Genomic DNA, 72,089 nt, shown 5'->3' on the forward strand with positions numbered 1-72,089 from the left:
TCGACCCATTTCTGAACCTGACTGCGCCTGTTCTGCCTGCCGCCAGCCTACGATCACTTTTACAAACTCGACATCGCCTCTGATCTCCATCCCTGGTCTAACGACGTGCCATTCCCGCCTGCCTTCTTCCGACACGGAAGTGTCACCCCCGCCTTGCTCGGTTCCGCTCTTCGCCAGTCCTCGGATCAAGCAATCAAGCAAGCCTAAATCTAACTCTCTTTAAATAAAACCTGAGAAACGCATGCAATTGAGTCCTGTGTCCGTTCTGGTCTGTGACATAGCCAATAATCACTGACATGAATTTGCTTCATGCTATGAGAAACCTTCCTGGCCATAGTTAGCTAAATGTTCCATTTGTCTGAAGTAATTTCCCCTCTCTACATCAGCATTTGTACCTCCAGTGGTTTGAAAAGCCAGAGACTAAATGGAGATAGAGTCTCTCAGAAAAGTGTTCTCAAGATTGTGCAACCCAAGAAACATGAACAGTTCACAACTTCCACAGGTTGGTGTGCACATTTTCTTCTATTTTGTTTGTTATGTGGCCCATATGGAGCATTTTAAAGGTTCGGCTGTAATGCATATGGTAGCTTGTAACTAGATAGTTACTACTGCGTGACTTTTGGGTGTCATTAATCTGAATTATTAATAATAATTTACTGTTTTTCAGTAATTGGCTCAACACTAGAACACACCCATAATTAGATGCCCTTTCTGTTATATCTATGTCAGTGTTATGGTGATCAAAAATATCTTGTTAATACAGTTTTAATAACAAAACAAAATATGTATTTATCAAACGTTTTGATTGATAAGTTCTAGTCTCTCCAACGCTATTTTTTGCAACATGTTTACCAAAGCTGTAAATTGTTTTCATAATTGTGGAAAAGAAATAAAGACGCACATACGACCCTACTGAGGATAAGCGGTACGGCTAATGAGATGAGATAAAACAAATTTGATTTTCCTTGTGTGCCTTTTTCCAAAATATAGCCTGCAGTTTAAAAAAGGTATGTTATCAGTATCGGTAATAAAAATAGTTATTGTGCATCTGTAATTAAGACAAAAAAAATCGATTAATTCAATGTCAAATGAGATTCTTACTTAAATTTCAGCCTCCTAATGCTTGCCCAATGAAAAAGTAAGGAGCAATGAAAAACTCTCATTAGCTCTGTTGACGGTTTTTCCTTGAACTGACTTTGATCCCTCCCTAACACGGATATACGGGGGAACTGATGCTAAGACTGTGATGAAAGCCAACATTTAATAGCTTGCGTTAAGTTCGAGGCAGGAGGACATGCGGCATGTTTGTCCAAAGTCTGGCCCAGTGGCCAGTTACGGCCCCTGATCAAATTTTAACCGGCTCGCTGCCTGTCATAAAATTAATGATATGTGGCCCACTAGTAATGTTGGGGGTGGGGGTGAAATTGATGCTGCTGATTATAGATTACATTTGTACCCAAAAACAAAACAGACGAAAAATCTCACCATTTCACAAGATGATGGCAGTAGCACATGGCCATCTTGCCCTTGGCTTTCTGTGGCGATCGTAAATAAAAAAGAAAAGTCGGCTGTGAGGGCCACTGCTTCCAGGACCTCTCAAAATGATTGCAAACAGAACTTTTACTGGTTATATGTGCGTGATTACCATAGTCAACAATCACCCTCCTTGAAAGCTGCCACAGAAAAACGCGGCAGGCTTAAAAGCTACGTCAGATAGTAGTCTCTTTGGGTAGGGAGGAATTTCAGAACAGCGGTGTAATGTCTGACTATATTCTTGTTGACTGGCCCAACAATAACAATAGTATTAATAACAATAACATTAACAATAATAATAGTCATAATATTAGTGGGTTTTTATTTAAGCACAACACAAGTGAAAAACAGGATCAATCATTAATCAACAAAAGAAAACAAGAAACAATGTGTACACAAACAGCTGTACATTAAAATAATACAATACTTAAACATGTACCCAAAGAAAGTAGACTGAGGCCAAAGTTTTTAAATGCCTACCCTTGTTGGCTATGAGGGCCGCTGCTTCCAGGAGAAGTGGAAATTGGAGAATTTTTTTCACTGAAATCCGAAACAACCGTGTCTGCCTAATTTGTCAAGACTGGATGTTTTCAAAGAATAGAATATTAAGAGGCACTGCCAGATGAAACATGCTGACAAACAAAAGCTAACTTGAGACAAACACTGTGATAAGCTGAAGCTACTAGAAGCTGTTTTAACAGCAGCACTTTTTAGACAAGACTCTGACGCAAAAGAAAAAGGTCGAAACACTGATCGCCAAGCTCTGCAAACCTTTTTTGGAGGATGAGTTCATTAAGGACTGCTGAAAAAAAGCAGGCTGAAAAGTCGTCCCTCACACATTTTCAACTTACCAAATTTGGAAAGCTTTCTCAAAAAGTATAGACACCCCTGCCGTAGGGGGTGGGGGTGAAATTGATGTTGTTGTTGTATTTTCTCGCATGTGTAACGCCAGGGGGAAGCTGACAATGACAGTCATGGACGCTCATCGTAGCTTTAACTAAAGCTGGGTTTGATTTCCACATGTATTCACTTTTTGCCGACCTGATGACCTTATCATGACCCTGTGTCAGACTAGGGGCTGCTGGAATAAGTTAATACACCAAGACAAAAAGGCACCACAGTGTGGCGTGGTGCTGCACATTTTACTGTTACTGTCAGGGATTTGGAGCGTGAAGCCAAATGCAGGTAGGCTGGGGAGTGTTTGAAATGGGATCGTTTATTTATAAAGTGGGAAAATAACAAACTATCTTGCAGCAAACAAGTACGGCCGTTACAATTGCAATGGCAGCAAGACACAAATGACTGGACTTCGGAAACCCTTCATTTGTCTTGACTTGTAAAATCTTGAGAGCTAGCAGACTAACACAGTCGAGACATTCCATATCCATTTTGTCTCTGTGCTTCAAACCACTCGAAGAGCTCCTCCATTTCAGGGTAAAATCCAAGACGTTTTCTTTTTTTTCCCCAGGCATGGTGTAGTGGAAAATTCATTTTACAAATAAAAATACCAAAATTATCACTTTTTGTCCAGCAAATTCTGTGCTCCCCATTGATATTGATTCCCAACCAATGTGCATATATACGTATGTGCATATAAGCTGACCCCCTGATTTCAGTATGTTGTTTTATAGTTGTAAACACGGCTTAAATGCGACTAAATCAGCCCCCTTGTACTCTGATCTTGAGACTCAGGGTGGGCAAATCGATCCAAATATCAATATTATCGATACTGAACTAGTACTTGGATTGGATCAATACTATGTCTCAAAATCAATACTGTCTTCCTATTTTAACTCTATATAATAATGTTGATAGTGTTTCGTAGGATTATACATACATGATAATGTTCAAATTTAATATAATTGTGGTTACACTTCATTTTCACTATTGATTTTATTTTCAAAATATTGCGCAATAAAAGGTGCCGTATTTTCTGGACTATAGGATGAACTTTGAAAAATGCTCCTTTGTGAAAGATTTCTCATATATAAGGTGCATCAAACTATAAGGCCCATGAGAATAAATCAGAAGATAAAAAAATAAATAAATTATATAACATAATTACTAGGGATGAACTCCTGAAAAAATGGTTACTGTGTGTATAGGCATTTCACTGTAATTGTGCATTGCTGATCTGATTTACTGTATTTACAGCTCTGTAAAGGCAGACTGGATTACAAAGCCCACTTTCAAATCTCTGGCAAATTTGTTGTTTTTGGGGAAAAAACTGTAAAGTAGTTGTCTTGTTCACATTGTTACACAGTATTTGTATTTTTGTTAAATCGCTGCTTTTTCGATTTGACTCTCTTGACTTTTGTTCTGAAAGAGTTGTTGTCGCTGATGTATTAAATGGCTCGCCCATTGTGATGGGCCTGATCCTACCCTAAGCATAAATTTATTTGGATCTAAGTGATACCAAAAATCATAGTTTTGCTCAACCTTACTTGAGACAGTGCCACTGTAACTATTCAGTTGTAATTTGAAGGTAGATATAAACATACCAGACTTGCTCATCTATTGCATTCAGTGATGTGTTGCTGCCGGAAAGTCGCGTTGTATGTTACTTCATAAGCGACAGATATTTTGTCAAATTTCATTAGACAAGGTGTCTCCAACGTGATGCCCACCCCCGTGGGTGTCCCCTACGGACAGCTGAGGTGCCGGCGGACCTGTTCTGAAAATAGCTCACAATACAGGTTCTTTACCTTTTTCTGGTAAAATGATTTCTTTAGTGGTTGACTGAGTCTATTTAAACCTACTTCCAATAGGAAGGAGCACCACCTAGTGGCTTTTTATGTATGCACCTGTATCATGCCTCTCAAAAATGTCATTCGATATGCTAATGTCGTTTACCTAAACACACAAATCAAATCAATAATATCTGTGGCCTAAAACGCTTTTAAATTATCGTGCTCTGTACATGCGGCAATAAAGTTGTTAGAACTGCATACTTCAAGCTGATAAGAGTTAGGTTACAAGATTCCTTGCATGCAGATTTAATTTATGTCACCACCATTGGATGATCCTGCCATAAACCAATGGTATTGACTGATGTGATTCCGTAACAACAGTTGTTCCCCAGTGATTTGGAATATTGTATTAGCATTGTCACCCGACGCTGCCTGTCAGGGCCGAGGCCTGGTTTATCTCTGAAGAGCGGGATGGTGCTTTACCACGAAAAACAACGGCAACCAGAGGACGAAAATGCTGTACCTGAGTCAGATCAGCAGGCTTCTCCTGTCCCTGGTAACCATGGAAATCTGTTTCATGAGGGGAAGCAATCTGCCACCCATGAAAAACGCCACAGGAAGTGCTACCCTAACGGCCAAGGTGGTTAACGAATCCATGAACTGCCAAATAACTTGGTAACAACAAAGTAATAAAATTATAAGTTGTTATTTTAGAAATCCATAAAACTGGGTGGCCTTTTCGCAAATTAGTATAAAACATTAGCTCCAAGCTTGAAATAAGTTGGAGAGCCCTGCGTTAAACCTTTTGATACTGGGTTTGCTTTTAAAAATTAGCAGAGTAACGCACTATGTTAAAACGACAGTAAAGTTACAAAATGTTATCAATTAAGTAACAAAGAAAAGTAATTGCATTCCAGTGTTGGGAATAAAGTTGTTACGTAACGGCGTTCTTTTTTTTTCAGTAACAAGGTAATCTAACTAATATATTTTTCCGTCGTTACTATGCCCTTACCGCTACTGATGGTCAAAAGCGGTGCGTTACTTTGAATAAAGCGGTTTTGCGCTCTTTTCTGAGTTGTTTACATCCCATCGTTTCAGATCATGTCACCATTCAAAAATGCGACTACCATGTTTACTAATGAACTTAAAGACGAAACAAGATGAGGTCTGAGTCGCGGAAAAAGTGAGCCAGCAGTGCTGTTGACATTCCTGGATGTAGTGGCAACTGACTCATGTTGTTCATGAACAAAACGGCGCTATATGCTGGCTCTTGGAAGTGAACAAAGGGAGCCAGCCCCCAATCAATTCACAGCGAGTTCGCTCAATGATGCCTTTTCTCTCTTGATTGGTTAATATTTATTTTTCTGGGGGATTCTGTGTTGTTAACTTTAAATTGAGGGTAAAAAGGTGCAAATTGTTTTGTATTTTATCTTTTTTTTTCTAGATTCATAAATCTCTTAATTGTACTTCCTGTGTTTTTCAGTGTCTATATAAAATGTAAAGTTTGCTCTGTTTTCTTATTTTATCCCCCATGTTTCATTTTGTTATTGTATTTTTTATTTTGTTTCCTTATTTTTTTTATTTTTTGTGTCTGTGGATTATGTTACATAATAATTGGTAATTTGTCAGGAACCAGAACAGGATCAGGACCCAATCGCGTGACATTCTCACCCAAGCCTTTATTTGACGGGAAAAGGGGAGTCATGCACGTTGGCAGCCGGTCTGGCGTGGAAAGACAGGAAGCCAGAGACCTACGAGATCGATAATAAATCAGGATAATGAAAATAAACAGGAGAAACTAAATGGGAACAAAAACTGGAGAAACTAACAAACAGGACGAAAACAGACGGAAACAAAACGGGAACCCAAAATTAAACAGGACAACAATAAAGGGGAGCAATACCGGACTGGCGATATCACAGGAAAACAGGACCAAGTCAGAACCCACGTCTTGTGGGGCAGAAGTTCGTTTGACGGGCTGACAACCGAAGCAAGAGAGCGCTGAGCTTTATATGGACAGAAAGCCAATCTCTCAACGAGTCGCAGCTGGCGCCACACGGGTGGGGCCAATTGGGCACCATGGCAACTGCGACACACACGGGCATGGACGATTGGGCGCCATGGCAACCATGAAATAATTTAGGGATTGAAGAAACAAAAACAACCTAAAGAGCCATTTAGGACACTTTTTAGTGGACTGAGCCAAAAAAGCAGGTTCACTAAACGCAGTGTTTTGTATTTGCTCAAAAAAATTCAAATTCTTTGACATACGACTCATTTTTAAAGTAACGGAATTGGTTACTTTCCCTAGTAATCCGTTTTGTTTACTATAGAGAAACTCAGTCCCCACCCCCAGATATGTTCTGCCCACTAAAAAGAAAACTGGATGTAGTTGTGAGATCAGTCGGAAAAAAATGAAAAAAGGCAAACAAAACAAGAAAAAGGTAAGTAAAAGGGGGGATGGGATAGCATAATTATAAAGCAAGAACAATGGATAAAAGTTGGTGAAAAAAAGAAGAATAGAAATAAAACAAATGGAAATAAGGAGAGAGAGAAATAAAGCATGAAAAAAAGAGGTAAAAAGCTGGGGAAAACTGGGAAACAATGTTAAAAAGGGGAATAAAAGAGAAAAAGAAGAAGAGAAAATGGAAAGGACACTGAATTAAATAGCTAGGAGACACAAAACAGATTTAAAAATTAAAAGGAAAAATAAATAACAGGAAGGGAAAAAGCAGGAAAAAACGTTTGGGGTTCACTTTTGTTCAGTATATTACTACTAATACTGTAATATTCTGAATGAATAAAAGTTACATTTTGAAAACGTTAATTGTGAAACACATCCCTGTACAACCCTGGAAAAGGTGCTGTAAAAAAATGGGGGGTAATAATAGATGTGCGTGTGCTCTGAGCATCATGTTTGGAAACGGACGGCCCTGGTAACAACCCATACCCCATTTTTGACCCCACTTGTGCATCCATTGATAAAAAGTAGCATAGTAAGGCACTATGATAAAACGACAGTTGAGTTACATAATGTGAACAAAAACGTTACAGAGAAAAGGCATTGGGTTGCCAACACTGCCTGTGAGAATGATTGAGAAGAGAGAGGTGAGAGGCGAAAGGGGGAGGCGTCCTCACAGCCTGACCAGCAAAGAGTTAACGGGGCGGTGGGTTTGCCCATTCTCTACTTTGAGTGACGCGATCGTTGCTCTTCTTCCTCCAAGTTTGCTGTTTGCCAGAGCGGGCGGCCGAACTGCTTTGCCAGGCTGTTCCTTGTGTGTCAACGACATCCTCCAGCACCACTCAGGCTTTTTTGTCGAGGACGCTTCACAAAAGACATGCCGACTTTTTCCTCCTCGGCGGACTCCTCGACGTAGTGCCGAGGCGTGAAGCTCGGAGCAGAAGGTGGATCTTCGGCTTTGTCGCGCGTGTAAGAGGAAAAAAATAAGGAGGAGTTTGGCGGAACCCCTCGAAAATACAGTCCCAAATGCCACGGAGGAAACAAGAAGCGCCCAAGCGCGCACCAGGTATGTACAGTACCCTATTGGACTTTATATGCTGCTCTCAATGACTTTTTTTTTTTTTTCGTTCGTAAATGCTGCACGTAGCCGACTGCATCCTCCCCGCTGGCATAACTTCTCGAGCTAAAAAACAAAACTCGGGTCCGTTCATTCGTTTCTCTTTCACCGCACAAGATAAACAATTTGGAGTGCGGACAATGGGAGTTTGGTGGGCTGGAAAGAGCCATAATCGACAGTTGCCATGTTCGATTTGACGGTTGATTGATTGGCTGTCACGCGGCTTTGATGTGATCGGTCCGGATTTGCATCAGAAAATCACTTCCCACCATGTGCTGCGGGTTCCTTACGTCACATTTAAACCACTTTCAAAGGATTCGTTTACTTTTTTCACACAAGCCCATTCGCCTCCTGGGATTCACACTGATGCTCAAGTGACTCACAAAAAATGAGGAGGTATGCTTCATTTGTTAAACTTGCCATTACAAAATAATAAAGCTGCCAACTACATGTCAAACGGCAGGTGGCGCCTTAGCTAACTGTTATTTTACCCAACTTGGATCCCCTTCAAAAGTTACCTCATGTTTGATTGGCATTATATCTACATTTTTAAATCGGTTTAGAATTGTAAAGTGGTTGGCAACATTTTCTGTACTACAGACCATTGTTCTACCAAACCATCCTACCCTCCCGAGACGTCCTACCTTGGGCTGACCTGACAGCAGCAATTTTGTTTTTCTTTTTACAATCGGCTGTTTTTGTTTTTCTAGCACCCCCAAAATTCTAGCATTTTCTTTGCTGTTTTCCTCAATTAAGAACAGAATATGCTTAAAACCACAGGATATTATTATTGTTTAAGTAAAACTAAACAAAAAGGTAAACAACTCAACTGCCTTGAAATGGTTCAGTCCATTTGTTTCCTAACATCGCTTTCGCCCTCCTTCCCGCTCCTATTTCGATCGGCTAGTGTTCTGTGAAGGCTGAAGTGTAGTACCCTGAGAGTATGGTATACAGTGGTTATTTTGAACAATTATGGTACCACTCAATTCCATGACTTTGTTATTATCATCAGATATTAGTCCTAATTTTAGCTGCATTGAATCCAATGCAACAATGATATTAATCATTGTTTTCAGTGATGCTCCCACCATACAGTGACCCCTTGTTTATCTGCTAAAGGGTTTGTATTTGTAAGCTATGCGTATGGTCATCCTCCCAGGACCAGCACATCACAGATTATTTTCGAAAAAAAAAGCACCATGATCAGGTGAGTCTCTTACTCTCAGTAACTATAAAGAAATACAAACACCTCTCCTAAGTTATTTGTATATGGTTGTCAGCGCTACTCAGTGTTTTGAAGTGTAATGTGATGTTCACAAATTGGAAGTGACACTTATGAACAGTGTTGAATGATCCTAAATCTCTTTAAGTGAAATGAATACCAAAAATAAGTGCGACACTCTGGGTGCTCAGCACCCCAAAGCTCTGGACCTAAAATTACCCCTGCAATCAAGTGAAACCAGCAACACTGAAACTCAAAATTTTTGCAAACAGAACTTTTATTGGTTCAGTGTTCTCGTTTGCCCGCGTCCCTGCGTCATAGATGCATCATTTTTGCTGGGGACGCATAGTCTCAAATCGACGTGCGTCCCTGGGACGGAACCTTTTTGCCACAAAATTGTCATTATTACCCGATTACTTTTTTTTAACAAAGAATTATTGCACTCCAAACTTTTCGTCAGGCAGATCCGCCATTGTTGTTTTGGTCTCGCGGTTCGAGTTTTTGTCAGCACGCCGATCTCGGCCAACGAGATCTCGTTGTGTAGTGAAAGGAAGTCCTTCTTTTTGTAGAGAACCGGCTTTTTTGGCTCAATTCATTGAAAAGAGCCGGCTCTCAAACGGCTCACTTGCTTTGATGATTGATATCAAGAAATGTGTGGTATAAAGAAGTTAAGGAAAGAAGGAAGTATAAAAGGAGAAAACAAAAAAAAACAGGTTTGTGGTTATCCCTTTAATCTGTATAATACCAACAATAATTTGATGCAGAAAATGAATCAATAATTTGATGATTAAAACTGAATTAATGTATACATTTATATTATATATTTGTCGCCGATTTACGATTTAAACCTGGATAACACTAAATTTTGGGGACCCATAGATCTCTGTTGGGACCTATAGATTTTTGAGCATGTGAGTCTCCGGGATCCATCACTTTTCAGAGGTAAAATGAACACAGGTGGTTATGTGTGCGTGATTACTGTGGTCAACCAACACCTTGCTTGAAAGCTACGACAGAAAAACATGGCAAGTGTAAAAGCTACGTCAGAAAACAAAATTTAAAGCAGTGAAAGAGTAAAAAAAAGACGAAAAACATAAGTAATCACCACTTAAAGGTACACATTGCGATTTGTTGTGCTTGCGCATGTTTTCTAGGCATTACTAGGATGTCTCTTTGGGTAGGAAGGAATTTCAGAACACCGGTTTCACATCTGACTATATTTTTGTTGCCCGGCCCAACAATAATAGTATTACTATCGATAACATTAACAATAATAATAGTAATAATATTAGTGGGTTTTTATTTAAGTGCAACACCTAAAATACAGCATCAATCATTAATAAACAAAAGGAAACAATAAACAGTGGATACACAAAGAGCTGTACAATAAAATAATACAATCCATAAACATGTGCCCAAAGAGAGTAGACTGAGGCCAGCGAAACAGAGTTTGAAATTGAACTTGGGTCTCAATGCGTTGAATCTGTGCTGTGGGCACTCAGGGTTTCTCCCGCATTTCCAAATAGGCATTTGTGTTTAATTAAAGACTATAAATTGTCCTAGGGTATGTGCATGGCTGTCTTGCCCCTCACCCGAAAACTAGCTGCCATAAACTCCTGCCCTCCTGAGACCCTACTGAACACAAGCACAGCAAAGGTGGAAGGCTGTTGTAATCATTGTGTGAGTCCGAGTCCTCGCCCACCATAATGCAGGCCAGGAAAGTAGATAGGGTTAAGTGGTATATATGATTGATCTGGTGATGTTCGAAGGAATCGGTCTGTATGGTTGAAGCCAATTAGTGCACCCCCGATTTGGCCACAACGCAATCCTGTTCAATCAACAGTCAATTCCGCACAAGGGTGGCGTTGTGATAATAAATTCAATTTCCATTGCTAAAACAATTTTCACTTAACAGTCAGCACTGAACTTTTTCGAGCCATTTGATTTGGAGCTAAATCTTTAAAAATGTTGTCTAAAAACAGACCTTAAATTAGGTTCAGTTTAGCCTATCAACGTGGACTAGATTGAGTCCAAAAATAGTTGATAGTGTTTTTATGTAGTCCAGGGGTCTCCAACTCAAGACAGTTTAGGTGCCTGAGGAAATAGCTCACCAGTGATGGGTCATTCTGATTTTTTTGGGTAAAATTAGTTTATTTAGTGGTTGACTGTGTCTATCTGTACTTCAAAAAATTAACCTGGCAGTAACATACATAATAACAACAGAGTAATAAAGTAATAAGTTGTAATTTCATTAATGCATATCAAACTGGGTGTCCTTTGAGCTAATTAGTTACAAAAAGTCTTCAGCTCGAAAATGGTTGAAGAACCCTGATTTAGTCTAATGTGTTCTTGATTTAGCCTCCATGTCAACGTTTTTAATATACCATTTTTCCTGTTGCACTTTTAAACCACATAAAAATGTATTAGATATTTTTGCCAAGTTGAATCGAATTGTCCATATTGTCATTGATATCAACGTTGTGAAACATTATATACACTAAGATTAGACATGGCACTCCAGGTTAAACATGCAGTCTTAAAAAAACATCGTGATAAATAGGCAAACCATATTTACAATCTGGCCTATGTTATAATAATGAAGCAATTAAAAAGAATAATGCTGGGTTTGTTGTTCCGTGTCAGTCCTTAACCCTTAACGAAGAGTTTCTAGCATGTCCTTAGCATGTAAACAACCATCAAAATACCGTTACTTCCTCGAATTTGGTTTGTACCACACACACATGCAATAAAAACATCACACGTCCTTGTGCACATGCACGACGGCCAGGGTAGGTGGGAGGTAGTGGTGAAGGGGCTGTAAAAGGAGCCGTGTGCTATGTAATGGAGGGGAGGAATGGGTTTGCTCTGTCAGAGCAAGCCGCCACGACGGCTTTGTTTCATGTTTGATTTAATTGTCTCCACCCTGACAGGCCCATTCATCAATGGTTTTAATGGTCAATCAGAGACAGGCTGAGTGAGTGCTCCCATTCTCTTTAGCCATAAGCCGGGCCAGGCTTTTATTTCATCAAAATGCCCCGGCCTAATGTACACGCTCACTGGCTCGGAGTGGCCGCGGGGAGCACATAAAGAATGACTGAAAGCTTTCTGATTTCAGATCAGTGAGAAGGATGTTTTGTTCCTCCTCCTCCTCTCTGGCTCTCCTCCTGCCCGCTACACGCCTGTTTGTCTGTTGATGAAAGGGAATAAAAGGGCTGTAATACAGATCGTTTGGTGTTTGTAGAAAACAACTTTTTTTGCCTCCCCACTCAGACAAAACCACGCTTCTTTACGTTCATTCATCCGTCCATTTTCTTCCTGGATTTTTTTTTTTCGACACTCTACTCGCAGCCCTGTCAGTCAGCCCGTGCAGCTGCAAGTTATAAAGTTGTCAACTGTTCAGTGGCACACAAAGGGTGATGATGAATTGATTGCAGCGCCGAGCGTGGTGATAGAGAGAGCAAAGAAAAGGATGACAGATGATGGGCCTTGATTAGGGACTTAGGGGGAGAGTCGGCTCGCTGCAACCTTGAGACTTGCATGAAAAATCTACCTCCCCCCATACCCACAGCCAGCTTTGCTACCTCATTGTCTCTCGAACACGCACACACACAGATGCACGCTCCTCTCTCTCTCTCCATCTTCAGCGGGAGTCGAAAACTTGTTTTGCCCGGTTCATTAGCATCGGTCCAATTAGCAGAGAGGCTGATGGAGTCCTGACAGGCCTCGTGATCGGAGATGACAAGCTCGGGGTGCCCAGCCCGACGAGGTTTGCAACGACGTTGATGTAATCAACTTGATATTACACCGAGCTGCTCGCCTTTGGTTGTGCTGCAACTCGATTTTGCGCTGCAGGTGACAAATGGGCCACGTACCTGTGTCAGGTCTGAGTGGTTTTAACAACTGAAGGCAGGGGTCTTTGGAACCTAACCCAGAAAAATGACTTGTTTTTTGTTGCCAGGGCTAATAGCAAACTTTTTAAAAACATTTTGAAGAAAATCTAATGGTAAACATGAGCCCTCTAAGATTGATAAAAGAAGGGGAGGCTGAGACTTGGACTAGGTTAACAATGCAGAACATAATTTTAAAGTCCAACAAGTTTGGTGAAATCCGATTTTTTTGTAAGGTTGGTCACATTTCCAACTACATTCGACTTCATCTCCTGTGTGAATGCCACAAAAGTTTTCTGCATGCGCAAGACGGGACACGTGACGTCACACGTTATGTACTTATGTTTGCTCGTAGATGTCAACGACAGAGTATTGTCCCTCCAAATAATAATGAAATCCAAAACCTTGCTTACCCCCATTGAATGCTCTCTGTGTGGTGTGATTTGAATGTAAATATTGTTAACTATTCCTAGAGCAGAGGTTGGGAACCTTTTTGACCCCAAGAGCCATCAAAGAAAATATATTTTTCTTTTTCTTTTTTAATAGAACCACACCATATATTTTAAGAAAGAATTCGACAAAACCGCTTAACCCTCTTCCCAGTTAAAAGCTAATTCTTCAGCATATTTTATTCCACTGTGTCATGTTCAATTATTTGATCAAATCTATTAAATAATACTAATGCCAGAGAAATACCAATTTATTTACCTTCAGTGCTGACAGTGCTGGGCCAGGAGAAAGTGTGTGCGCCCTGTGTTTAGCTCCACCCATTCTTACTACTCACCCAATCAAATTGCTCTAAGTGCTTTCCTAGACATTTAGTGTAAAAAAGATTGTTTTGGGTTCAAGTTTTTTCTGCGGCTTTTAATCATGAACCGTCTTAACAATTCGCATAGATTGTTTAATGAACTTTCAAATAAATGATTATTTAGTGAATTACAGCCACAATGTGGTCTATTCGTCTGATACCTTATATGTAAACTGAAGTTAAAAGTGTGTCCTATATATGCTTGACTGAACCCACCATCAGTTTTGTCTCGGTGTTTGGGGTGTTTTTAGTTACTTTTCCCTTTTTTCTTTTTTTTGTTATTGTGTATGTCTTTGTCTTGCTCTATGTCACCCCTCACGAGGGATATGACCAGGGTTAATAGATATATAGTATTCAAATGAGAGCCATAAATAACATGCGCAAGGCAATCCGTGATTTATTTTTATGCACCATTATTACGCATAATCATTCATTTGACTTCTGGAAAGAAAAGTCAAAATTTTACAACTCTTTCACAATGTCTAAAAAAATTGGCCAAAGTACAATACACATTTGCAAAGGCTTTAGTGTTGTAAACCGTTCATCTCCAATTGACCACTTATGGTAATGCCTAAATCACCCTTAGAAAAATGTGTAAAATACAATTTTTAGTTTTTCAGATTGTGATCAAATTTGACAAGGTACCTGGTAAGTCTTCAAGCTATTGCCTCATCTATTTTCCAGCTATCATGCCCATGCTACACTCACTTGCAGACATTTAATTGCAAAATAATATTCAGGCGAGAATAAAAAACCTTCAATTTCTGTGTTTTCCAACTCCGATTACTCAATGTTAGCAGCACTTGCCGTGTTTATTTTAGTTTGGGACAAAACTTCAAAGTGGTACCTTTCAAAAGAGACCATTTTCTGCAAATGTTGAAGAACAACATTCAATTTACTTTGGGTATGTCTTTGATCGGGATTTCAGGGGAATTTTACAGAAACGTTTAAGGGTTAACAGCTCAGATACAGGTTGAGTCCTTAAAAAAATCAGATTTACCTGCAGTTTTGGTGTCACACTTAAGGCTCCAGAAGGTAAATTATTTTATGATTAACATTTAACGGAATTGTGCACTAGATCAAATATCAAAAATGCTATGTATATCAGCTAGATTTTGTATTTGTTATCTGGGGTGCATTTGTTGTTACTCCCAAGTGGACTCCCAATTTAGCAATCTTGAGTTATTGATTTGGGAAATGGTACATAATTAAATAATTCAATGTAATATATCTTGCAACAAACTTTTGACACTATTCCTGCCAAAAATGACTAAAAATGAGTTACTGGTTTGGTTGTAAAAAATACAACGCAAAAATTGGTTTAGAAAGAACGATGATGTCAAGTCTTAGGGGAGGTGAGCCGTTCGTGCCCAGCTTTCACTCATGGGGGAGAGTTTGTGCACGAGGTGTCAAACCGTTTACTACCAACAAGACATTCTCTAACGAGTTTGTCTCTTTGCTTCCACATTTTTGTTAGCTGCTAGCCGGGCTTTTGATACTGTTATCCTGCTAACATTGTCTTGCCCGGTGATTCTCAACCACTCTGCCGTGACACACTAGTGTGCCGTGAGAAATTATCCAATGTCACATTTTAAAATTTAAAATTTTATAACACATTTATGAACCTTTTTTTTTTGCAAATATTATGTCCTTGTCAAGTGTCTGTCCTGTAAAAACTGAGGGTATTATAATTTATATTGTAATCAAACATACTGTTCAGTGTCATTTTATAAAAATTTTGGTTGTGGTGTACCGCAAAATTTTTTCAATGTAAAGAACATGTCCTGGCTCAAAAAAGGTTGAAAAACACTGGTCTAGCCAACTATCAACAGGTAGGCAGTAATAATATACACTCAAAACAAAAAAATAACTAAATAGAAAACAGACGTGGACAAATGATAAAGGGGGATGTGGGGGAAAACAAATATCTAGAGATATTAAACTGTGAAACCAATATCAATTAAATCCATATTTTCAATCCATCTCACCTTACTCCTGACATAGGCCATTGTCCTCCTCTGTTGAGATTATAATTTGACTTTTATCTCATCTCATCTCATCTCATTAGCTGCACCGCTTATCCTAAGTAGGGTCGCGGGGGTGCTGGAGCCCATCCCAGCAATCATCGGGCAGTGGGCAGGGGACACCCTTATCTGGTTGCCAGCCAATCGCAGGGCACACAGGGACAGACAACTCGCTCGCTCATTCACACCTAGGGACAATTTGGACCGGCCAATCCACCTGAAATGCATGTCTTTGGAATGTGGGGGGAAACCGGAGTGCCCGGAGGAAACCCACGCAAGCACGGGGAGAACATGCAAACTCCGCACAGTAAGTCCGGTAGCTGGATTTGAACCCACACAGGAGGTTCCCAAGACCTTAGAACTGTGCCGCACACACGCTAACCACTGCGCCGCCGTGCTGCCCCTTGACTTTTATTTATTTATTTATTTTTGTAGTTCAAAAACGCTTCTGATTGCTTCACAGATTCAATTTCGCGTTTTGCGACAACATAAAATTGCAAAGATGAAAGAAGTGCCTGCCAATAAAAAATCTGGATCGGCATGTCAGACATTTTAAAACCTCAGCATTTGGCTGGGAAATGTGTTACCTTCTTATTATTTTAAAATCAATTTGACATTTTCATTTGGAATTTATCTGTTTAATTCATGACATAAATACATTCCTGCTTAAAGAGACTTTAGCCAGTCTGAAAATGTAGACATGTAGACTGGAATTTTTTTTTTTTTTAACGACAAACTGTACTTTTTACTCATCAGACTCTGTATCCGAAATGCATACACCAAATTTTCATTGGTGCATTTACTTATCCCTAATTGAACGAGACATGGTGCTATAGCTCCACTTTCAGGTCAGCCTAAAACAGCTGAGGCACAACACCATGCGTAACTCTTGTTTAATATTTTCAGTGATGCTCCCACCATACAGTGACCCCTTGTTTATCTGCGAAGTTACAATTATTACACAATTACTCTATTACACATAGAAATAAAAGAATAAGCACTTTCTACTGGCCCTAGGATTTGTTTAACAAACACAAGTACTGTATACTGTACCTGAAAACATGAATTGATTTTTTTTTTTTTACTAATAGCTACTCCCTCAGGGACTGTTTAGCCAATCAGGATGCAGAACACAATGCAAAATGAAAATCTTTAAAGCAGCGAGATCGTAAAAGGTGAACTGCGTCATAGCAAGGAATTACCGTGCATAACATTCAAAATTTTTTTGTGGAAAGCGTTTACCTCAAGTTTTCACTTAAATGACATTAGTATTTAAAAAGCAAAAAAAGTAATGGTCCATTTCTTAAGTTTAATCCTCTGGTCACAAATGTAATCGTGATGTAGCAAAATAAAAGTTTTGTTACAATCCAATAATTAGCAAGTATTTATTGTGAAAGTAAGCATGGAAAAAACGCTTGTGAGAAATAAACAACTCAAGGCTCAGGCAGACTAAATAGAATGGGAAATTATATGAAAGTTGCCGTAGTTGACTGCTGCGTATAATAAGCAATTCTTTGTGTTGTTTATTTCGTAAATAAAAAATGTTCCACAAATTCTTTGTTTTTACTCCACATAGTGTGTCTTGTTGTTAGCAAATAGGTGCCATATTGTGTTTGTATATATATATATATATATATATATATATATATATATATATATACAATTTAAAAAAAATCTTTTTTAGCACACTTTTTGTTGGATTACAAGCCATAACCTGAGATTGGTTTCCTCCATATTTTAAGGTTACACTATTCTTTTATCTTAAAATCCAAATGTTGTAATTTTATTTATATTATGTTTGTTTTGTCTTTTATTTGCATATTTGGTATTGGGGTAATCCAAAAGTAATTGAAACTGATATTGGGTATAAGCAACATTTGGATTACATCACTAATTACATTTTTCAAACGGGAACTAGTAACTATCGTATTACATCTTTAACATGATCCTTCTAACCCTGTTTCCAAACTTTTCTCTTAAATGGTAAGAGCCGGTGCCAGTCAATTTATGCCAGTTTGACAACTTTTAGAAGGCTTACAATAAATGTAGTTTTGTTCAAATCTTTCATTAGAAAGGTGTTTCCAGCTTCTACCATTGTTTAGTAAACTACTGTTGAACCTTGCAATTTCACAAAAATCCCCCTTTCCCAAAAACTTCTAAAAAAAAAAAAAAGCAGCTATATGTGAAATGATGCATTCAAACAGAAATTTTCCTTTTTTTTTTCATTTTTGATACCTTCAATATCTAAACAATGACTGTCGTAAACATAGGGGTTTTGCTTGCAAAAAAAAAAAAAAAAAAAAAAAAAAACATTATTGCAAGATCACTGAACATGAACGATGAACTTTGCAACAACCCTTTAGCGCCCGACATGTCAGGTGACGTGATCACAGAATTTCGGTCATCATGGCGATGCCGTCACTGCAGACATGCACGAGACGTCATCCCTCTCTGCCCAAAAACGGGGCTTTTCCATCTTATTAAGACTTTGTTTTTGTTTTTTTTTAAATTATGAAGTATTAACTGTCTGGTCTTATTCATTGTTTGCTCTTCTCACCAAACTGCTTCACTGCACCTAGTCACCATACAGGACACCTACACACTTCAATATAGCTGTATACAGGAAGATAGACAATGAAGTTGGGGCTCCATTGATGTGTGGACAAAGATCCCCAGAGGCGCGATACTTACTGAGGAGCTGCGTCAAAGCCTTTATAATAGTTTTTTTTTAAGATTAAATAAACAACAATGTATTTTTACGTTTTGGCACTTGAGGAAAATGTTTCTGAAAATACAGTAAGACCGCGGTTAATGGGGACCAAAACCACCCACGATAAGTGAAAATCCACGAAGTAGCGGCGCACCTTCAAAAAAATATATATATTTTTTTAATTTATTTATTTATTTATTTATTTAAATTAATATTTTTTTTTACACCCGGTTAATGGGGGACCAAAACCACCCGCAAAAACTGAAAATCTGCGAGGTAGCAACGCCCCTTCAGGAAAAAAAAATAAAAATCTCATCTCATTATCTGCACCGCTTGTCCTTATTATTCGCGAGCGAGCCCCTAACCCGCGGCGCGGGTACTTTCGGGCGCGATACGCACGACACCGCGACAAGCCGAGCGGGCAGGTGTTATGCTGAGGAATGCATCCCTGCCGAGAATTGCATCCCCTGTCGCGGGAGCGCGCACACGTCACTCCTGCTACAAGGCGGAATGGTTTAAGTTGTATTACATTCCCAACAAATGCAAGAGGAAGTGGTCTTGGATATATGTTTGCCAATACATACCCGAAAAGTGATATAAAAGTGAGATAAAACGAGATAAAAGTGATTATAGTAGCGGGAGTGACGTGTGCGCGCTCCCGCGACAGAGGATGCAATTCTCGGCATAACACCGGAGCCATCGAGGGCCGTGTAGCACCATGTAGAGCCATCGCGGCCCGAGCGGGAGACGTGACGTTGGTGACTTTTTCATCCACGTTAACAATCGCATTTTGTAGAATACGATCGCGCTTTATTGTTTAAATAAACGCGTTATATAGACTAGGATTGCCCAATTATTTTAATTAGCTCGCTTTAAGGTTTCAATAAGCGTATTATATAGAATACGATCGCTTTTGTCGGAAGCGCAGCAGAATGCGCGTTCATGCGAGGGGGGGGAGGATTCTGTACGGGAGTCAGATTTGGGCACAAACCCTGGAAACGAGAACGGCGCGCTGTGCTAGGGTCGTCGGCCGAGGGGGATTCCCGCAAAAAGTGAAGATCTGCAAAACATTTTTTTTTTTTGGAAAACATTTTTTACCATTACAGACCGCGAAGCTCTGAATCCGCGAACGTCGAACCGCGAAGTAGCGAGGTCCCACTGTATACACATTCTTTAAGAGGAGAAATTCGCTGAGAATTACTAGTTTGTCTTTTCTAGTGGCCACCATCAGTCAATGAATTTTCAATGAACTCGGTTGTGTTTTCGAGCCGTCGGTCAAAGAGGGCTTGTCCAGTTTGGAACATCCTCAATGGCAACGGTCTCCTGTTTCTGCAGGCTCAGATTTATAAGTGCCGAACTGGAAGCCATCAGTCACGAGCGCGCACATACTTGCAAATCTGTGGGCATCTACTTTCTGATTTGTTGGCCCGTGTGTGGCGGGACTGTGAGGTATTTGACACCACTCGCATCTTCTCTTTCCACATGCCGAGTCAGGAACGCAAACATAAAAGCTTGCAGCACACATTGAGCACACATCTTGCGTCCACGTTGTAAAAGTAAAATGAGGTCAAGTGTTTGTGTTACTCTCTAACCACCTGCCACCATATCTGTGAGATGGTAGACCCTGCAGAAAAAGCGAGGGTCAACAGAGAGGCTTGTAAACAACAAGTCCCCTCCTTTTTATGGTTTTACGGTTCGTACGGGCGCTTGAAATTCAAAATGCTTGATTGCTGAAACCTCCGCCCCCCAAAAAATATTTTAAAATAAAGGAATACAAAATAACAAAGAACGCATATAAAATATTGATTTTTATAAAAAAATAAAAATGTTCAAATCTGTATTTTTTCATGTATGATGCACACTCGTGTATAATGCAAACCTATAATTGCAAAAAAAACTTTTTTTTTTTAACTTTTTCTCAGCTTAACTTAAGCATTGTAATTGACAAGGATTGTTGATCATGTGCAGCAATAGTTAAAATCCTTCATTGACAATATAAATTATAAACCTTAAAACATAAAATGCACAATGTATTCATTTGATGTCCTCACAGTCCATTTAATAATCAGGTACACCAAAGATCTGTTTTCCTCATTGTTCTTTTTCTGTGTTTATTTTTTATCTTTCAGGTGACTTTCTACTTTGCATTTTTTAACATTTGCCTTTGGTACTGTGAAAAAAAAATCATAATGTGATGAGATGCCATATAATGTCTTTTTGTGTATGTCACTTGTGGTCTAATAATGGTTAGGATTCGGTGCTCTCATCGCCGCTACCCAATTAAATTCCTGTCGCGTCCAATGGTTTGCGATTTTAGTCAGCGTTACTTCCGACTTTGAAATATGTTACTGCACCCAAACTTTAAGTTATTTGGGGTTAAAAAATGCATGTTATACACTAATAAATACAGTGAGCAATTAAAAACATAAACTGATAACTATCAGGATGTAGAGAATAACAACAACAATAAAAATGGTAATAATAATAAGTTTATAAATATGAAATTAGGCTGGAACTGGTCCAGCTTCTGCGCAACCAGGACCCTCGTGAGGAGAAATGATTGGTTGGACACAGAATGAATGAATTACCTTATCAATAAATAAAGTACTTTGGCCAGATTCCGTCAAAGTTGAGTCATGTCTGGGATCTTTGCGTCTGATAAGCACAGACCTAATGAGGCTGTGAGCACCAGTGGAAGTGGGAAAGCTGAAAGAGTGTTTCCCACTGGTATTGACAGACGCCTTTTTGTTTTTGTCATGGACCTTGAATCCATAAATCCGTCCTGGGTAATGATAACATTGCCACCGTGCCAGGAAGTGAATGCAAAAGATAAAAAGGGCAAAGTGGGTGAGGACCAGGATGAGCTTGGGGTGAAGGACTTGATGAGAGAGAGAAGAAAAGCTGGGTTGTAAAGTGGTCCTTGTCTGTTTTTTTTAAATCACACTTGACAGATGTCATGCCATTGGGTTGGGCTGCATGATGAAAAAGAAGGCCTGGGTCATAAACAACGTTGGCCACATTACTGAAAAAAGCCATTTGTTACCATTTTTTTTACTTATTTAAAAAGCAACTATTAACTAGCCATGGGTTGTTTAATCGGTGCTGAGCTAAGGTACCGATGGCATTAAAATACCTTTATTTTTAACTCATGCCGCAAAATGCGTTTTCAGAAGCATTGTCACTGCCATATCGTCAAAATACATTGTTTTATTTTATTAAAGAATAATGATTCTAAAGCATTGAGCGCAGCTCATCAGTAAGTGTAAAGCCTAATGATTTCAATATAAAAATCACCATTAGACGGCAGCAGTGGCTTTAACCAGATGTGTCGACACATCCAGGAAGGCCTCACTCCCTTGGTTTACTTCATGTGTCCAGCAAATGAGAGTTAGCAGGTGTCCCGTATGGCGAGTAGGTGGAGTGAACCCGTCTGGTGCGAAAAGCGACGATATAAGTCCTGACAGTTAAATGATTCATACTTTTATCTTTAAAAAATATGATTACGGAGTACCTTTGTCATGTCAGAGATGGATGCCGTTTTGTGCATCGCCAAGGTGATTGAAAACATGTGATCAAGTCACCGGAAACATCGTGCTGAAAAGTTCTTGCAAAGTCAAAGTTTGGTGGTTTTGTATTAACTGTTGATTTGCAGGAAAAGTGTCCTTGTGTTTTTAGAAAGCATTGTTTAGATATTGGACGTATCACAAATGAAAAAAAAAATCTGCATCCTATTCGCAAAATAAATTTTTTCTCAGACGTTTTCTTGGAAACAAGTATTTTCAAGAAATTCAGCAATGTAAAACTGTTGTTTACCAAACAACGGTAACAGCTAGAAACATGCTTTGTTTCGAATGAAAGAAGACTGTTCAAGCTTTCTTTTGATGCAACTATATAGTTACGGAACCAAATTTTCGGTAGGCTTTCAAGAATGAGACTAAATGGCAAAAAATGTCCATTTGAGAAAAACGTTTGGCATTGAATGAGTTAAAAAGAGTAACGCAACATGTTGTAACATTGTATGAGTTATAATTTTATCAATAACACGTTGGAGTACTAGCTACTGAGAAAATTGTGTTAGAAGAACGAGTTACTCCCATCACTGGTCATAGATAGAAAAAAACGTTGGCCGCTTTCATCATGGACATCTCTCTGGGAGCAGGCTTTGTAAGAATAGTCTAAAAAAAAAAAAAAAAAAAGAAGCTCTGCTGTGACAAAAGCGGCTGCACCACAACTACAATCGGGATGCGCCGTAGCGCAGTTTTTTTTACCGTCTCAGAGGTAGAGAACCTAGCGGGACATAAGCTCCTTTCGGGGAAACCGACCCGCGCTGTTCTTCGGGGGGCTTGAAACCCAATCCAGGAGGAGAATAGCGCGGTCGTGCCAGAGAGACGATTTCCTTTTCAACAGAGTCATTTATCACTGACCCACCCTTCGCTTTTGACATGGTGACGTGTGTCATTTATCAAACTGGCTTTAGCAGACACACATGGGAGGGCAGCGGGTGCGTGCATTGGGGTCGGCTGAGTGGAATGAAAAACAGAGAGACAAAAGAAATCAGCGAAACGACGTGGAAGGAGAGGATACTTATTCACGCTTGCGTTTGAGGGATTTTGTTGGGAAGCTTCCCTGAAAGCTTGAAAAAGTCGGAAAAAGGAGAGGGAATGTTGCGTTAGCTAGTTGATGTTGAGATAAGTGAATCACGTCTTTACGCTAGGGCTGCAACTTATGACCGTTTTAATAGTCGACAGGTCACTGACTATTGAAACTATTAGTTGAATAATCAGATGTTTAATCCTTTTTTTCCTAAATTTAGCATGACATTGTTTGTTTTATGTGGAAAATTATAATAAACACTGGAAAAGTCGGTACGGTGAAATAGACATCTTATATTTAACGTGCTGCGGATTCTTACAAAAAAAAATAATAAAATGCCCAATTTAAACAGTTATGGGACTGTATTTGTAAATCACTTTTAACCATTTACTTAAGACCTCCACAGCGCTTCACAATGTAATTCACACTTTACCCATTCACACACACATACAACAATAGCCAGACGCAGAAATGCAACCTGTTAAACGTGGTCATTAGGGGTTAAGTGTCTTGACCAAGGAATATTCAACAAGTCGCCTACATCTTCCAAAAGTAAGTTAAACTTAACTTTATTTATATTTATAGTCAAGTCATGTTTAATCATGACGTCCTTAATCACAAGGAGTCTTAGAGAGCTTTACAGACCACAGAATGTCAACGCCTAATGTATAGCTTTCAGTACTATGCTTTATCATTCAGCCTGCTTTATAACGTTATAGAGCATATTATTTTATTAAACGTTTATTTTTCAGTTTCAAAACAATACATGTTACTTATACAAGCCTCAAACATACTTATATAAACTTTAAACATACAAAATGTAACACTAGAGCAACTTACCAACAAATTCAACTTACGAACGATCGTCTGTAGGGCAGCGTCTATATTTCTGTTATCGATTTTTGTCAACTAATCGTAACAGCCCCACTTTATGCAAGGCACAAATAGGGTATACAGTCCGGGTGAGTGTTTGATGTGTTTTTGTGTAGACCTAATCCATACAAAGGGAGCACTTTCAGACATGCTTTTGTGTGAGCGCATGTGTGTGTGTGTGACCATATGGCGCCAGCGTAGAATGCGCTATGTGTGTGAGCGTTCTTGCTGTTCCCTGATGAGCCGGGTTGACAGGTATCACTCACTCAGCAGCTTGGCCTTTAAATGAACCCGGGCTGCTCTGCTCTCCCGTGGCCCTAACAGGCTCTCTAAAAGATGGATGCTTCTTTAAAAATCAGATTAATGATGGATACCGGGCTTATGGCGCCATTTATCACCAAGAATATTATTTAGGCTGTCGGTGTATGGCTGTAACTGGAGAGCCAGGACGAGAAGAAGCAGGGTGGAAAGCTTTAGACAGACACTCACTGTGTGATGGATGGCTAAGCTCTCTCTCTGAGTGTTACTAGACACCCGTGCCGCCGCAGTAGACCATAATCAGATCGCCTAGGGATGTTTATACCGAAACGACACTTCTAGCATTAGAAGAGTTGCTATATGAAAGCTGTAATCTCAGAAAACAGAAATCAGAACCTGAGGGGATTGGATGGAATGAGGTGAGAGTTTGCGACCCGTCATGATAGGGCTTGCTTTGGTTCATCAAAGAAAAGGGTCCAACAGTTTAACCTCAGTCTCTACAAAGAGTGTGAGATCTGAGAATATGGAAATGTCTTTAAAAGGGCTGCCAATAAATGAATTCCTTATTGGTTTTAACCAGGAATACACATAATGTATTTGTGTACAAACAGAATGGCCCGGCAGGCACGAGACAAGAATAAATCCAGCTGCTTCGAGTGGTCAGTGGTCTGGAGATGCAGTACTGAATTTGGCCACCAGTGGGTGGTAAAGACCCCACAAAGCAGACCACACAAAAGCAGATGTTTATCTTGTGCGATGAACGATTAGTCAAAAAATATCACTGACAACAATCATTAAACATTGGATGCACAGGAAATTGAACCTAGGTTGTGGCGGTAAGAGCAACGAACTATTACCACTTGACCACGAATTATATTGAAAACATATACTGTAAAAAGGCATTAGATCACACTATTTCTATTCACGGTACCAAAGACGAATGTTAGAGAATGGAGAAAACAGAAAGCCGTCCTGAAAGATTATATACATATGTATATATGTATATGTATATATGTATATGTATATATGTATATGTATAAATTATATATATATAAATTATATATATATATAAATTATATATATAAATATATAATAATATATATGTATGTAATGATGGAGAATACATTATTTTAATCCCTTAACGTTCCGCCGGCGGGCAGGCAGACTGTTGATTGACAAAGATGGGACTTCACAATGTCACCAATAACTTAAATACGTCAATAACTTAAATATCATTGGAAAGCCTAAAATCTTGGAATTCAAACTATGATGACCACTTCAAAATGTACTCCTCACTGAGACATCACGATTAGTTTAAAACAACATACCTGAAAACTATAAAGTTGGTATAACTCACAAATTGCGCCCCTTGTTAGTCAGCTGAAATAAGGACTTGTTGCATCTATGACTGTACGGTGAATACAAACGTATAAAGTATTTACTCCAAAACACACGATAATGCTTACAGATCTAAAAAAAAAATCAGCCGAAAAGCATTTCTACATCGTTGGCATTCCTTGTTGCAATCTGTTTTGCCACATAATTCCTGTTTGGAAAAAGAAATACTCGAAAAAAATTTTCCAATGTGGCAGTGAGCCTCTGACCTTTTGATTTACACCACTCTTGACCAATTGCTGTCTTTTTCTTGCATATTGATAAAACAGAGATTGCCTCCATATTAATTCTCGAATATGTTTAGCCAGTAGTAACCACATCAACACCTAGCCAATGGAGTTCTGAAAAGAATGACACTAAGTGCTTGTGATTCAATTTTACGCACTATTGTTACGCTCAAATGTGCACAATAGTGACGGACGCAGGAAGAGAAGTAAAAAATTTACAACTCTTTCAAAATGTCTACATAATTGGTCAAAGTAAAATACACAGTAGCAGAGGTGATAGTGCTGTAATATGGTTGTCTCCAAATGGCCACTTTTAGAAACTTGATTGCAAAAAAAGGCATGAATAAAAAAGTAACGCAACATGTAACATTGTATGAGTTATAATTTTATCAATAACACGTTGGAGTACTAGCTACTGAGAAAATTGTGTTAGAAGAACGAGTTACTCCCATCACTGGTCATAGATAGAAAAAAACGTTGGCCGCTTTCATCATGGACATCTCTCTGGGAGCAGGCTTTGTGTGTACCAACTCCGATTACTCAATTTTAGTTGCTTTTTCAGTGATCATTCCAGTTTGGGATAAAACATCAGTGTGTTACCTTTTAAAAGAGACCAAAATCATCTTCAGACGGTTTAAGAACAGCATTCAAGTTACTTTAGGTACTTTTTGGATTGGGATTTTAGGCAAAATTTACGAGAACATTTCGGTTTAATCTTGGCCGCAAGTATTCAACATTTGTCACTTACAATGCGAAGATAGGGGTGCGCGATATACACAAATAAATATGGTACACAATCCAGCCAGTGGTTGGAGATGTACCAAATGTTCTGACAGAACAAGACAAATTTAAATAACAAAAAAAAATTTGAAGAAATGAATCCAGTCTGTTTTTGCATATTTTGTCCCTCTAGGGTAAATTATTTGCGATGTTCTTACAATGACAACAGCAAATAGATGTGATTGAATTTCCTTAGATTAACAATAATTTATTTCTTAAAGTACTTTTATCTTACCTTTACGTATGTCATTCAACAATATTTTGAGTGTGAATAACTGTAATTGTAAGATGGAACTCTGCCAAAGTATGTACTAAAATCTAAGGTCCGATAACAGCATTAATACTTGGCACTCAAACGGATAGTGTGTATTATTTGGCAACCAAATCCCGCCTTATTTGTTTTGCAGGGGTCTCCAATGTGGTGCCCCCAGGCACCAAGTAGCCCCCTAAGACCACCTTAGTAGCCCACAGCCTGGTTCTGAAAATATATCATGGCCCATTGTGATTTTCTAGGAAATGTGATCTATAATCTGCCATGATTATTAGAATTTGACTGAACCTACAAAAATAAAACACAATTTTCTCAAATTTATTTTGCCCAGGCTTTCACAAGGTTTCTGGGTAACTGTTGCAGCAAGATGATGGACAAATATGTCAGCTCCTTTTCTCGACCTTCAAGTATTTAAACAAATGCACATTTAAATGAGTGTTCATTTAAAATAAGCAAAAGTACTTGAACTTTTTTAAAGTTAAACTGTTTTACCATCACGTAGAAATAAATAACACACACTGTCCTTTTTAATGTTTTACTAAAAACAGTTTATATCTTTAAATCTGCAGTGGATGTATTTCCTAATGTTGTTTATTTTGTTTTACAGTCAAATTGAGGGTTCTTTCAACAGCTAAAAGGATGTCCCAGAATACATTATACATTCACTCTCAAATTTCACTGTGGTGATGGTATATTGAGTGCCACTGTATGTGGGAATCAAATGGGCAAACTACCTGGACCACTCTCTCCCTTGAGCTACTCCACCAAAAAGTGTATCAGTCAGTTAAGGAATGACTAGCTGTACATTTCTATTGTGATTTAACAGAGAAAGAAACATGCGTCTGCTTATCAGGATTTGTACGGGTGCTTGAAATCCTTGAAAATGCTTAAAATGTAATGTTGTGATTTCAAGGATTGAAAAGTGCTTGTATTTTGTGTGAGGTGCATGTAGTTGATTAAAATCAATGCCATGTTCCACCACACGTGTGCTTAAAATTGAGTTTGACATTCCTTTTTGTTTTTTTTTTGGCTTTGCTTTTGCATTTCTTCTTCCTTGGTGATTAACTGCAGCTGGCATGAGTTCCAACGGCACTTTTTCTATAACGTCTCATTGCCCCTCTACTAGACAGGTGCATCCTTCACCTAAACAGGGCGCTATGAAATGTGTATTAGTGCAACGATTATGCATGAATAATGGGGAAAAAAATGAATTTAACCATTTCCAGTGGTACCTGTAAATTGCAGATATATTTGTGTATTCACAGCGGATTTATTATTTTAATGAAACAAAATTGGCCTTAAAGTCCCTAACAGTGCTTAAAATTAGCCACGAAAAAAGTATACGAACCCTGGCTTTTATATGGACATTATTTGCATTATGCAATTCCGTGGTTGGCAACCTTTTCTTTGCCATGGACATGTTTAATGTCTGACAATATTCTTGCGGCCCGGCCAAATAATGACACTAATATTAATAATGATAACAATAATAAGCCTAAATCCACTGTGTAATCACTAGGCCACCAGGGATCTAGATGATATACACGCCATAATATTTCTACTCAAACTACCACATTGTACAATGTTATTTTGACTGAATTCTATAGCACCCTGCTGCATTACAACGATGTACTCTGTGGGACCGTGAATCCAACATAGTGTGATGATGAGATAACAAAGTATTGCCTTTTCCTGTGACAACTTCGTTCCTAGTCGTCTAGTGGTTAGGATTTGGGGCTATCACCGCCGTGATCCGGGTTCAATTCCCATTGCATCTAATACTGAGCAATTGTGGTCAGTGATATTTGTCAACTGATGAATCAATGCTCAAGTAGGGTCAAATACTACTGTACAACTTTGTGTATAAGGTTTTGGGTAATAAAAAATGCATATACAAGAATTAATAAAATGAGGCTTTTTTTTTGTGTGCGACACGGTACCAATCAACCCACGGCCCGGTACCGGTCCGCTGATATAATTCCTTGCATACCTTAATGTAAAATTGATTCATGTGACAATGAGTGTGTTAACCAGATTGAGTAAACATGTGAGACAGTATGTTCATCTGAAGGTTGTGGTTTGGTGTCTAGCTGTTTTATAGCTTTGTGGAGAGAAATTTAGCAGAATTTGTAACTTCATCTAATGGATCCTCCATCAGTGTTCGAATTATTTGTTGGAATTGTGAAAATGTCCTCTGTCTTGAGGTATACAAAAAAATCAAATCCTATATTTTGGGTGTCTGTTTAAATGGTGTCCAACCACCACACAACAAGGCACAAAGCGTTTTGTCGATTTAAAAATCCATGTTTGGCACAAAAACCTTTTGTGTGTGTGGCTGTGGGTGTATGTTTCACCTTCCCTTATGGCTGGAGATTTATGGTGGCCATCCATCTTCAAGCTGTGTCCATCACCTCCTCGTTGCTAGGCAATCATGGCAGCAGCTGTATGATGGGAAAGGGTTTATGTTGTCTCTGGCTTAACTTCCCCATCCATCCGCACTTCATCCCTAGCTTGGGATTCAGCTTTTCCCGCACATTTTAGCCCATGCTATTGTCCGCATATGCAGTCATTGTAAAAAGTGTCATCCACTTGTCTCCTTGGTGATGCAGAGTGTTGTTTCTCGTGTTTTTAGAGTTGAGAACTTATTACGACCAAAGTATTATCTAGCTATATCGCACAAGCGAAGTCTTTACACAAATAGACTATAACTTACTGTAAATTTCGAACTACAGAGCGCACCTGATTAATAAACACATACCCAAATGTAAGTTATTCACTGCCATAACATCAATATGTTTTCAAAAACTTTGTCAAAGGATAAAACTACATTTTTATTATTACATCAGTTCAGTTTTCTTGAAATTAAATGTTACTTTGTAAGCAAAGTGACCATGTGTTTAAGGAACGCATTGTTTAGATATTAGAGGTATCACATATTCCCCCAAAAAAATGCACCAAAGTGAAAGTTCTACTTGAAATACATACTTTCACAAAAATCTGTTTTTCTCAGAGGTTTTCCTGGAAACAAATTTCAAGAAACTAAAAAATTCATTTATTTCTGATAAAAGATTAAATGAAATTAAAATGAAATGATCTGCATTTATATAGTTCTTTTCAAGTCAGTGAAGACTTTCCAAAGCGCTTTACAATGTGCTTCCCTTTTCCCAATAGCGGCCGTGCAGCCATGTAAGGCGCAAACCTGCTTATTGGGGGCATTAGGGGTTCAGTTTCTTACCCAAGGACACTTTGACATGTACCACGGAGGAGCTGGGATTCAAACTGCGATCTCTTGATCCCAAGACGAGCGCTCTACCTCCTGAGCCACTGCCAAGATGAGGGTTCAAGCTTCCTTCTGATGCGTCCTAACTACATTTTCTGTTAATCTTCAAAAATGAGTCAAAATGACAAAAAAAATAGCTCTCACAATTTGAGAAAAACATCTGGCTTTGAACGGGTTACAATTTTGTAAAAGGCGCACCGGATTTTAAACCAAACAGCCTTAAAGAAATTATTTACGTCCATTTCTTACATTTAAGAAAAAGAATATGGCTACACCGAAATACAGCGTATGTTTTTTTCGGTACGCGTAACACTGCCCGTCGCCCGCCGCCCGCCGCGTCACAGGATAGGTGAAGAATCTATAAGAGTAGTGGTAGATGTCCTCAGTCCAGTCAGTTCTTGCAATAGCTTGCAGTCTCAGGCTACTACAGTGCTTTTGAAAAGGCCTGTTTTCTCTATGAATCAAAGAAAAAAACTGTTCCTTAAAATTTTGACTTATGTACTTGTACACTCAATAGCTGGGAATGTTGTTTTTGTAAATTGTGACTCTAAAAATGCAACTCAACATACAAATTTTCCCTCGCTCTATTCAAACTCGTACTCCTCTTCCCGCTGTTTTGGGTTAATGCGCATACATTCTGTGGTGGTCTGGTAATGTTATATGAATGGATAAAGCTGTGACATTTTTGCTGCAGAGACTGAAGACAAACTAGAAATGTCAGTGGTGGGCCTTGCATTTGTCACCTAAGCTTTCAGTGATGGCTTTAATAATAATAATAATAATAATAATTTCCTTTGTATTGTCATTCTTTGTAACAATGTACACAGAACAAAATGTCGATACACCTGACCCGTTGTAGCGAGCCGATGCAGCCGCAGCCAACAGAGGGCGCCGCCATTATACCAATTAGGTATGACTCGGCCGAGGCGCGAACCAGCGACCTCCCAGTCTCAAAGCGGGCACACTACCATCTAGGCTACTAATGTGTTGTTCTCAAACAAACTGGCTCTATAACCCTGATATTGGAAGTGAACGACAGGATCAGGCTCCTCACCAATCAAGAGCCAGTTCCCTTCGAGACCCTTTTTCCCTCTAAGGATGTGTCAATATGCATGTTTTTTTTACCATGGATTCTATGCTGTTGAGTTTAAATTTGTTGAGTATAAAAAGGTTGAACCAGATTAGTGTTTTATCTTTTTTTGTACATCAGTATATATTTATATTTATCTTTCCTGTGTTTTTAAGGTATACTGTGTTCTATGTAAAAAATTTAAAATATTTTATTGTTTATTCGTTGTTGCACTGAAAAGTCAACATTTAAATTAACATTTTGCTGTGTTGTTTAGAGATTCTGAATTGTTTGACCTTAAAGTTGCTTAATATAAAAAAGTTCAAAGTTTAAATGAGTAAAAAGTTCACTGTAGATTGAAAATTTAATTATTTTATAATTTTGTAGAATAATATACTGTATTTGGCTTTGACTTTGGTGCATTACTGCCCTATTGCTGACGTTTCCTTACACCTGCAAGAAGGCCTTTATGTCAACGACTCGAAATCTGATTGGCTAAACCAACGCTTCCAACGTCACTTGTTTTCTATCAGAAGGGCCCGGTGATTTTCGTGTTAAGGCCTCTAGGCAGATTTCTGACCCTGGGAACAATGATGGCTAAAATGTTTGTCTTTGTTTGGTTAAATATAAAAGCACGCATCTTGAAGCATCAATTAGGGAAAAAGCAATGAAAGTAAGCTGACATTTTGGAATTATTTAAAAGGTATTAATGGACAAAATATAATTTCGTCACATTATTCCGATAATTTTAAGCCCAGCAAAGAAGGCCTTGCAGGTTCCAATGGCTCATCACTGTTCAATACATATGAAGCATTTTAACGAGTATAGAATAGAGCAGTAATTTTTAACCACTGTGCCGCGACACACTAGTGTGCCGTGAGAGATCGTCAGGTGTGCCGTGAGAAACTATCCCAAAAATTTGAAATGTCATCAAAAATTTATGAATCATTTTCTGCAAATATTATGTCGTTGTCAAGTGTCTGTGCTGTAAAAACTGAGGGTTTTATAGATTATATTGGATAAAACATACAACAGTGTCATTTTATAACATTATTGGTTGGTGGTGTGCCGCAAAATGTTTCCATTGTAAAAAACATGCCATGGCTCAAAAAAGGTTGACAAACACTGGTCTAGCCAACGATCAATAGGTAGGCAGTAATAATATATACTCAAAACAAAAAAGTAACTAAATAGGAAAGGTTGAAAAACACTGGAATAGAGTACAGTTTATATAGAAGCGATGCAATTACTCGTGTGCAACATCAAACTTTTATAATAATAAATATTTGGACCTTTTCATTTCCTTGTCATTTCCTCACTCACATAATAAACCTGAGGCTGTCATAAAGTTCACGGGGGGCAGTTTTAAAAACCTGCCATTTAAGCCGGTTATGAAAACATTCCATGAACAAGTTATTCCTAGTATTAAGTACAAGACAAGAATCAGTTTGTCTGTTCTTCATTCAAACTCCATTCTGAAAATGTCCTCTGTTTCTCGTGAACTTAGTTGTCTGTCCTATATCGTTACCTGTTGTACACCTTTAGTCCCACATCTTTAGGTACATGAGATCTAAAAAAATAAGAAAAAGGGTAAACAAAGAAAAGCTATTAGCAAGTAGATGGCTTTGTGTAAGTAATCACATGGTGACGGGATTGATGTGCATGTCAGCGTGGAGCATAATTATTGGTTGATGAATTCTGAGACAGTGTTTTTATTTACAACCTGGGATAGGTAAGATGTCTTGATTACAGCATTTTTCACGGCGATAGCACAACATGAGGTTTGACTAATCTTGTCTCACTTTTCACTCTTGATAAGTTGCCAGCAAGCGACCAATGCTCCCATTTCAATGACAGTCTGTGTTCGTCAATTAATTAATTAATGCGCTCTGCTAACACATGGACGGTGACAAAACATTGTCATCCTAATCCCTTTGTTCACATTTTTAGATTTAATCTGGATCAAAGACACAGCCCGCGGGCTGGATTAGGCCCACCAGGGGATTGAATCCGGCCCCCGGGAAATTGCTGAGAGGAGCACAAGAGAAAAAATAAGTTAAAATAGTTTAAATATGTAGTTTAAATATGTAATGACAATGCCAGGCCACGCCACTCACAAAGCACATCGAGGTGGATTTATTTATCTCTCTCTCTCTCGTTCTCCCTCTCCCTCTCTCTCTCTTTAACTTTCTCTCAAACTCTCTCGCTTGGTTGCAATTAAGCATATCCATGCTGCCTTTTTTGCAAAAGATGGTCTATTTCAGTGGTTCTCAACTGGTCCGACTTGAGGACCCACCCTTTCACAATTGTAAAAAGGGGCGACCCTAATCCCCCCAAAGAAAATCCACTTCTTAAACTTATCGGATAAAAGTGTTGTGCAAAGCAGAGTTAATAGAATATTTTCACCTTTAACCATTTACTGTACCATTAAGCAGTGCTTCAGAGGCAGACACTCGTGAAATATTTTTGTATTTCGCAATCATTTTTTTTTCAACGCAATCACTGTCACTTTTTTACTTTTCCTTCCCCCTATCACCAACTTTCTTGGAACCCCTTATAATTGGAAAAAAGAAACAAAACACACAAAATCACAATAAAATGAGATGTGTTCCCTCTCTAATACAATTGGGTAGGCGCCGATTGACTGGACAGACAAAAGATAAAGCAGGTCATTATTGCCATCTTTTGTGTAATTTACCCCCTGTTGTTTTTCTTCTTAGCATTATTTTGCCAGGGCAAACAGAAAACGGGTCAGCAACCAACTTTTTGGTCCGACTTACCAGTTGAGAAACACCGGTCCATGACCTGGACTGGTTGACTTGTCCTGAAAGTCACCACAAGTTTACCTCTTATCTATATTTCTGAATCAGAAAACCTTCTGTACTACACGGTCCCACAAAAAAATGAATTGAGAAAACACCCCCACCCACCGTGTGAGGCACTTTGACAAGGTTCTGCCCTAAGCTTTGCTCGAGGCCAGAATAATCTTTCTGTTTTTCCCATCACCCGTATCACACATCCTGCACTACAATCAGCGGACACAATGTATTCACAATGCCATCAGGGGGTAGAGAACACACATGCACACAGAACAAATGACAAAGGCCGTAAGATTGTTTGGCTTATGTAGCATAATGTCACAGCATAATGTGAAGATTAGATTTCATTTTTGGCCTCAATTTTGGGTAACTGGATACCGTATATAACTGCCTAAAGTGATACCATGAGTATAAGAATTTGTTCTCCCGCTTTCTTCATCTATATATTTCATTTCATAATATATATATTGTTTTTCATGTCTGCCAATGACATTTAAGAGCCCCTCTTTACAATGTTTTTTCTTGTTTCTTGCCTGAGTTTATGTGCTCTGGTGAATGTGTTTTTATTTATTTTTTGGTTATTTCCAGGATTTTCCCCCCTTAATGTTGCATTTTTATTTATCTATTTTTCAAAATTGTGACAACGATAAAAGGACAAAATAAATAAATAAAAAACTCAGAATAAACATTTAAAGAATACAGACCGAAAAAGGGCTGAATCCCATGCGTATTTATACCTAACCTTATTACAAGCTGAAAATATTTCTTTCCAAAAATAAAAATACTTGGCACTCATACTTAACCTCTGTGTTTTTCTCATTTTAAGGACAATCTTCGTACTTTAGTCCATACAGCTTACATAGAAACGTGAATAAAAACAACATTTCATTTTTTTCTAATAGGCCGAACCAATTAGGAAAAGTCGTAACATTTAAAGGTAAATAAAATGTTTTAGGAGACTTTTTTTCGTATTTTTTGTAAAAACCAGGTGATGGTTTTGACCCGAAGAGACTATGAGGATTAAACCAAATTTGTAATCAAAACGTCTATTTTCAATTTTTCAGAAATTAAAAATAAATAAATAAATTCAAAATTCTCTGGCACCCTCTCAAAGTTTCATCAGGAATTTTCCATAATGTCAGACTCCTTACAGTAATGCATTGATATTTTGTTTTTGTTCTTTACTATTGTCACTATTAATATAGACATTTTTTTATATATCATTATTATATTGTTGTTGTTTTTTCCTCTTCATTCATTTACACATTTGTTTCTTTTTAGTTTGTCTTCCTTTGTACTGAGGGATGAAGCCCTCAAGTTCTGCTGTAATGACAATAAAGTCCATTCATTCATTCTTCTATTGTTTGGGATATTCGTTTTTGCAAAATTGTGCATCGTCGAAGATCATACCTTAATTCATCTTTCTTAAACATATCATAGTTGTCTATGTGACAATGTGATGCGTTTGTCACTATTGGACAAGTGCAAAGGAGATATCATGGGATGGCGGTTCCTTATTTGGACTCACTGTTGTTTGTTGTTTTGACTCTTGCGTCATTGTCGCTATCGGCAAATCATGTTGCTGTTCTTTGATATTCACACCCTTTAAGGCTGATCTGTATTTTTGAACCTCGGATTTATTAAAAAGAGGAAGCTTGGAGGAGAGCCTTAGGAAGGGATAGAATTTTCTTATCTGAAAGCAATACTGCTGGTCCCCCCTGCCTTCAAGTTCAAAATCCATTGATGTTTTCTTGCCTTTACTTTTATTGTTTACTTAGGTTTATACTTAACACCAGGCTGTCGTTTACAGCTTATGCTACAGTTAATACATTATCAGTGGTATTTTTAGTAGTGTTTTTTTCTTCTTTCAGTCGTATTTAGTCTTGCCTCTTTGTTATTGAACTGCTGCTTTTTCCACAGGACTGATCTTAGGTTTCTATGTTGTCTGGGAAATTTGACATAAAAGGTTGAGTTTTATTGAGTGTGAATTCATTATTCTAAAAATAAGGCCTTACTTGGCATTAAAATGTCTTCAATCCAATTTTTGAAAGTCGAAAAATAAGGAACACATTGATAAGATTTGTATTTGTTTGAACTAAAAATATTTAGTAACACGTATCAATTGTCTTTTTTAACAATTCACTGATGCACTTTTGTGGCAATATTGCGTGACCACAATAATGGAATTACTAAACCGGTGATGTCCTAGGTCTACCCACAAAACACATACTGTAGCAACTTCGGACGTTAGACCATGGTAAAGTGTACATATAATGAGAAGTGGCTGCCCCGCGAATGTTTTTCGCCACGGCTAAAAGCTCTGCCAGGTTATGTGTATGGGGCACGATGTATTGTTTGCAAGAAATATTCGTGCTTTTTTTTTTGTTTGTTTTGTTTGTTTCAATTGTGTTTTTTGTCGACTTGGTCGTAAATTTGAATTAAAAAGGCATTAAAACATTTTAAGTCTCAAATGTCTCAGAGCTGTGCCTTAAAATCATCAAACGTCCTCCTGGCAACACTCTGGAACTTCCTTTTCGCTCGAACTTGAAGTTCCCAAGGTTATTCAAAGTGAATGCTGGCTTATATCTATTTGAATAGTCGCAGGTTTTAGTTGCTTTATCCTTCCTCTGGTGTTTAGGTTTTTTTTTCACAACAGTTAGTTTCAGTACTTTTTTTCTGTATGTACAGACCACCCATGTTGATAACTTCCTCTCAAGTCCGTCCGCCAGCTGCTATTGCTACACTGCACATTTCACTGTGCCTGCTTTGATTTAACTCAGGAACAAAATGAAATATTTTAAATTGCATTTCAAATGATCGGAAGACATTAACTAGTTCCCTGACAGTGTCAATGAAGTCCGTCAAAGGTCAATTTAGGGTGACTGGGCTGGCAATAGATGAGTTAATAATGGAATAGACGAAAACAGGATATACAGATAGAGAATATATATCTGATTTCACATTGTGATTTGGTTAGGCCATTTTGGTGTTATGACTCGGAATGCTGTTTGAGCCAGACCCAGGTAGAGTTCTGTAATGATGCATCCTGTTTACTATGTTGCTCTTAGGTGGGATCTGGCTCCCAGATGCATTTGCCATCTGGGAAGGGCACACAAGCATGCAAATTGTCTTGGGACTGATTCAAGAAAAAGCACGAGGAGCGTAAAAAGTTCTGAGAGGAGAAAAATCACGTTTTGAGGTTCTCCATATTCTGTATTTTCGGTACTATAAGACACACCAAAACTCCAAATTGGCCAGAAATTTGAATGTGCGCCATTTATGCGGTTATGAATTGTATGCAAATATTGACCTGTCGAAACATTTTAATTGCTGACTACAATTGCATAACAATGGTGGCAACATGAATCAAACTGGATAGCAATAGTAAGGGCACTAGATCTTAACCACGAGGTTGCCAGATACATCGATGATTGTTCGCAATTTCATTACATTGCATGCAGTGCGTACCAAACCCAGATTGCGGTGCTAGAGCAATGGATCCTATCCATTGGACGACTAGGGATTACAGATGTCACATAAAAAGGTATAAGGTCGCAATAGTTTTAATCACTTTGCCGGATATGTTCGAGCAATGACAAAGCATAAAGTGATTAAAAATTGGTATAACATATTGTTTCACTTGTTTTTGCCTCAAACAAAGCATTCTAAGTGATAAAAGTTTCTAATACATGTGGCTGTGCTTTTATAGACAACCTAATTACTTCCCACAATGCCTTTCTCTTCATACAGTTTAGAACCACCCAAACTATGTCTCACAATTCCTTTCTATTCATTAAGTTCAGAATCTCGCACGTTTCAAAAGACTTTGCTTGTCCGCAATTATCATGCAAGCATTGCCCTATTTTTAATTTACTTGCAAATGCTCACCTTGAGAAAAATGTGTTAAATTGGCATTTGAGGCCTTATCTGTAATAACTGATGAACCCCCTGGGCCATCAGACATGGAGAGCATTGGATGCTCCCTGTTGATTCACCTCATCTTGTGTGTTATTCCTGACTGTCGGAGCAATGCTGCAGTGTTTCTATCAGATCATCTCTACCTCCTGGTCAGCAGCCCTCGTCTTCACGTAAATGACATTCTGCAGGAATGCATCTCGCATGCCAAGATAAGACTGCCTTTCCCCATCGCTTGCATTTAAGGGCGTGTGCAATTGTGTTTAGGCAGGGTGCTGTCCTAACTGACTAACTTAACTTTATTTTCACAAACATGTGCTGGATCTGAAAGTGAATTGCACATTTAGATCCTACAAAGCAACAATGAGGAAAACAGAATCACTGCCTTTCCAGGTGTGTCGGTACTTTAACTTATTCAATGTTATGACATGACAAAAAAAAGTATCTTTTTGTTTTATTTTTTAAAGACTTTTAAAGGGGTTTGGTGCAGCTCATCTGTAAGTATCATGCCTCTGGGAATGATTTTTGTATTAAAAAAAAAATCATCGTTCGATGGTAGGAGTGGCTTTGATAAACTATTTGTCCACACATTGAGGAAGCTCTCACTTCCTAGTTTGCTTCCTGGATCTAGCAATTGAAGTGTGTAGGCGTCCCCATATGGCAAGGCAAGTTTACTGAAGCACTGTGGTCAGAGTAGCAAAGGAATGGATAAGTACAGATAGTTAGTTAACGCTTTGAGCTTTTTTCTTTCTAAAAAGATGATTACGTCACTATAAAATTTACGCTGAAAAGCTCTTGCAGAGATTATGCATAAGTTCAGTGTTCTTGCAATAAAATGCACCGAAGTAAACAATCTGCTTGAAATGCATCATTTTATATATTTTCTTAGAAAGGAGTTTTTTCACGAAACAATGGTAAAAGCTAGAAACACACCTTTTGCCAATGAAAAATGAGGACTAAAGCTTTTTTTTTAATAGATCCTTTTCCTAGATAGCTACAAAACTAATATCTCTTTAAGGCCTTCAAAATTGACTGGAATTGGCAAAAACAAAATTGGCTCTTCTTTTGACAGAAACATCTGGCATTGAATGTGTGATTATATTTTTTTCGTTATTTTATTTAAAAAGATAATCACATCAATAGTCATGTTCTAACCGTGTTTAGTGGGCTGGGAACACCCTGGACTTGCTGCCAGCTAATTGCAGGTCAGAGATTACCATAATTTCTGGACTATAAACCGCAACTTTTCTTTCACAGTTTCAATCATGCAATTTATGCAGAGATGCTGCTAATGTAGGTAATTTTTCAAACATCGGCCAGTGGCACTCGGGCATCAAAGGTCGAGCAAGACACCAGTAACAACTGCCAATAAAGACCATAGAAGAACCTTAACGTGTGATAACATAGTTTCTTCATTAATATAATTAGCATAAATTGACCCTCATCATGGAAAATTCAGCTGAGAGTCAGGTGCGGGTTATGTATGTACAAATTTATTTTTCCTTTAAGAAATGTATTGGGTGCAGCTTATAGTCAGGTGCGGCTTTAGAATTATAATTATAATTGTCTGTACTGTCATTGATAAAAGTTTAAGGCAATTATTACAGCTGGATTAGATGCAGCACTTCAGGATAAACCTGTAATAGAAGATAAAAAAGAATACAACGATAGACTATTCTGTATTCATAAGGTAGTGCTCATAGACTGTCCTGAATTGGTAGTGTTTCATAATAATAGTCCAACGAAAAGTGAAATGACATTAGCAGTTCATTTTGCAAAATATTTGCAGGAAGATGAAGTGTATTTTTATGTTTGTATTCAGGATTCACCTACATTAAGTTTTGAGGAAGAAATAAAAATATAGAACACTTCCTAAAAGAAAAAGAAGAAATGGAAACTTTTTTTGGAGCATACTTACTTTAAATTCCTGAAAAAAAATGATAAATGAATAGCTGCTGATTTTAAATGCTTTAAATAAAGTCTGATCAGACAAAAAATGAATTAAAGAGCGTTAAGCAATTTTAAAGGGGCTCCTTATGGTGAAAAGAATAGCTTCCCTTAATGTGAGTACTTATTCCGGGGTCATTTTCGCTTTTAAAGGACAGAACAATGAATAGTTACAAGAAAATGGGGGAGGAAACCAATGACAAGAATGATGCGGTCGTCGGCGCAGCCTAATGCAACGTGTCCCAATAACATTTCATTACATTTTCCTCACTCATAGCTAAGCACAAACCAATCGATTTCGGGGTCCAACAGGTTGAATGTCATGCTTGAAGTATATGTTTATGAATTAAAACTGCTCCAGTGTAGATTGTTACCTCTGAAGTGTTAGCATACTAACATTAGCCAAAGTTCAGGTCACTACTCTAACAACAAATATGGAAGTAAAGGGACACACTAAACTTTGAGAAAATGCCAGGTTGTTAAAAGCGTGGCACCTGTTTTGGCGGTGTTCTTATTTTTTTTATTTGTGTGTGCTAAATGAAAAATAAGTAACCTTGACGTGAACCAAAACGTGTATCGCAAGATTCGCACCACCTTACACATAACGCCTTCACAACATGTTTTTTTTCCAGAGCCCATATTTTTTTTTTATTTCCAACTGAAACCGTAAATGGGTTGGGGTTAGAAATTTTTAATAATGCAAAAATACACACAAAATATTTTTTATAGATTCAAATAAAACTTTAAATAGTGCTCTGAATAATTTTACAGTTAAAAAATCTCAACACAACTAACATGACTTATGAATGTGGTCTTCCTCTGTAGTCTCCCAAAGCCACGCAACCAAATATGTTTGAAGTGTGTCTTATTTTGCAAACAGTTGATCGTCAGATTTTAAATTCAAACATTTGTTTTCATGGGGAAATCCCCCAAAAACCGTGGTATCATTCAATGATTCCCTGGTTACAGCGATAAGTGAATAACTACGTACAGTAAACATGCATTAAAATAAGGCTACTCTAGCTCGCTATATAAAGCCTTCATGAGTACAACTAGGTCATAGATATTATAGCGTTTACCTACATTGGGTCACCTACAGTGTTTGGGACGTTAGCAGAAATATGTCTTCATAAACTCATTATATGGAGAATGATAGCTTTTTTGTTTTAATCACATTAATCTATATTTCTTGATAAATACATTATACAGACTACAACCGCGACACTCGTTCTATTGGAAGAGAAGCACTGAGAAACATTGGAAAATCGGAGTTCACGTGACGGGGGTAAGAAACCGTTTTTTCTGCTTCAGTGTGTGCTTCGACATATTTTTGACTTTTTAGTCAAGTGTAGTCACAAACGGGGTAGGGAGGAAAAAAAAGACAACTCTGAAGAAAAATTAGCAACAGCCTTAACTTTCGCTCCAGTCTGCAGTCTGTGACTGTGGAGAGTGTGGAGTGGGCTTCCTGCTTCAGTGGCTCCGCCCCCAGTCACTTATCCAATCAGAAGTTGCGGGGTAGGAAGCATCCAAAACAGAAGGCAGGAAAGTACGAGAAACGTTCGGCCCGGCTATTGCTCGGTATTGTGCTTAATAATTGGCTTAATCATCTAAATAATTTGTAGATATCTGTTGAATTCACAAATATAGCTCTGGTGGATTATTGAGTAGAGTTGTTCATATTTTGATTACGAGGACCTCATCTTTTGACATTTGTAAACCACTGCAGTGCTTCAACACAAAGTAATAAAATTGTATCTTGCCCATCAACAGTTTTGAGTGCTCTGTTATTGGTACTAGTTTCTGGTATTTAAACACAAGGTTCAAAAGGAATTGCATGCATACGTTAATATATTGGATAAAATGTCTTCTCCCAACAAGAATCTTTATTCGAAACACATTTTTTTCCTTTTTATGTTACTCCACTACTGCAGCTGTTACTGCACCAAAGTTCTTCAAAAGTTCAAATGCCTCAGACCTGTCTAACATAGTGCAGCATTTTGAAAGACTGACATTGAATTATTTTTTGTTTAAAAGGACACTGTGTAATGTTTAAAAACTAGATGTGGCAGCATTGTGCAGTACAACCAAAGCACGAGGAAAAACACTAACTTCAAAGTGACCAAACACCATTTTTTTCTCTTTTGTTGCCCAGCCTCAGCAGCAAGACAAGCATGTCAGCTCCCTCTAATTGATCCTCATGTTTTTTTTTAAATAAATACAAATTTCTTGACCTATGAGCAGTGTTCCCTCTAAGCTGCGCGCATGCGCAATTGCCCACTGCTCGCACATTCTCAGCGCACAAGAAAATCTAGCCAGCGCACAAAAATGAGGGCTCAAAATTACTAATTAAGAAGCGACTAAAGTCAAAGTTACAGTGCATGAAGTTAAAAATACACGGGTTCCCCTGACATTGTGTCCTAAATGCGGTATTTTGAAGTCGAGTCGAAGTAGAACGATTTTTAGTAGATAATAGTAGAGTTTGTCGAGAACCGGCTTCTTCGGCTCGCCTCACTAAAAGGAACCGGCTCTTTCGGGTTGTTTTTGCTTCTTTAATCCCAACATGACCAAATATTATGTAAAATTATGCACAAAATGACTTAAAGGAAGGGGGGAATAGACCAAAAAAAAAATACCAAAATGAAAAAGTAGTGAAAAGCTGAGAAAAAAGATTTTTTTTTTAAAAAAGCCAGAAAAAAAGAAAAGAAAGAAATGTAGGAAAAAAAGTAAATAGAGAACAAAAAGAAAAAATTAACAGCTCAGAAAAAATAAACACAATGGGATTTTTTTTAAAGGAATTTTTAAAAAGTAGAAAAAAAACACGGAAAAAAGAAGAAAAAGTTTGTATTCAAATAATTTCCAATTATATCAAGTCAATCTTGTTGCCAACATTGTACTTCCACTAAAAAATGTGATTAAGTACAGTTCTGTATCTTACAACCGACTAAATAAGCCCCCCAAAATGTTAATATTAGGCAACAAAATATATCGGGAAATAAAATGAAATGGATATCTTGTGAAAGAATTGTAAGAACAAACGACGTTTGTAGGCCGTACAACCTTTGCAATAGTACATGAGTCAATTCATTCAAAAGAGAAAAAATAATTTTGCATTGCCCGAAACTCAGCAAAATGTAACTTGATGTCAAGTTTTGTGACATGTTTGATAATGAATTATCTTGCCACACTTGGGATTGCTGTTGCTCACTGTTGTTTCAAGCGTTGCTCACCGACTTTGTGTGAATGCTCTGACCCGTGGAAAATTACAGGGAACATTGCCTATGAGTATTTAAAAAATCGGTGTTCATTATTGTTTATGTAAATTTGCTTATCATTAAAATAACTATTGATTTTCTTTAAAAAAAAGGTTTTTTTTACTACTAGGCGGCGCAAAATAATACACAATGTCCCTTTTATGACTACAAAAAGTTTCATGGAACAAGGTCCAGAAATACAAATGAAAAAGGGCAACGATTCCAAGATAATGAATTAAATCCCAAAACCAATAGACAAAAAAAGTTGAAAACATAAAAAAAAAAAAAAGACAGTTGATTTTAAATGTTAATGCACTCCTCCCATGGGTCTATTGTTAGGATGCACGAATACAAGTGTTTCCTTATAATTCAGGCCAGACTCTAAGCACTACGTTGTAAATGTATTTTACCTGTTTTACAGTCTTTTATCATTTTTTCTCTTCAAAGTCTGTATTACATGTTTACCCTGGAGTGACATGTATAATCTCGTTGCATAGGCTACAATATTTTCACAACGTCGATATCATTGACTATAAAGATAACTCAATTCAAAGTTCTGTTTTTTTCTGTTACAATGCAAGTACCAAAATCTTGTGGCAGTCACTGTAACGTCAGAGTCACTAAGAATGGATTTTGGTTTTGGAATTTAATTTTGTTAAGGTTTGAAGTGGCCTTGAAATGTATTTATTGGGACAAAAAAAACTGGTTATGTAACTGTAATATTTCCGTTTCCATGGTTAGCTCTCCTAGTACTTTTTGTGTCCCTTTTTTGTTTTTTGCCTCTTTTTTTCTTACCTGTGAGATTTTTGGGGGTTGTTTTTTTACTCGCTTGTGACTGAAGTGGGTTTTAACAACAAACTGTTTGATTCATGGTGCAGAAAATAGAGCCTGATTTTATAAAAAATCTATTTCTTCAGACAAGTGCGTCAGAGCAAATTTCCTATGGCCCGATACACTTGATCTGAAGTTAGGGGAGCCCTTTTCTCTACCATATAAGGGATAACATACCGTATTTTGGTTGTAAACCATATGCGTACATATCAAGGAGATAGTTTAATAATCGTTGTTGTTTTATGCGAAGGGAGCCTCTATACTCCCATCACCTTTTATTAGCTTGATAAATCACCTCCGTTGTCAGTCAAGTCAGGGAGAATAATTGGATGTGGTTGTCGCCCTACGTGATGGATTATCAGTCATTGGAGATTAAATGAACAGATAGAGGCCCAGACATAATGGTTTTTGTTTTGCATTTTAAATTGCCTGGGAGCACAGCTACACTCTGTAGGTTTTTATAGCTCGTCCTTTTGGACTTCACTCCCCCACTCTGCAATTTACGTCTAATGACAAATGAACATTAATAGGGGATGCCGTCCTTTACAAGTACTGAATTTATTCCGCAAACTTTGAGCACACAGCGTCCCTCGGGTACGCTCGCAAATGGTTGCACCGTAACATCAAATAGGTTGGCGCATGAGATGCATGAACCTGTCAGACAATGCGCGGAAATATGCAGCAGAATTTTTTTTTTATCGAGGAAGAGACAAGTGACCTGACAACTTGGTCAAGTGGCAGAGCAGCCTCGCCTGATGCAAGCTGACATCTGTGACTAGTTAGCGGGGATACAAACACATTACGGCGACTACCTCATCCTGACTGGATTTTCTCTCTCAAATGAGAATCTGACAGCAATTCCTTCCAAAGGAGAAGCGGATGAGAAGCTAAAGTAAAAGGAAAGAGGCTGTGGGCAGTTGCAATGTTCCGTTTGCGTGTTTGCCCGAGCATGAGCAATTTAACTCCTTGCCCCTTTCTCCATCCTGCCAGAACCCCCCTTCCTCACTGCCAACCCCACCTCCCCTCCATTTCCACATTATCATAATTGTGTCCAGAACATGAGGGGCCGGGGAAGTGATCATGTCATTTTATTTACACCCTGCTTGGCCTTTTTTCCAAACGACATGCCAGTTACTGCCAAACGGATCGGGGCCCGCCGACATCTTTTGATCAGGGCTGTCGGGGCCTATCAGCTGAGAATGGCAGGTAATGGATACCCGGTGACAAACCAAATCTCGGCGAGGGCAGCGAGTGGGCCGCACCTGCCAGGTCTCCATTAGGCTGGCCAGCGCTTTGGAGCAGCCTACTGCCTCAGCCCCCAGGGCCTAAATCAGACTAGCGCCAGCCACATGGATGTCTGGAGATTGGCTGTTAGCACTGGAAATGAGAGTTATTTCTGCAATGACAATTTTGTTTAGAGTGGACGTGCATGCTGAGGGGCAGAATTTAGTGCTTGTGTGTTCAAATAAGGAATTTAGACCTTCTGAGTAAACAAAGTCACTCCAACTTGCAGCTCTTTGTAAAATAATTTGTCTTTTTTGTGGAGTTGCCTGTGAATATGATTGCTGTATCCCAATTTAAAGTGGAGTTCCCTCACTTTTCCAGGCATGAGAATCTCCCACTTTTAGGAGAACTTCCCCGTTTTGAAGTCCTAAAAGTTGACCTCTGTGAATTGGATAGATCAGAAAAGAAAATGTTTTGAGGTGGGGAGGGAGGCATCGTGAGATTTCCTAGAGTGAAACAGTCATTTGAGGTGGTGCGTTTGAATTAAAATCAGTGTAGTTTGTGTGGGCAGAATAAACTATTTATGTGAAATGCACAGTCGATATGATCTCATTTTCACACAATATTTATTCAGGGTACCAGAAACAAATGTTGCAGAATGGATGAAACAGAAAATTGTTCTGAAAGATACAAATAAGCGCCAAAAGCACGACAATGGAAACAACTCTTTCAGTTGTCTGATTTATGAATCAAACTTTAAAGGACATTAAAAGATTAGATGTGCAATGGATGTTGGTATTGTGTTCATTGTTGTCAGTAAAGGATTTGAGGCGTTCAACAATGTCTGTCACTTTTAAAGCTTAGTATTAGCTAAAATAAAGTCAAAACAACATTTTATTCCGATTTTTGATCCCAAATTAGGGCTGTGCGTTAGACAGAAATACATTAGCTGTTTCCTCCACACATTTTTCACCTTGACCTGACTTATTTCTATGCCTGATTTTAACGATGAAAAATTCTAAGATGCCTGGAGTAAGTACCGTATTTTCCGGACTAAAAGTGCTTCTAAGAAAACAAAAATTGCCACAAATTTGAAGCCGCACTTTATAGGCCAGAAGATTTGGGAGATAAAATTGAAAATGCATAATTACAATGAAATGCTACTGATATGTTCATAAAATTTTTGGGGAAAGTATGCAAGAAAGCCTTTGGCTGATTATTTAAATTCATCAAAGGGGAAAATATTGTGGAGAAAAATAGTCAACTCTGTAAGAACTTGTGAGGAGTCATGAAATAATTTTGTAACCGGTGAAGGTCAAGACGGACGATTGTCTAAACTTGCTGATGTCGTCAAGTATTTCTTCTTCATGAAACTGACGAAACCAGATATTGTAGACCATGTAATAGCCTTTCTCTAATTGATGTGGCTTTTTTCCTGGCCAGATTCTTTGAGACTACAGCTGACTCTTGCGTTTCCAACACCAGCATTTCAGATAAATTATTCTACAATATTTTGCAATCACTCAAATGAAGGAGAGAAGATCTCATATGATTTTGAACTGTCATGGTGAACAGGAGAAGACTGCACACAAAAAACCCTTACGGTGCCAAATTTAAAATCTGTTCTGAAAGCCCTCACTCGATGAAACATGATGAATGATTGAATTAATCTATTTTAGTGGTGAACGATTTCATAATCATAATTTATGTTCCATAAAAAAGGTTTCCATTAGTTTCTGGTGTTTTTTCTTATGCAACCTTTTTTGCACCCATAACTGTAGTTTTAATTTCATGCACCTTACAATCCGCTGCGCCTTGCACCGCATTACAATAAATGCAGTACATTAACGGCAAATCAGTTGACTTTCTAGGATTCTCGTCTATATTCAACACCCTTCACGTTTATATACACTTTAACAAATTGTATAGGCTTTTTTTAACTTTGAAGGTTAAACTGGTTAACAAATAAATCCATGATACAGTAATCCACAATACCTCTTGGTTCCGTTGTGAAAGAACACCAAGCCAGAAGCACTATTTAAAGAGTTGCACTGTATCTTGACTTCGATTTCAATCCATCCAAATAGTTTGATTTCTGTCTCTGTTTTGTTTATGTAAACTCTGAATTCAAATGGTGCAACTCTTAAAACCTGTAAAGGTTGTAGCAAGAAACCAAATGCACAGAATTGAGAGCTTAAAAGGCTTTTGCTTCTCGTAAATGCATTTTTTGCTTTTCGGACCGGTACGAACGAAATTCAAACATCCCTCTTTCAGAAATCTTGATAGTTTGCTATTACGAGTGTCTGTAAGAGTGTGTGATCAGAGAAAAGGGCAGATGAAGAGGCGTCAGACATATTAACTGACAGATGGAGGTTGATCCATCTCATTTATTACCCTAGAGGAGAATGCCACAGTAAGCTTGGGCTTCATTAATTTCAGATTTAGTTTTCATTTCAAGCTGTTGCGCCCTGAGATAAATAAAATGGTGCATTATGTTTTTGCCAAGATATTTCTTTCTTTTTTCAATACATGGAGTGAAAAAAGGGGAGGCATAAGTTCCATGTGGCTGGGGTAGTATATAAATACAGGCTCGCCTAGAGGAAAATAACACCTCAACGGTTGATGAGGTGAAATGGGATGACTGTAATTTCTCAGCTCAGCTTTAAAGGCTCCCACACAGATGGCTCATTTATCCCGGGGAGTCCTCGGGCACACATTGCAGAGAAACTTTTTTTAGTTATTCTAACGCAGTGTGTTGACTCCTTGCAATTTTACTCATCTTGTTTCTTTCCCCTTTGTCTCCATTTGCCCTACAGCCTATTCTCCGGAGGAGCTGACAAAGCACCCTGCAGAGGATGAGGAGGCGGAAGCAGACGACATGCCCTCAGCCCCTCAGGATGACCTTCCCATGAAAGATGAGATTGTGGAGAAAAGTCTGGACTCTGCCAAGGACCAAGCATGTGACCAGGAATCAGTGGAGGCTGCAGAGCTGTCAGGGCAAGAGATGGACAGCGAGTCACATGTGAGCGAAATTAGTGATTGTCTCTCGGACTTTGACAGCCCCTCTCGAAAAACTGAAGGAAACGTCGACACAGTGCTACTAAATGGTGCTGCAAAGACACCACCCGTTGGTACGGACACTTTGGAACATATGAAGGCCATCTATTCCAGCTTCCTAACTAGTCCTTTGTGGGCACCATTGAACTTTAATACAAAACCAATACAGGTGCCACCATCTGCTGCAACGGAGAAGCCAACTCGCAGCAACAGCACCAGTAGCAGTAGTAGCTGTAGCAGCAGCAGCTATGACTGGCATCAGTCGGCGGTTGCCAAGACACTTCAACAAAATCCTACGCAGAGTCATCATTCTAACCAGTCAGAGCCGAGTCTCTTCAGCACGGTCCAGCTGCACAGGCAGAATCCAAAGTTGTTTGGTTCCATCTTTACCGGGGCAAGCAAGTTCCGTTGCAAAGGCTGCAGTTCTGCTTACGACACCCTGGTAGAGCTTACTGTTCATATGAATGATACAGGTCACTATCAGGACGACAACCAGGATAAGTCAGGGAACAGTGCGAAGCGCTGGTCCAAGCCACGCAAACGATCACTTTTGGAAATGGAGGGCAAAGAGGATGCCCAGAAGGTTTTGAAGTGCATGTACTGTGGTCACTCCTTTGAATCTCTGCAGGACCTAAGTGTCCACATGATTAAGACCAAACACTACCAAAAAGTGCCTCTGAAGGAGCCTGTGGCCCCTGTAGCCACTAAAATTGTGTCTTCTAAAAAAAGAGGACTTCTGGGACTTGAGATCTCTGCTTCAACACGTTCAAGAGAAGGTACCCCGAAAGCAAAGCACTCTTATTTAGACATAAGTGAATCGGCACAAAAACTTTCTTCCAGCCCCTACACAGCTTCCAGCAACCGATACGCTCATCAGAACGGTGGTAGCTACGCCTGCCAGTTTGAAAGTAACAAATTCCAAATCTTGAAATGTATGGAGTGTGGCAGTTCACACAACACATTACAAGAGCTTAGAACCCACATGATGGTGACGGGGCACTTTCTGAGGGTGACAAACTCTGTCGGAAAGAGAGCCAAAACAGTTCCTGAGACCACCTCTCCTAACCCTGGGAGAATATCCACACCTACAGAGCCAAGAGTTCAGTCCGTCCCACTAGCACCCTCCACATTCTCTCCTACGCCTCTTCAAAACTCTCCAACTCCACCTGCAAGCTCTCCTCCCCTCAAAGAGATCAAAAGGGAGGATGTTGAGGAGGCGTGTACAAAGCAGGAGGACCTTGAATTTGAAAAACAAAATGTCATCTCCGTCAGGAAGGAGGAAAGTCCGGAAAAGGAGGACAAATATGACAGCTCAAAGTATAATTATCTTACTGAGGAGGACCTGAAGGAGGGTCCCAAAGGGGGTTTGGATATTCTGAAATCACTGGAAAACACTGTGACATCAGCTATCAATAAGGCCCAGAGTGGTAATCCGAGCTGGGGGGGCTATCCAAGCATTCACGCAGCTTACCAGTTCCCAAATTCCATCAAGCTGCAACAGGGAAGTTTTGAAAAAAACTCCCCAATGAAGTTCTTATTTAATGGCGGGGATGGTGTCTTGCCCTCCCTTGCCAGTAACCAGCCTCTAATTAGCCCACCTCTTACCCAGTCGTCCCCCTTTCCCAGCAACAACTTCCAGGCTATGGAGGACTTGGTGAAAAAAGTGACTGAGAAAGTAGCAAAAGTAGAGCAAAGAGTGAAGCGGTGTTCTCCCAAAAGGGAAAATCATATCTCCCCCTGCAAAAGCGAGGCTGGTGAATTGTATAAGGATTTAGAGTCTGAGTCACCTAGGGAATTGAGGGCACTCACCCCATCCAACGGTGACAGGGGAAACCACAGTGCCCGAGCATCCCCGGCAACAGAAACCAAGAGGGAGTCTGCAGTCAAATCCCAGAATGCCTCCAATTTAACATGCAGCACCGCCATCATCACTGGCCATACTCCACCAGAGCAGCCCTTTGTCAATCCTCTAAGTGCTCTTCAGTCAGTAATGAGCATTCATTTGGGGAAAGCAGCCAAGCCCGCCTTGCCAAACCAAGATCCCCTGAGCTTGCTTTCCAGGTTCAGCCAGAGTATGGCCGAGAGGGCCGCTGTGGCTGCTCCTCCTCAACAAACTCATAAGTTCGGGACTGTTGGAGACAATACTTTTTGTCAATCCAATGATGACCAGCCTATGGACCTCACGAAAGGCAAAGGTGAGAAAGGAGTAGCTGTAGCATCGGCTCCCCTGACGCCATTGTCCACGCCCTCCTCCGGCTCTCCTTCATCCCTTGTCACCCCTGCAAAGCTGACAGTGGTCTCTCCGTATACATCCAACAGCCCATTGCATGAGAACGCACTGTCCGATATCTCAGACATGTTGAGAAACCTGACACAATCCCAACCAGCTCCAAAACTGGCCTCTCGGTCACGGGTGAGTGACAAAGGGGAAGGCCCGGTTTCCGCATGCGATGACGACGACGCAGCCCTGCACGGTCACAAGCGCAAAGGTCGGCACTCCAGCTGGAACCCCCAACATCTCCTTCTCCTGCAGGCGCAGTTTGCCTCCACATTGAGACAGACCTCAGAGGGGAAATACATAATCAATGACCTCAGCCCACAGGAGAGGATGCACATATCTCGTTTCACAGGTCTTTCGATGACAACCATTAGCCACTGGCTGGCTAATGTTAAATACCAGCTAAGGAGAACAGGCAGAACCAAGTTTCTGAAGAACTTAGACTCTGGTCAGCCTGCTTTCTTCTGCAGTGACTGTGCCTCACAGATCCGAACCCCAAATGCTTATGTCTCTCACCTGGAAGCTCACCTTGGCTTTAGAATCAGGGACTTGGCTAAGATCTCACCAAAACAGACCGTTAGGGACTCCCACAATGTGGCTGACAAACTCACACCGCTGGAGTCGTACCCGTCGCCACAAGATACCTGCTCTGGCAATGGCTCGGTGTACCGCTGCCAGCTCTGTGTCCGAAAATTTGCCACTAAGCACGCTATCAAACTTCACCTCAGCAAGAGTCACGGGAAGTCCCCTGAGGACCACTTGCTGTATGTGTGCGAACTCGAGAAACACTCTATTTAGTCGTAAACTTGATTAAATATGATATCGTTGGTCGAAAACACGAAATTGTGGTATAATGCACTAAGATGCCAAGAACTGCTTCGGGTGAAAAAAAAAAAAAAAACATATTTTCAGCACAAAGAATTGACATTTATTTGGTCTGTAGGATATTTGTGTGTCGTTGGATTTCCACAAGTGTTGAAAGGCCAAAATATTCAAACGCATTTTTTTAATCTTTAATTAATAGGCACCCATTGGTGTGAAGGAACGCGTTAACAAATAACTTGAAATGTATCAGTTATATTTATTTATTTTGTATTTTCGTGAGTTTTTTTCTTTGATTTGCTGGTTATGTGCATGTTCAGATCTTACCTATGTACAGTCCTGGCCTGTCATTCGACACTTTAAATTGGTCTCCTTATGACAGCTTAAAACAACCAAATGCCCGAGAAAAGCTCTTGAAATGATCTGCCAAACAGCAAATTGTTATTTTGAAATGTATTTCTATGTCAATCTTTGGATGTTCTCGCTGATTGTAAAAAAAATTCACTGTACTTTTTAATTGAGTGAGTGACAAAATCCAGGTCATTTAATGTATACAATGTACATAACAGTGTTTATGCTTACAACTTGCTGTTTAAATTATGCATACTTGTTATATTTCTTAATTTAAAAAAGACAATGACTATCCACTGGTGCAGAGCCTTGAAGAAAAATAAGGACAATGTTTTGCACACTAGTTTTATAAATGTTATTTGATAAAGAAAAAACAATTATGTTAATGCCTTGTGCTTCTATTATTAAAGAAATTAATGTTGCGTAGATTGTGATTTTTTTTTCATTATGAGTGCTTCTACAATGTATTATTTTTCACATACATTTAGTTCCATGTACCATATTTTCCCGACTATAAGGCGCACCCATAAACTTAAAATTGCCCAGATATTCGAACATGCGCCTTATATTCTGACCAAATTGGAAATGTGAAATCATTTTTGGGGAATTATCGATCAGTCTATAAAACCGCTGACCACAATGGCATTTCAATTGTGGTAACAGGAATCGAACTGAACAGCAATGGTAAGAGCACCGAAACGACCAGACGGCTAGGGCCATGATTGGTTGTTCACGATTGCATAACAATGCAACAAAATCAAACTCTGATCGTGGTGGAGAAAGTGCCCGATTTTATTCAGAAAACCACTAGGGATAAAGATGAACCATGAAATGGCAATGTTACACAAATTTTAGTCATGGCACTAGATATGTTAGTGTAGAGAGAATGTTGTTCCACTTTGTCTCAGCTCAAACTAAGTATTGTAAGTGACAAATATTTTAAAATTTGTGAAGCCATGCATTTATTTATATCTTTCTTTATGACCAAATTACTTTCCACAATGCCTTTCTTGTCATTCAATTCAGAATGTTGTGTGACTTTACAAGTCGGCCATACCGCAGACCGTTTTCATGTCTGACAATATTATCGTGGCCCGCCCAATATAAATATCAACAATTTCGTCCCGTGACTAAAATAGTGTCATGAAGAGATGAGACCTAATGTCTATTAATATGTCGTCTGTATCCTGAGGGGTCTAGTACACAGGATCCTGTCCACTCAATGACGCAATTTTCGTTTGATTCCCATCGCATCCAATGTTATGCAATGGTATGCAAATGTGATCCGTCATTTAGTCTGTGTAAATGCAGTTATTTTTTTATTTGTCGTACAGCCTTAGCCCTTACAGCCATTTTAATACCATGTGCCACGCTGGCATTAGTTTATATGGCATTGTCCTGTGAAGCGTCATCACCCCCTGCGAGTCGCGCCTTAGAGGACAGGTGCGTGCTACACCTAAACAGGGAACTATGAACTGTGTATTTCTGCAAAGATCACATATCAATTATGGACTTTTATTTTGGGCTCTGCTAAAAAATAGTGTTTCCAGGTGGTAAACTGTAAAGAGAAGAACTTCCTGCAACTGAAAATGGAAGCTACATATTCCTCATTTTTACCCAACACCTATACTGGTAGAGATTTGTCTCAAAAACAAATATATTCGCAATTTACTCATGATCTAAAAGTCATATGTCATGATAAATGCACATAAAAATTGCAAATGTAAATTGGAGAATTAGTTGTGGCCCTGCAAAATAGATGATTGACACCGGATTTTTTCTTTTAATGATACAGGAGAAAGTGGAAAATTGTCTTTGAAAGTCATCAAAAAAAGCTTGAGTTCTGCCATGAAAAGGGAGTACGAAACCTGCGACCTACTGAGATCTTATTCGATCGCTGAGATATATGCACGTTCTCCAGCCTTTGAAATTCCCGGTCATTCCTTTGTTGCCATTTCTCTAAAGGTGCGAACGATGCCACTGCCTGGAAGTCGTTTGGCAGGTGTTGTGTGCTGCATGTAAACCAGCAGATGTTTCTGAAACAAGCCACTGGAGGAGGGGTGCGCAGGCGCTGCAGCAGCAGGCAGAGTGGGCTGATTACCACAGGGGCTTGGATGCCATCAGGAGCCCCGGGCACACACAGCAGATCTGGCACACACCTGTACTCCAAGACTGTCCCTTGGAAAAAATAAAGCTGATGGTGAATATGCGCACAGAGACAAGCTGACAGTAGTGCAGAATGCCCTGACAGGTGCAATTCCCTCAAAGCGCACTTTTGGATCTAACAATATTACTGGCAGGTGTTGACGCTATCAGAAGAGTGAAAAATCTGGCTTGGTGCCATACACCAAGTTTGAATTCCTTGCAGCAGAGTGCGTCTACTTGAAATTCACCCCCTCAATTTCTGTGCAAATTGTTAGAATTAATATTGTCTTTGTTGTCATTGATAACAACAATATTATTTACAGAAAGATTAAACAAGACACTCCAGGATAAGCACATAACTACGACATTAAAGTGGCAGAAGAGAATTAAAACATGTTTTCGGATAAATTGGCAAAACATTTTGGAGGCCTAAAATGTATGTGCAATCAAAAAGCAGTGGAATCACATTTCGCAATAATATAATTCCTAAATAATTGAGAATATTCAGATTCAGATTCAGATTCAGATTCAGATCTACTTTTATTGTCATTCTAGTACACGTGTATACAGAACGAAATGTCGATGCATCTGACCCCCACAGTTTCCTTGAATGTACAGATATAAATAATGTTGTATTGTATTTTGGCTACGTGTAGTATTTTACCATAGTGCCGATAGTGCAAGAAGAGTAGCTAACCAGATGTGCAATATGGGCAGTCAGGTTAACAAGTCAGGTACACAGTAACATTAACACTGTAACAATAACGCTGTAATTACAATAGTGCAGAGAGCAATGTGCAAGGAGTGGCAAGCTATAAAAAAAACTGCCAGTAGTGCAAAAGTCAGATTAGCAGCCGTTTAGATTTAAGTTAACTATATGTTAGATTGACCATTTAACAGTCTAATGGCCAGGGGGACTAGACTATTGCGGAGCCTGGTGGTCCTGCACCGCACACTGCAGTACCTCTTCCCAGAGGCTAGCAGAGTGAACAGTCCATGATGGGGGTGAGAGGGGTCCCCGGTAATGTTTTTTGCATGGGATAGGCAGTGCTTCTGGCCAATGTCCTGAATGGAGGGAAGTGTAGTCCCGATTATTTTCTCTGCTGTCCTCGTTACCCTCCTCACACTACCCCAGTCGGTAGCGCTGCAGCCTCCACACCACACAGAGATACAGCTGGTCAGGATATTCTCTATGGTGCCCCTGTAGAATGTAATGAGGGAGGGTGGGGGCAGGTGGGCTCTCCTCATCCTCCGCAGGAAGTACAGGCGCTGCTGTGCCCTCTTAACCAGTGATGCAGTGTTTACGGACCAGGTGAGTTTGTTTGTAATGTGCACCCCTAGGAACTTGATACTGCTGACAACCTCCACAGCCTTGTTGTTGATGCAAAGTGGGGCATGGTTGGGCTGGTTTTTCCTAAAGTCGACAATGATCTCTTTAGTTTTGTCGACATTCAGGACCAGGCTGTTGTCCCTGCACCAGCCCACCAACTGCTCCACCTCCTCTCTGTAGGCCAGGTCGTTGTCATCCCTGATGAGGCCCACCACTGTTGTGTCGTCAGCATACTTCACGATGTGGTTTGTGGCGGACCTAGGGACGCAGTCGTGTGTCATCAAGGTCATACAATATGTCATACAATTTAAAAGTACAGTCATAAAAAGGTAGCAGGTTCAATGTACGTTTTATTCAAAAAATATTTTTGCTTATTTTCAAAATTATTTTCTCTGATTATTTTCTATAATTTAGTAACTGCTTAAATGGGGTCTAATCGTGAGCGGAACCCTTTTATTAAAGTATTTATTTTTCTACTATGTACAAGTGCAACACAATAAGGATTTTTTTTTTTTATACAATCTTTTTTTTCACTAACAAAAATATAAAATACGTTATAGGTTTCTCTCCATTTCCAAGTTAAAATAATAAGATGATTGAAAGAAGACTAAAATAATAAAATTTGTAAAATGAACAATATTTTCCTAATGTTGATTTTACTGTGAATCAGTTTGTCTTTGAGCCACTGGGGTTACAAATGTATGCGATCACCACAAATGTGTAAAAATATGAGTGAACACATTATAAAATAAGACTGCCAAAAAAAATGTAAATATAATGCCAAATTAATCTGTTTTTATTTTGTTAAAGTTAGGTGATATTGTCATGTTACTAAAAAGAAGATACAGACGCTGCCCTACTTACAAACAAGAATTTGTAAGTTCCTTCAGTGCTATATTTTGTATTGAATGTATGTTTAAGGTTTATATAAGTATGTTTAAGGCTTGTATAAGTAACCTGTATTGTTTGTACTGAAAATAAACATTTAATAAAACAATATCCTCTATAAATATAAATAAAGTTAAGTTTAACCTACTTATTTATGGAAGATGGGCTTCAAGGATAAGGCGACTTCCACCTCTGTGGTAAAAAGTGGCTGGGAAAAAAGCGATCCAACCATTTTCTCAACAACATCAAGCTTAGATACTCCACTTTCATTTCAAATAAAACGTCTCGCCTCTTCCTTACACTTTACACAAACCATATTGAATGGATGCACGAGATATTAAACAATAAAAATGTCAAAGTTCTTAGCGCGCTGGAGATACACACTACAATGTTTACACACGAACTAGGAAGAGGAAGCAGATTTTTTCTTCGGGATGGATGCTGGGTGACTTCTCATAGCGCCACATGCAGGTAGCGGTGGAAAGAAGCACAACAGTACTGTCCTCTACTCCAAAAAATGTGCACACAATACAAAATCTAAATTACAGCAATGTCCGGATATTTTTTGACATCCCGGGAAAAAACAAACGTTTGTACCGTTTTTTTGTAAGTTGAATGGTTGTAAGTAGGGGAGCTACTGTATATATATTATGTATATGTAAATATTGTATATATATAATATAGGCAGCACAGCGACACAGTGATTAGCACGTGTGCAGCACAGTTCTGAGGTCAAGAAATTGAACCTCCTGTGTGGAGTTTTTGTGTTCTCCCCGTGTTTGCGTGGGTTTCCTCCGGGCTCTCCGGTTTCCTCCCACATTCCAAAAACATGCATGTTAGGTTAATTTGCCGGTCCCAAATTGTCCTTAAGTGTAAATGAGCGAGCGAGTTGTCTGTCCCTGTGTGCCCTGGGACTGGCTGGCAACCAGTTCAGGGTGTCCCCTGCCCACTGCTTGAAGATATCTCCGATGGGCTCCAGCACCCCACACGACCCTACTGAGGATAAGCGGTGCAGATAATGGAGGGATGGATGGATATAATATATGTATATATATATATATATATATATATATATATATACATTTGAAATGAGTATATAAAATGTACCTGCCAGCTGAACAAGATTTTATCGATTCTTTTAGGTGTTTTTTTAGGTGCATACTGATTATTATATTATATTATATCATATATCATTATTTTGCTAGGTTAATAAATATAGCAAAAATCCACTTATATTGGGGGAGGATCTGGCAGGAGTATTTTTTCATTTGATCCAATTTAAGAGTCTCCAACATAGTGCCCAATAAGGACGCTTGAGTCGCAAGTGGAAAGGTCCTGAAAATAGCTCACCAGTGCTGGTTTATTGAGAATTTCTAGTCAATTTGATTTCTAACTGGCATGATGTTTATTATACTAAACTTCTAATAATTAAAAATAGTAAGAACATAAGTTATTATTGTTTCCATCGTGCTGTGGTTGGCACAAAACTCAAAAGGTGCCTGGTTTGAAACCGGAGGTAGACATGATGGGTACTATCAGGCTTTACCAACTAACCAAACATGAAAATTGTAGCCTTTCCCGCCAATCAACAACATCAAGTAGCTCTCGGCTTCAAAGAGGTTGGTGACCCCTGATTTAAGATAACATCACTGCTGTTCGGGTACTTACCAATCACAGTTGAGCATCAAGGAACTGAGACTGGTCATTATGATGTCATTTTTAGTCGTCAGTTGCCAAAATAACCGCCTATTCAACTTTCAATGATCATGTCATCAAAAGGTTGGCTGAGAGACACTGTGTTCTATGGCCTGTCATGAATGATGGACGCGGCAGACCCAGAGCCTGGAAAGTTATCTGGTTGCCTTGGTGACGGCCATTGGCCCAGCCTCTAACCCTGCTCGCTCGTTCACTCAACGCAGGACAGCTCGAGTGCAGCACACCCATTTACTCTCTTAAATCTCATCATCTCGCTTCAGTTCCTCCCACCCGGGAACAGATTAATTAACACACACACACGGTGTCCTGACCCCGTCTTCTCACACAAACTCATTACTGCCTAAGAATCGCTCCTGGCCCTACAACGTTTAGGATGTATCGGTCCAACGTTGCAGGAAAAAACGGACAATGACTCACGTTTGACAAGCGGAATAAAACCCTTAACAGAGAAGCATTATTGAAAGATGGCAGTCAGACCGGTAGCCATTGATAATGCAAATGAAAAGGCCCGAGTTGTGTTATTGAATATCGTGGGCGCTATCTGTGATAACTGAGTTCACGCAGGCGTTCAATTATGTCTGACATAATGGACTTTTTTTTCTGCAGACTTGTATGTGTTGATGAAGGCTTTGGGGGAAGTGATGTGCACGAGGTGAAGATGGTTGCGGGCGGTAATGAGATAGTTGACACTTTGGGGGTTAATGAGGGGCTGGAGGGAGATGGCTAAATGACTGGACTTCTGCTTGGATGAGCATTATAGTGGCTGCAGGAGGACAGCGGTGTAACTGTGAGTTTGACATTGTAGGTGGTTTTGCATGGCAGATCTACTCGACGACGCTGATTATTTGACTGATCATAAAACCAATATTGTGGTGGGAATAACCTGTTAGGAACATGTTCATAGAACATAATTACTATGCTTGGTAACGAGTGCTGTAACGCGTAACTAATACAGTTTTTAACTCAACTGTCGTTACAAAGACGAGCGTTACTCTGCTACTTTTTAAAAGCAGATCACAAATGATAATGTCTTCAAATGTTTGACGGTTTCTTTTTCGCTTACAAAATGATATACAGTAAGTTCTTCAAACAGCCAGCAACACAACGCAGAAAGGTGACTTCATATGTACCTACAAAATACAACTTACAAATACAACTTAATACATTTACAGTGGCACCTTCTCAAGCATTCTCGAGTATTTTCTTCTTTCTGATATTCTCCCTACTGTATATACACTGTATATACATACTGTAAAATAAAATACTGAAGTCGGGAATTCAATTTATATGCCCAGTCTTGGTTGTGTGTCACTACGATACCCCCCAAAATTAGTGGGATAAAATATTTTATTTTGAGAAGGTCTGCACTTTATTTTGAAAAGTATTGAACGCTATTTATAGCCATCCTTCCATTACTTGTGCCCCTTATCCTGAGTTGGGTCGCGGGGGTGATAGAGCCCATCCCAGCCATCCCACCCTGAACTGGTCGCCAGCCAGTTGCAGGGCGCTATTCCTATTTTTTTATTTATTTCCATGGTTGTAAACCGAAGAGTATTAACAGAATTTCTGCAAGTGTTGTCATGAGGATAGAACTTTTGTGAGGTACCGGTTCACCTTACGTGTCACGACGTGAGTCACTTCTGCCCAAATCAGATGGGTGAATGGAAAAAATAGCAGTATCTTGTTAAGTGTGAGGTGCTGTTTAATGTTTACTGTGATAAGGAAAATTTAGGCTTTAGCAGTCGCAATATCCACCCTACAACGGCATTAGCTTTAAAAGAACTATTACCTATGGTAACTGCAGCCTTTCCTTCGTACACTGGGTGTGTTGACTCACTTACTAACAACTTTAATACTGCTTTGGTTAATGTTCTTGATTCTGTGGCGCCCCTAAGGCATAAATTTCGACCCAAGAAGCATACACCTTGGTTTACTGAAGAAACCAGGTCACTCAAACAAGATTGCAGAAAACTTGAACAAAAAGCTGGAGGTCTTCCGACTGGCCTGGTGTGACAGCTCGCTGAAATATAAAAGCTCTTGCCTCAGCTAAAGCATCGTTTTTCTCTAAGATTATTGTTAAACATAAGAATAATCCGAAATTTTTGTTTGACACAGTGGCGAAATTTACCAGACAACAACTTAACCTAAATAGTTCTACTTATTTTGCTAATGACATTATGGATTTTTTTAATAAAAAGATTCAACTAATCAGGAATGAAATTTAAAAAAAACGCTTTGTAACCTCTTCCTACCTTAAAGCTGTGGAGGTGTTAGGTAAGGACCGTGTTGGCGGTTGTTCAGAAACATTCTCCAGTTTCAATGATTTGTCCCTTAATAGTCTAACACAGATGGTCAGTAGGTCCAAACAAACTACATGCCTGCTCGATCCGTTTCCAGCTTCACTGGTGAAGGATCTGTTTGGGATCTTAGGACCATCAGTTTTAAATATCATTAATATATCGCTATCCTCGGGTATTGTTCCTGTAGCCTTCAAGTCTGCCGTCATTTAACCCACGCTTAAGCGACCTAACCTTGACCCAGAAAGCCTAGGTAATTATAGGCCAGTGTCAAATATGCCATTTTTTGCAAAATTACTTGAAAAGGTCGCTGCACAGCAGTTAAATGACTTCATGTCAGAAAATAACCTCTTTGAAACTGTCCAGTCAGCATTTAGGGTAAATCACTCTACTGAGACAGCCCTGGCTAAAGTAACCAATGATCTCCTTTTAGCAATAGATTCCGGTGCCTCATCAATGTTACTGCTGGTGCATCTCAGTGCTGCTTTTGATACTGTCGACTACAACATATTACTTGTTCGTCTGGAATGCATTGGTGTCTCAGGAACTGTACTCTCATGGTTTAGGTCCTACCTGTCAGACAGGATGCAATGTGTTAACTATGGCAATCTGACCTCTAAACAATCTAATGTCCCGTGTGGTGTTCCACAGGGTTCTGTACTTGGCCCCCTTCTTTTTAGTATTCATATGATCCCGCTTGGTGACATTATCCACAAGTATAATGTTAGTTTACATTGCTATGCAGATGATACTCAACTGTATGTGGCACTGGAGACAACTGGACAGTTAAGTTGTTGAAATCTGGAGGCTTGCCTTACTCAGATTGTGATGGATGTCACTTCATTTTTTGCGCCTTAACCCAGAAAAAAACTGAAATGTTGATTATTGGTCCAGCTCGCTGTTGTGAGTTTTCAAACACTACCCTGAACCTAGACAAATGTAATATCACCCAGAGTGAATCGGTCAAAAATCTAGGTGTTATATTTGATCCTAATCTGTCGTTTCAGTCACACGTGAAAAATATTTAAAAAATAGCTTTCTACCACCTCCGTAATATTGCGAAGATTCGTTCGATGCTGTCCCAATCAGATGCAGAGGTTTTAATTCATGCGTTTATTACTTCTCGGCTTGATTACTGTAATGTATTGCTTTCTGGTCTCCTGATGTCTAGCATCAAAAGTTTGCAGCTGGTTCAGAATGCAGCAGCTAGACTTTTGACGAAGACCAAAAAGTTTGAGCATATTACTCCAGTATTGGCCGACTTGCACTGGCTCCCAGTCCACCTAAGATGTGACTTTAAGGTTCTCTAATTAACATATTATGGTTTGCATGGACTTGCACCCTCTTATCTCACTGATTTGATTTCCCCCTATGTTCCTGCATATTCTGTATTGTCCTGTCTTTTTCCGACTGCCTGCCTGGTGGTGTTACGAAGGAGAAGGACGATTTGAGATGAGTCAGCAGACCAGCGTTTGACTTGAAGCATGTCAACCTGCATGGACCAGCTGGCAGAGATGGGAACCTGCGTCGTGGCCGTCATAGACTTTCTGGACTAGTTTACAGGCTGGGGGCGTTGCTGCTGTCATGCACTTTCCGGACAAATTTTCAACATGTTACCTAGTGTTTACTATGTTTGTGTACTGTAATTCTCCCTGGTCCTCCCGAAAGGGGGAGTACCACTTGAGAGGTCCCTTCTCAAGGTTTCTCTTTTTCCTCGCGCTGAGGTTTTGAGTTGTTCCTTGCCCGCATGTTGGTTTAAGATCAGGTAATTGTATCATTGTAATGCTGTGCAGTCCTTTGAGACATTTTTGGTGATTAAGAGCTATATAAATAAATTTGACTTGACTTGACAGTAGTTCAGAAGCCTCATTTCAACGCAAACTGTCTTTATTTTAGGTCAAGTCAAGTCATGTGTATTTGTATAGCCCTTAATCACAAAGAGTCTCAAAGGGCTGCACAGATTATTGCAAACAGGTGAGCCTGTTGTTAAATATGCATGATTTACACCAAAAATATTGGCATTTATGTAGCAATATTTCTGAACGTTTGAATGTCAAAACTGAGTGCTTTATTTTGAGTTGGTAAAAAGGCCCGCTATTTTCTGTATGTTTTCCCGCTCTTAAGTCTAACAGTCACAATGGCGTCTGTTTTATGTAATGTGTGAAACAGCCTAATGTGAAATGTTTATATTTATCCCTGACATTTAGAATAGTTGGTTGTCTGACCACTTGCTGGGTATACGGGATGAAGGGATTTGTTGAAAAGATTTAGGAAGTAGCCAGTTCCGTTTAACCTCAGTCACGTGTGTTGCTTTGGACAGCAACTAAAAATGAAAGTGTATCGACTTTATTTGTTGAGCATTTTTCAGGCACTAAATTGCCACTGAAAGTGCTGTTTAAAAACAATTAGCATAAAACAAGACAATGAGATCCCGTTCTTTCTCCCCACCCAAAAATTTAAAACACCTAATATACACACACACACACACACACACTTCACATCCACACAGAAAATGGTTGAAATACAATAATAACTAAATAAGTACTAATAAAGAACAAATATTATTATGGCAAGGCACAGACTAACCATGCGAGGAAAGGGACCTGAGAGGGGGGGGGGCTCATTCACACTGACAGGGATGGCAAACAGTGGCTTAAGTATTTTCAGCCATTGAACAACACCCTCAGTGTGGGCCTCTCAAATGAGGAAACACGTAAATATAAAATAGGGGGAAAACTGCAAAACCAAAGGTAAACAAATTAAATGAAAAGTAAAATCTGTTAGATTAAAAGATTAGGAATTAAACAAATCAAAACTAAAGTCACTTAAAATCCATGTTAAAATGTGGGTCTTGAGCCTCCTCTTAAAAATATCAAGGGTCCACGCAGACCTGATGTCCTCCTACAGACTGCTCCATAGGTGATGTATTTAAATAAGTATTTGAATACGGATTTATTTATACTTTGTTGTGTTGGGAGTCAAAAGAATGACATTATAAATAAGAGTTCACTTTTAGTTATCTTTAGCTATCCAGATTCCCCTGAATAAATTTGATTTAGTATTTTTGGAGGGAAAGCATTTCAGGGGTGCTGGAGCCCATCCCAGCAATCATCAGGCAGTGGGCAGGGGACTCCCTGAACTGGTTGCCAGCCAATCGCAGGGCACACAGGGACAGACAACTCGCTCGCTCATTCAGACCTAGGGACAATTTGGACCGGCCAATCCACCTGAAATGCATGTCTTTGGAATGTGGGAGGAAACCGGAGTGCCCCACACAAGCACGGGGAGAACATACAAACTCCGCACAGTAGGTCAGGTAGCTGGATTTGAACCCACACAGGAGGTTCCCATGACCTTAGAACTGTGCCGCACACGCGCTAACCACTGCGCTGCCGTGCTGCCTGGAAAGCATTTCCTTGAGCTCAATTGTAAGATTTAAACATTTGTACTACAGCCCTGTAATGGCGGCTAAATAGAAAATTGAGGGTTTTTTTCTTGAAAATATGTATCATTTCTTTATGGCTGAGAGAATGTGGAATTATAAAAGCTATTTTAAATACAAAAACAATGTTATTTTGGTTATTTGTACATGTAATGGGATAAAAATACACATACGGGGAACTTTATAGGGGTAATGTTTTTTTTTTTTTTACGGCTACATACTCATACCATATTTATTTGACTTGTTAATAGGGAATGTTTGTTATTGATTATCATAGATAAAAAAATTAGGCATATGACGACAAGAAATCCTCAAGTAGTTTGAAATGACAAAAAGGATATGGAGTGTCTCCGCTGTGTTAGTTTGCAAGCTTTCAAGCTTGCACAAGCCAAGAAATATGAAGGATCCACCACTTCCACATGTTTGTGCACATATTTTCTTCTATTTTTTTTATGATGTGGCTATTGTGAAGTGGTTTTAGTAGGTCACCTTAAATGTGAGTATATACGGTAATTTGTAACTGGATGGATACTTTTGGAGTAACATGCTACTTTTGAGTGTCGGGAATCAGTAGGTGTGACGCATTTCCTTTTAAATCAAGTAACTGGTGACTGTAACAGATTTCTTTTTTCAGTAGCCCGCCCAACAGACATTGTCATTATGAGACACATTATCTGTTGTTCTTTTGTCTTCACTATCCTAGAGGTCTTCGCTTTGTTGATGCGCATCAGTGCTCCTAAAAAAAGTCAGCGGAGGAGAGAGATGAAAAGAGGGGACGGGACGAAGATAGGATAGGAGACGTGTCTGTCCTGTACCCCCCCTCACCATGCACCCCTTCCTGCCCCACAGATCTCCCATCAGCTCTTGTCATCTGTCTAATGAATATCAGTTAAATTGCTCTGCGGTTGTGAGGAGTTTGGATGTCAATGTGATTTGTGTGAGTGTGGCGGATGGAGGGGCCCGGCCTAATGAAAGGCGAGCCCAGTCTGACAGAGTGATGAGCATCAAGCCCATCAGACCAATCACGGCCGAGCGGCTGACAGCGGCCACAGATAGACAGCACTAGGAGAAGACAGGCTATGTATTTAGGAAAACAAAATGGCTGCCAAAGTGATAGCGCGTGTCCGCAGAACCCGCTGGAAATGAATGACTCTTTCCCTAGCATGCTTTTTATATGAACTGCTCCGTCAAACACAAAAACGATCTGAGAAAGGGTCATCATTTTTTAAAAGCCGTGAATTATCAACAGGTTTGGTTGAACAAATGCAGCCACGTACCAATTGTGCCCAGATAAAATCCTTGCATGTCATGATGTAAGAGAAAAGTAAGAAGCGTTGCTCAGTCATGCAGCCCCGTTGGCGAAAATGATTTGATGGCTCCCGACAGCCTCTGAATAGTCCGAGCGAAGCCTTTGCCGGCTTCACCTTGGACCTCTCACCCGTGTCTCGCAAATGTATGGGGAGGAATCACGCCATGACAAAAGTTCAGCGATCTGTCATCAGCCAACAAGAAAAATGTTCAATCCATATTTGAATTATAAGCTTCATGTAGTTATTTTAGTTGTATTGACATTAAAAGTAAGATCGGTGGCCCGGGCTCAAACCCGACCCGAAATTCGGGCCTCAAATGTCAATCATTAACTCGGGCTCAGGTTGGGCTAGGCTTCTCTCAGTTTTTTTAATTGGTGACGTGTCGTCCGGCAATAAAAACAGCTTGTGCCTTAGTTTAAGGTCCGTAGTGCGCTCATCTAGCTGGTCTCTATTCATCTCATCCTCCGAATCTCCAAACCTCCAGAGGGTGGGCCTACACACTATGCCTACACTATGTGCCGCTTTCGATGCTGCTGAAAGATAATTCACTGCGCATTGTCGATCTGAGGAACGGTGAAGTGTCTGGAGAAATGTACAATACAGTCCACAATGTTCCTGGTGGGTCTGAGGCTTCAAAAGATGTGTTGGCCCCCACTGCAAAGGTTATGGATTGGCATGTCGCTAGCGTGGAATAGCCCTATGGCTACAATAAAAGTTTTCAAAGATATTAACTTGTTGGGCCATGGGACTTGCAGATCGTCAGGCTGGGCAAGGAACGGAGGAAGGGGTGAGACTGGAAGCTCCATCCTTATTGCCAATATGTTTAATAAGGTACTTGTAAACTGGCTCTGTGCTCACTGCAGTTTATTTGCCACACTTTTTAGCAAACGCACATTTGACAGCTGTGACATCAGGCCGTCCTAACAGTACCCTGTGGCTCTGATACATGTGTTCTGTGGTTCCTTCTGCTGGGGGTTTGAATTTTTCCTTGCCCTCATGTAAGTTTTAGATCAGGGTATTGCGTAATAATAATCGTCTTTAATTTTCTGTGGTCTGTGCAGCCCTTTGACATTTTTAGTGATAAAGGGCTTCACAATTAAGCATGATTTGGCGGTACTGGCTTGCGCGCAGCACGTGCAATTGAAGGCAAAATTCACTGTCCTTTCCCTCGCAAATAAAATCTGCAAATTTCGATTTTTTTTTCGTGCTAGTCCCTCTGATCGTGTTGATTTGTTGGGTTTGGGCTGGACTGGGCCATTCCTCAATACTCGCAGGACGAGTCGGGTCAGGTTGGATATTTTAGGCCCGATCTTACATTTAATTGACATTGCCTTACAACCTAAGCCAGGAATCCCAAAATGTTGCAAGAACTGCAACAGACCAAAGAAAAACCCCCAAAATATGTCTGGAACCCAAAACAATGTAAAGCCTCATATAAACCTACTATTGAATCAAAACCAAAAGGTGATTCATACTTAACCCTTTTGTGTTAAGGTTGTCACTGACCCGTTATGGAAACTAAGTGTATCCAAAAACATGTACATTTGTTTAGCGTATTGAGCACTCTTTCCTTTTTAGGAATGTGTGTCTCAATCAAATAGAGTAAAAATACTGTGTTTTTTTCGCTGTGTTTTTCATTAATTGAAATGGTTACATTTGTATTTTCAGTTTTGCCTTGGCTATAAAACACTAACTATCGCCAAAACTTAAATTGTAATCGGAATGTCAGTAAACAAAATGAAAGCCACACCCTTTCCTAATCATGCTAGAATTTGGGGATTGTCACTTTACCATTTTACCAATACATTTGAACAAAAGTAATACAAAGACTTGTTTAGACATGTAAGGTAATCTCAGTATAGAGCTGGGAGTATGGCATTGAAATCTGGACAGCCAAAACCAACCATATCTGGAATATACAGATTTACACAGGTAAAACTGCAATTGGCATCACTAAAAAAAAAAGGGAAATTGTCGGACCTATGGTCCACGTGAGGTTGGGCCAAAAAAAAAAAACCTCTGATACAAACATTCCATTCTTCTTCGTTTTTTTGGGGTACCTGCAGCAGCAAGATGGTCGGCATTCACGTTAACTTCCTTTTAAAAGATGCTTGTATTTTGGTTATTTTTTAAATCAACATTGTTTTTCAATGAATTCATTTCTTCTACCACAATGACATGCTAAATAAAACACACACACTATCATCCCAATTTACCTTTGGCCGCAAGTTTGAAACCCCTGACCTAAGGTGTTTATATGTTACCTCGAAATCGGAAATCATACATGGTCAAATGAAAAGCCCATGCCTGGCTGGAAATGGAAAAGCATGCTCAAATTTGAAGTCTGTATAAGTTCAATTGAAGTAAATTAGGCACAAAATGGCTTCCAAGAAATAAATTCAAAGACATTTTCAAAAGACACACTTATTAATGATTGGAAGTATTGTATTAGTGCAATACTAACATATTTGGTTTATGAACTAACACTGTTGGCGTGTGTTCCGTGGAAACCTATCAACAACCTTTATGGTGGCTAGCTAGAGTAGGTAATATTGTCACTTGTTATTAGCGAGCCAGATGTTTGCAGGATAACTTTGATGGTTTGCCATACCGTTAACACAACTGCAAATCGGTGGAGAAAAAAATAATTTCTCAAATTAGTTATGCAACCCTTTTGTGTAGAAAGTAGACATAATCAAATTACAGGTATATTTAGTTGCAATCAGGATTATTTTGCAGAATTGCAATTTTAATTCATAGTATATTTACGATTGCATAATGCAAAGATACAATCACTACAGATAGAGAGAGATGAGGCTTAAACATGATGCGCGCACACAATGTAGTAACGTTTGTATTTGTTGCGCAAATTGTACATGTTGCATTTTAACACAAGATGTTGCAGGTAACTTTTATTTTTGTCTGTATTTTTTCTTCCTCAAATATAGCACTCATATTGTCAAATTTGTCACAGTTTCCTGAGGTTGTTTACGAGAGTGCGTTTGGTGTGCTAATCATGCGTTCTGAGACATGTAGTAATTTTGATGGATTATTTTGTTTTTGTACTTTGCAGTTAATTCTTGTTCAGAATACACTAAACAATCACTGTATTAGTGTGCTCCTAGAATAAACGGTTTGATTTTTGCTTAATAAGTTATACGACATGGTTAAAATGTGCATACTTTTTTGTTGGACAAAATGCAACTATCTGTTCTCGGCTTTCTTCATTTTTTTCCAAGGTTGCGCAAAGTTAAGCAATTTCAAATATATGATTTTCTTTGTTTTTGTATGTGTTTGTCTTGCTGTCGGTCACCCCTCTCGAGGGATATGACCAGGGTAGATAGATAGATAGATAGATAGACAACTTTATTAGCATCTTTGGTATTGGAGTAACCCAAAACAAATTTAAAGTACATTACTGCAATATTATGGTTTTCGGATTAAGTCACTACTTACATTTTTCAACAGGTAACTGTATCAGATTATATTTCCAACCCTATGAATATGGTGCCGTAATTGGAGGGAAAATCAAAAAAGGTTTATACTGTTAATACAATATATCTAACCTATATTATTGACAGTATTTTTTTAAATTCCTATTCTTTGAGGTTGGTCCGACAAAAAAAAAAATGAAGAACATTGACACTGTTATACATGCATCTATCAATGATATGCACCACTCATCCTCAGTAAGGTTGTGGGGGTGCAGGGCACATAGAAACAGATGACTCACTCGTTCGTTTACACCTAGGGACAATATAAAATGGCCAATTAACCTGACATGCATGTTTTTTGGAATGTGGGAGGAAAGCAGATTGCTCAGAAGAAACACACGCCAGCACGGGGAGAACATGCAAAATCCGCACAGCCGGATTTAAACCAATGACCTCAGAACTGTGCTGCGGCCGAGCTAACCACTCAGCTCCCTTGCCGCCCACATTACAGTATTTGTATTTTTGTTACATTGCTACTTTTTTTTAATGTAACTTCACTTTTGTTCTGAAACACTTGTTGTCGTTGAAGTATTTTAATATTGTACTTTTAAAGATTTTGCATTGTATTGTTTACAATATATGCACTTTAACTTCATTTTAAAAATATTGTGCAACGGAAGGTATTATTCTTGTCATCGTAACTTTGATATATTTATTTCTGTTTTACTGCTGCTTTTTCTCTGTTTTTTCTGTTTGACCCTTTTGACTTTTGTTTCAAAACAGTTGTAATATATATAGGCAGTTGTGTATTGTTATTACAATCTAAGGGGTGAGAAGTTCAATTATTTAATGATCATCAGAATTCCAAGCAAAAAGTAACAGTATCGGATTGATAAATTCTGGTCTGTTGGTTGGTTGGAGGGGCATTACAAAGTAGGGGCATCTTTTTGCGTGGTGTGGATTGGGCAAGTACAGTCGAGTGGCACCCATTCCTCTCCAGGCCAACACAATATATGTGTCCACCCGGTCTCGAACCGAGGACCTTTCCCATGATAGGCGAATGTGCTTGTTATTTTTATTTACCGTACTTAGATCGAATGAATACCAAAAGTCAAAGTATTGCCCACGCTTGGTTAAAATCCCAATCAATATAATCCTATGCATATTCTTATATGACACTGTTGTCTGTTAAAGGGTGCAGCATGAAATAAGCATCAAATAATGAAAACTGAAAACCAAAAAAGAGAGGAGACGTGTCCGAGTGGGCCCTTTTCCAAATTTACCTTTATCAGTGTTCTCAGGAAAGCTGTCAAAGTCATTTTGCATTGAGATCTGACAGATTTGCCCCAGACGCTCTTCTCAGGGCACCTCTCTATATATCGTTAGTTTAATGCCCAATGACATGACCAATTATAGGGAGCTTCTTTCTCAAATAGCATGTCAAAACCTGTGTATCAATCCATTAGATGCTGCCCTGTGTCACACAAAGTGGTACCTTTTGCTAACAGTTTGGTGCGTGGAAAAAAAAATGCTGACAGGACGGAAAAACATGCCGGTGCCATTAGTGGCGCTGATGTCTTAGGCTGAAGTGGAGCTGTCTGTCTCGCTTTGTTTTTCTGTCTTTGCTTGTCCCACTTTGTCTCTCACTCGCTCGTCTATGCTGCCGAGCATGAAAATGCAAAAACAATGCATTTACATAATGGGCTGTATTGTTTACTTAGTCTGAAAATATATTTGTGCAAAAGCCCGATGCATTTCCGAGGAATCCGTCACACTGCGTAAAGCCTTGCTGACATTGGGGAGCTCTCAAAAACGGGCGAGGTGTCATAACACGCTCGTATATCTTGCAATCATTTCCCATAAGAGGATGGGATTACGAGAGGGAAACCAGTATGTGTCCGAACGGGAGCCGCTTCAGGCCCCAAGTAACTCTACATCAGCCGGTTTTGTCGGCCATGACGGTGGGCTGGAGGAGGGGGCTGTGATTTAATGCCCTTGGTCCTAAAGACCTCTATGTCCTTGGGACGAGGACAAACCGCCCCGGGGAGCTGGCACTTGGACGTTGCCCGTCCGCCTGGCTCCTCGCCTGGCATCACGTGTGCTAATGCGTCCATCCTGATGGATCTCGGTGCCATCGTCATAAAATCACTTTTGGATTTGCTGTCATTTCAGGGACAGTGGTACTTATTCATTTCAACTTAGTTCTTTCCAGAATTGTAATTTTAGCTCAAATTGCTCCTTTGATGAGCAGTGTTGCACGCATTTCTTAAAAAAGTTATTGTTACTAAATATCGTAATTTCACGACCATAAGGCGTAAAATTAAAATTATTATTTTTTAAATTGTGTGCTGAACAGCAGATGAGTGGATAGCGCACAGTTCTAAGGTCATGGGTTCAAATCCAGCTACCAACTTTCATGTGCAGAGTTTGCATGTTCTCCCCGTGCTTGCATGGGTTTCCTCCGGGTACTACGGTTTCCACCCAAATTAAATAAAACATGCATTTCAGGTTTATTGGCCGGTTCACAATGTCCCTAGGTGTGAAGGAGCAAGTGAGTAGCCTGTCTCTGTGTGCCCTGAAACTGGCTGGCAACCAATTCAGGGTGTTCCCTGCCCACTGCCTGGAGACGGCTTGGATGGGATCCAGCAGCCCCGTGACCCCACTGAAGATAAGAAGTGCAGATATTCAATGGATGGATGTGTGCGCGGAAGTAGCTGAGGACACTGAAGCCGCTAAAGTGTGTAGTGTGTGCATCACCGCTAAAAAGTTGAGCTACGAGCGTGTATTTGAGGCTAGGTTCATGATCAATTATGATATTTGGAATCCAATGTTTTTTTTTAGATTGGTCACAATTCAACTAAATGCGACTCGCATGCAATCTTCTGTGACTTTTAGGCGCCACCTGTTCGAATTCCACTAGTGTCCTGCATGCGCAGAAGAGGACCTATGACATCAAATGCAATTCGCCCATTGTTTGCTGAAGTATTCATGGATGTACCAGGGAAGGTACTTACCAACTAGCACCGGTCTTCATTGACATCTTCAACCTGTCACTGTGTCTGTGGCACTCAAGCTGTACAGAAGCGGACAGAAAGAGACTGCAGAGGGTGACCAACACAGCACCGAGGATCATCGGCCGCCCCTTACCATTCTTGTCCACCATCTATAACTCCATTTAGTACTAAAGACTGCCCTGCCATATTACAGCATATTTGCACCTCTTCAGACACTTTACATATAGCCAACATTAGCTCAATACTGGTTTTATTGCACAAAACCTTTTTTATCCTATTTTTGTTGTACATATTTTCTTATTTCTATTTATCTATTAACTAAAATTTTGTTATACTTGTATAATAACAGTAAAGGCATTTAATTCAATTAAATTCAACAGCAGTGTGTCCCCGCACACCTTAAGCTGTTTCCATTCGGGCGGTTTTGCGGTCTTCTTCGAGTTTGTTACGTCACGTCTTTTGGGATCATGTCACCATTAAAAATACTATACAGTTAAATGGGAATTGCGGATACAGTACCTACTAATGCACCGATAGAACAGGCGAATTGGTGAATGCGGCAACCTACTTGTGTCATATGCGAACAAAACGGCTTTATAAGCCATCTCGAAAGTGGGTGCCGGTGTTATGCCGAGGAATGCATCCCTGGCGAGATTTGCATCCCCTCGCTACTATAACCTCGTTTGATCTCACTTTTATATCACTTTTCGGGAATGTAATGGCGAACATATAACCAAAACTACTTCGTCTTGCATTTGTTGGGAATGGGAATGCCGGTCCAAATTGTCCCTAGGTGTGAATGAGCGAATGAGTTGTTTGT

At 39.4% G+C, this 72,089-nt stretch overlaps 1 protein-coding gene across 1 annotated transcript; it reads left to right on the top strand.

The window, feature by feature from the left end:
- Positions 1 to 7,323: 7,323 nt before the first annotated feature.
- tshz3a (teashirt zinc finger homeobox 3a) lies at positions 7,324 to 52,119 on the top strand. The gene is made up of 2 exons (XM_088340975.1): positions 7,324 to 7,750; positions 48,002 to 52,119. The coding sequence occupies exons 1-2, from the start codon at positions 7,711 to 7,713 to the stop codon at positions 51,316 to 51,318; spliced, it is 3,357 nt and encodes a 1,118-aa protein (XP_088197101.1). The 5' UTR covers positions 7,324 to 7,710; the 3' UTR covers positions 51,319 to 52,119.
- Positions 52,120 to 72,089: the final 19,970 nt, after the last annotated feature.

This window comes from Urocampus carinirostris, chromosome 7 (genome assembly GCF_059441175.1).
Source record: "Urocampus carinirostris isolate Australia breed hairy pipefish chromosome 7, RoL_Ucar_1.0, whole genome shotgun sequence".
Lineage (NCBI taxonomy): Eukaryota > Metazoa > Chordata > Actinopteri > Syngnathiformes > Syngnathidae > Urocampus > Urocampus carinirostris.

Excerpts from the sequence above, each read along its gene's own strand:
- tshz3a (XM_088340975.1), top strand. The coding sequence starts at position 7,711 with ATGCCACGGAGGAAACAAGAAGCGCCCAAGCGCGCACCAG. Across the intron at positions 7,751-48,001 it reads AGCGCCCAAGCGCGCACCAG|CCTATTCTCCGGAGGAGCTG; the intron begins GTATGTACAGTA and ends TTTGCCCTACAG.